This window comes from Macrobrachium nipponense, chromosome 9 (genome assembly GCF_015104395.2).
Source record: "Macrobrachium nipponense isolate FS-2020 chromosome 9, ASM1510439v2, whole genome shotgun sequence".
Taxonomy (NCBI): Eukaryota; Metazoa; Arthropoda; class Malacostraca; order Decapoda; family Palaemonidae; genus Macrobrachium; species Macrobrachium nipponense.
In genome coordinates, this window is record NC_061110.1 from 7,455,871 (window position 1) to 7,513,228 (window position 57,358).

The following is a 57,358-nucleotide window of genomic DNA, read 5'->3' on the forward strand; positions in this document are numbered from 1 at the left end:
CATCGGCGAAGAGAGGGGTTGAGTAGGGGAACTTCATGGTCTTTCCTATGATGTACAGAAACTCCAGGGGATGGGGATCCGTGACGCTCGATTTCGTCCCGAACTTCGTTGCGAAGACTCAGAAACCTTCAGTCCCTGATGACAGGTTCGAGTCATTCACGATTTCCCTCCCTATTGGACTTCACCGATAATGATGCGGATGAGATGCTGCTTTGTCCTGTGAGGGGCGCTACGGCGCTATCTGAAGAGAACTCGACACCTCAGGCCTGATGTCGACGCCTCTTCGTTAGCACCGGGGTCACCAAGAAAGAAGTATCCAAGAACACTCTTTCATTCTGGCTGCGTGAGGTCATCAGGAGGGCGTATGAGGCTGATGGTAGTGACGACATCCGTACGTCCCGTCCAAGAGCTCACGAAGTCAGAAGTATTGGCCCCTCGTTGGCGTTTCGCAAGAACTTCTCCGTGGCGCAGGTCCTGAAGGCAGGGGTCTGGTCTAACCAGACTACCTTTTACGTCCTTCTACCTTCGGGATATTGCCCACAGGTCCTTGGATACCTTTTCCTTGGGACCCGTGGTGGCTGCTCAACAAGTTGTGTAGCTAACCAGACCCTCGCAGGCTGAACAGCATCGAGTCCGGGTGTGCTGTGTGGATGGATGTGTGAGTGAGTGAGTGACTGGCTCTCTCTTCCCATCTTTTCCTTCCCCTCTACCTGTGGGCAGAGGGCCATGGTCCGTCACTACGCTGGATGAGGACGAGATGCAGGTGAGCTATATGACAGAGCCCCATCTTATCCCTTTCACTAGGATAGGAGCAGAATATCCACCACTTCCTTCTACAAGGGGGGGAAGTGGATGCCTACAAGAGTCAAACCCATGACTTTATATTTTGCTCCTGTACAGGAACAAGTTCTTGCATTGCTGGTACGAAGAGATACGCATGCCTCTCTCTTAGTACTCGGTCCAGAGGTCTGACCATTGATCCTGCGGTGCACACCCCGATCAATCGGACAGAGGCTTGGATCCCTCCCTCGCTCTTACGACCAGGGAGGCTTCCAAGGTTGGGCGAACACCAGTCTGTTCACAAAAAAGACTCAGATTCCTCCCACCAAGAAGTGAGTCTTCCTATTGTAAAAGGACCGAAGGTTTGTATGCCGTGTCGGCACAAATGACAATTTGTCCAAAATTGCATTTGTTCCGACACGGCATACAAACCTTCGATCCTTTTACAATAGGACGGTACTAGCGGCAGCTGGATAGGTCGTAAGCTTTCGAACAAGGGTTCGGTAGTTAACTGCTTGTCCGACAGGCGCGCGCGCGCGCGACTGGGAGGTAAACAAATCACTTTGCTTTCGGCCTGCTGGCGTGTGGACGTGTATCATCGCTCTCTGCCCGCTTCATCGTCGTTTGCTTTCGCATGATTGTGTTTTTCTTTTTCGATGTATCTAGTGAAACTGAATTGTAAGTACAATCATTTCATTGAATTCATTGTGAATTAAAGGATCTTGGTTCACAACGCCCTCCGATTACCCGAGTGCCGGGACTGAAGGGCGTAATTCCGGGAATTCATTTTCCCAGAATGATCCTCGTATTGTGTATGCTCGGTGCCGAGGGCGGGAGCGCTCGCTCCGAGCGTATATTGGGTTGGAAATGTGTAGATGAAAATCGTAAGTAAGTGCTCTTTTCATTTATATTTTTTTGACCTGTGTGCCCGTTGCCGAATGCCTCGGCACGGAAACTTATTCAGTATGAAAGTGGAATCGCAAGTACAGTATTCTTTTTCATTTTCATATATTATTTTTTATTGTAGCAATACTCATTTTGGATCAGTTTCCGAGCTTGCCCGGAGATTGATCCTTCCCCCTTTTTATTTTGAATGAGTGAATCGCAAGTGCAGTTCTTTTTCATTTTCATTTTTTTATTGAGATTGCATTGTTGACTGGGATCAATGTTCCGCTATTCACGGGAATTGATCCTTCCCCTTTTTATTTGTATGAAGTGAAATCGCAAGCGCAGTAGTCTTTTCATTTTCATATATTTGTTGATTGCATCAATTCATTATGGATCAAGGTTTCCAGAAACCTTGATCCATAAAGGTAAGGAATGAAACCTTTCACCCTTGCGCTCGGTACCGAGGGCGGCAAATGCGCTCGATCCGAGCCCTTATTCATTGTGAAGTGAATCGTGCAAGATGCTTTTTCATTTTGTTCCTTATTATTGATTGCATCAATATTATTGTTTGTTCAAGTTCCGCTCAGTCAGGGAATTGATCCTTATGCCTTGTATTCGTGCCGATGGCACGATTGCTCTAGGGCTCTTATTTTGTTGTTGGGTACATGGGTACTGTGCGGGGGTGGGGAACGAGACCCCCCCCGCTCAGTTCCCACAGATGGCTCTTCCCCTTGGGGGGGGGGGGAGGTTATCGGCGTTCTTCTCCTCGCCCGATCCGTCGAGCGCGGGGGAGGGCGCTCGGTGCCCGATGTACAATTGTATTAGGGGTCTTCCACTCGTTCGGGAGGGATCAACCCCCGCACGAGGGGATTTCCCCCCCCATTAATCGCTACTACTATTATTTCCGCAGGTGCTACTGCTACGAGGGTGGACCTTGGTGAGGTATGGGCGGCCTTCCAATTGCAGAGCGTGCTGGTGTCCAGGGGCTGCGGTTCTATGTCTGGGCCTACTGCGGTCACCCATGGAGTGGTGACCACGCAACCAGGTGACGACGTCCCTCCTCACCTGGTGTACTCGCCTCACGTGGTAACAGTCTTGCCTACAGCCGCTGTGAAGTGCCGTTCGCCGTACCGAGAGGGGGGCGTGCCGCCGCCGCTCGTGGTTCCGCGCTGCAGCGACCACACTTCCGCTGCCCTAGAACTCGCCCCTGGACCTGCCGCCGGTACCAGGATGTTGCTGGCTGCTGCTCCACTTCCTGTGTTTCCGGTGCTGCCTGCCGTACCTGCCGATTCTGGGCTGACTGTCCATGCAGTTGCTGCGCTGGCTGTCCCTGCCGTTGCTGCGCTGGCTGTTCCTGCCGTTGCTGCGCTGGCTGTCCCTACCGATGGATGTGCTGGCCGTGCCTGCTGTTCCTGAGATGCCCATACCTGCTGATGTCGTCCCTGTTCGTGGTGGTACTACCCCAGACTTTGGTCTGTCTGTACAGGTGCGTCCGGGCCCTGTGGCTTCGGCTACAGCAGCCCCGGCTCCGCCCTGGATAGCAGATCTTACGTCTGTCCTGAGGAAGCTGACGCAAGAAGAGGAGGAAGGTGTCGTGGTCGTCGTCTTCATCTTCTTCATCGTCGTCGGCCGCCGCCTCTTCCCCTTCGACTTCTAAGGCTTTACAGCCGAGGAAGAAGAAGGTCGCCTCCTCCCTCCTAAGAAGCTTCCTCGGGAGCTTCTCGGGACCCGTCTCACCTCGGTGGGACGGGAGGGTTCCTTCCGCTGGTCCTCCTGCCTCCTTCGGGAGCGGGGCCCGTCTCTTCTTCCGCAAGGAAGAAGACTACGGGGACCAGAGGGGTACCGGCTAACACCGGTACTCCTCGCCTGGTGTCAGTGGTTCTGCCACTGCATCAGGGGTCCGTCTCGGCTCTCGTTCGCGGGATGGTACCGAGTGTACGGTCGCCTACCAGCGACCGTGCAGCCAGGAACCAGACCTCTGAGTCCGCTCAGCGTCAGGTTCACGGCACGGGGCGGAAGACTGGTGACAGCCGCTCATGCGACTCTCACCAGACCAGCTCTCACTCTCGCGGTGAACAGCTGGCTACCCGGGGACGTGACGGTCCACGACCGACCACGGGCTGAGGCTGGGAAGAGGTCCTCCCGTTCGCCGGTGCCAGCCACGGCTGGAACCAGCGACGTGACGTGCCTGTGAGGACAAGCACCGGTCTCACTGCGACAGTGGAGCCTGCAGGTCGCCTGACCGTCGCTCTCGACAAGAGAGCGATCGGGTACGGCAACCAGCACAGCTCTTCTGACACTCGAGATCGGGGCCGGCCCTGCTGCTCAAGTCCAGCCGTTCTCCACCCAGCGAGACGGTTCGACCAGGCCTGCAGCTCGATCGTCACCGCGGGTTGACGATCGCCCTGCAGCCCTCCAAGCCTGCTGGTTTCTGCCAGCGAGCGACGAGGGAGCGTCATGGTCCTGCCTCTCCCGTACCTTCAACCTCCTCGGGTTACACCGGGAGGAGCGAGGTTATTGAGGAGTGATCGTGAGGGGTGCGCCCCTCATGATCCCACCACGACGCCCTACGTGCCAGGCACGGTTCTTGGACCGGTTCCAGGACGTATTCGCAAGTGGATGGGGAAGACCGAGAGGGCTGTCGCTGTTCCCCCTTCTTAGGAGGAAGGTTTCTCGGAATATGCTCTTGTTTCGAAGGGCTTAACGGTCCCACTCTGCAAGATGCTGTGACTTCCGAGATCCGAAGGAACTTTGCCGAGGTTACGGCGCTGATTCGTCAGCACAATGACTCGGAAGGATCGCCGCTCCCACCAGCAGAGCCACGTCTCGGCTCGAGTCGTTTTGGGGCCCGAGAGGGAATCCAAATCGACGGTGGGTCTGCCGCGATCGGAGCTTGCCGACTGTTTGAGCCAGTAGTCTCTCGTCTCCGGACAAGAAGGCTCTCTCGGTTCTGGACGGTCGAACAAGCTCCTTCACCTCCTCTACTGCGACAGAGGCGTTTCTACGTGTCTTCGGACATCGTATTTATATATCCCTTCGGTCCTCCTGAGGTTTCGACCTCGACGAGGACTGGAATGAGTCCGGAGCGGTATCGGCTCTCTCCTGTCAGGTCTCGATCAGCCCCAACCAGACGACGTTTCACAGTGGAAGGACGGCATTCCCCCACACCTGCTGCCGGAAGTGGGGTGGTGCCTGGCCAGCCGATTGGGACCCGGTCCATCAGCAGGCGTACGTTCCAGGGGCATCGAAGGACGTGCATTGAGACAGGAGATCAAGACCATGCTGAGCAAGAGAACTGTAGAAATCGGTACGGATCAGTCACCGGGCGTTACAGCCGACTCTTCCTGGTGGAAAAGTCTACGACAGGCTGGCGCCCAGTGATAGATCTCTCTCCCCCGAACCGGTTGGTTCGCCAGCCCCCCACCCGGTTCACGATGGAGACGGCACGCTCAGTGCTCGACGCTATCAGGGAGAACGATTTCATGCTTTCAGTGGACTTGAAGGATGCGTATCTACAAATACCCATTCATCAGTCCTTCGGAAAGTACCTTCCGCTTCATCCCTCGACGGGACGGTGTACCAGCTCAGGCCACGTTGCTTCGGTCTCTCAACCGCCCACAGGTGTTCACGCAAGTGTTCACTCTGGTGTCTGCTTGGGGCCATTCGCACGGGATATGTCTGATGGGGTATCTCGACGATTGGTTAGTCCTGGCGAGCTACCGCTCGCAGTTGCTACAGGACAGGGATCGACTGCTCGAGTTCTGTCGCGATCTGGGGATCGTTCTGAACTTCGAAAAGTCCGATCTCGAGCACAAGCAGAGGATGAAGTACCTGGGTATGCTGATCGACACGGTAGCAGATTCAGGGAGGCAGCCAACCAGTTCCTGTCTCGGCAGAACAGGTAGCTCAGCAATGGCAAGTCGTGATCGGACACCTGTCGTCACTCGGGAAGCCAGTCCCTAACGGGCGTTCTTCACCTGCGGTCTCTTCAGGGAGACCAAAGGAGAGTTGGTCACAGGCGACGGATCCCCCAAGCCTTCCATGGTCACTGACACAGGAGGTGAGGCAGGACCTAGCCAGGTGACTGGACGACAGGAACCCCTTAAGAGGAGTGCCTCCGCGCACTCTCCCCCCGGACATGCAGCTGCTCTCAGACGCATCGACCGAGGGGATGGGGAGCACACCTGGAAGAGTTGCGGACTTCAGGAGTGTGGTACGAGAACGACAAGCACCTTCACATCAATGTACTGGAACTAAAGGCAGCGTTCCTTGCTCTCCAAGAGTTCCAGGACCGCTTGATGGGACACTCAGTGGTGTTGATGTACGACAACACCACGGTGGTGCTTACGTCAACAAACAGGGGGGGCCTAGTGTCTCTCCCCGTTGTATCAGTTGACTCGGCAGGTGCACGAGTGGGCCGAGGCACACTCAATAGAGCTGTCGGCACGCTACATTCCAGGGAAGGAATGTAGTAGCAGACACGCTCAGCCGTCGGGATCAGGTGATAAGGACCGAATGGTCTCTACACCAGGACGTGGCGGAAAGGCTCTTCGACCTGTGGGGGCGACCAGTCGAGGATCTGTTCGCCATCCGGCACATCAGGAAGCTCCAGGTGTTCTTCTCGGCCGTGCCGGATCCATGGGCAGCTGCAGAGGACGCTCTTCAACACCCGTGGGACAACCTCTTCGCCTATGCCTTTCCCCCCCGTTCAGCCTGATTCGCAAGGTGATCAGGTCGAGCACTGGTCATCCCGAATCTCAGGATGATCCTGATGGCTTCCAAATGGCCACAGGCCATTTGGTATCCGGACCTGCTGGCTCTTCTCGCAAGAGAACCGAGAGAGATTCCCCATTGGCACAACCTTCTCGGCCAGCCACACGTCGAGCGGTACCACCGAGCAGTCCAGTCCCTACGTCTTCACGGCTGGCTGTTATCCACCTTCTCTTGCGAACGAGAAGCTTTTTTTCGTAGCGCAGCACAGAGATGGCTGGAAACGTCCGTCAGTCCTCTGCAGCTGTGTCACAGGTGAAGTCGGCCGTCTTCGGTGGTTGGTGTCGTAGACGGGTCCTATCTCTTCTCAGAGCCACTCTTCAGCAGGTAGCGGATTTCCTCGTTTTTTCTTCGCCGAGGAAGCTCCTCTAAGTTCCCACAGTCAAAGGATACAGAGCCGCCTTGTCGCTCCTCCTGAAACTGACGGGATTGGACATCTCGAACTCGTTCGAGATCTCCTTGCTTAGTAGACAGCTCCAAACGGTCTTGCCAACCACCCAGGGAACTCGAATGACCCTCGTCTTGCTGGACCTGGCATCGGCGGAGAGAGTACGGGAGCGTCATGCAGATAATGATGTGGATGAGATGCTGCTTTGTCCTGGGAGGACGCTACGGCGCTATCTGAAGAGAACTCGACACCTCGGGCCTGAGTGTCGACGCCTCTTCGTTAGCAACGGGGTCAACAAGAAAGAAGTATCAAGAACACTCTTTCGTCCTGGCTGCGTGAGTCTTCAGGAGGGCGTATGAGGCTGATGGTAGTGACGACATCCGTACGTCCCGTCCGAGAACTCACGAAGTTAGAAGTATTGGCCCCTCGTTGGCGTTTCGTCAAGAAACTTCTCCGTGGCGCAGGTATGGAAGGCAGGGGTCTGGTACAACCAGACCACCGGCAACTTCCTTATACCTACTTGGATATTGCCCATAGGTCCTTGGATCGGTTTTCCTTAGGACCCGTGGTGGCTGCTCAACACGTCGTCTAGCTAACCCAGACCCTAGCAGGCTGAACAGCATCGAGTCCTGGGTGGTGACTGTATGAATAGATAGTGATGAGAAAGTGACTGGCTTCTCTTTCTATCTTTTTCTTCCCCTCTACCTGTGGGTAGTAGGGATACGGTCCTCACCCTGCTGGATAAGGACGAGATGCCGGTGAGCTATATGACAGAGCCCCATCCTATCCCTTTCACGAGGGATGGGAGCAGAATATCCACCACTTCCTTCTACAAGGGGGGGAATTGGATGCCACCTACAAGAGTCAAAACAAAACCATGACTTTAACTTTGCTCCTGTACAGGAACAAGTTCTTACATTGCTGGTACGAAGAGATACGCTTGCCTCTCTCTTAGTACTCGGTCCAGAGGTCTGACCATTGATCCTGCGGTGCACACCCCGATCAATCGGACAGAGGCTTGGATCCCTCCCTCGCTCTTAACGACAGGGAGGCTTCCAAGGTTGGGCGAACACCAGTCTGTTTCACAAAAGACTCAGATTCCTCCCACCAAGAAGTGAGTCTTCCTATTGTAAAAGGACCGAAGGTTTGTATGCCGTGTCGGAACAAATGACAATTTTGTCCAAAATTGCATTTTTCCTAACTATACAAACCTGAGGTCCTTTTACACATAGCCCCACCTCATGCCACCCCTCACTCTGCAGTTTTTGCTTGGGCCAAAAGCAAAAGTGATTTGTTTACCTCCCAGTCGCGCGCGCGCGCCTGTCGGACAAGCAGTTAACTACCGAACCCCTTGTTCGAAAGCTTACGACCTATCCAGCTGCCGCTAGTACCTTCCTATTGTAAAAGGACCTCAGGTTTGTATAGTTAGGAAAAATGCAATTTTGGACAAATTGTCATTTTTCCTAACTATACAAACCTGAGGTCCTTTTACACATAGCCCCACCTCATGCCACACTCTGCAGTTTGCTTGGGCCAAAGCAAAAGTGATTTGTTTACCTCCCAGTCGCGCGCGCGCGCCTGTCGGACAAGCAGTTAACTACCGAACCCCTTGTTCGAAAGCTTACGACCTATCCAGCTGCCGCTAGTAACCTTCCTATTGTAAAAGGACCTCAGGTTTGTATAGTTAGGAAAAATGCAATTTTGGACAAATTGTCATATTATTTATAATTAAAGAACTACAAGAGCTTTCTGGTTCATGATGTTTTTTTTCTTTGCAGTAATTTTGGCATTGCTAAGCAGTGTTTAAAGTTGGTTCAGCGTCCAAATGAAGAAATACTTAATGGAACCTTAAGTATTCTCAGCATTGTATGTACTGACTCGTCTATTTAGAGTTGAGGTAAGATGTGAATTATTTCACAGATCTACTAAGCCAGGAGCAAATGGTTAATGTCATTATGAAAGTATTTGTCAAAAGTATCAAATTTAAGTAAGAGAGATCTTCAATACTGCTCATCATCTATCATGTCTATTTTTCTGAGAAGCAATATACAATACTTTCCCCTTGTGAAGGAAGATGTTACCTGGTGCAATCACCATTGTGTTTAAGAAGAGGAACCCTTTTAACTGCTAAACGTACCAGGTGTTATGATAACTATCATTAAAGTGTGCACATATAAAGTTTTGTTTCAGTTTCATATGTCATAAGTGTTTGTGGAAGCCAAATATTGCAATTTGTAAGTGACCAATCACCTTACCCTTTAAACTTGAAGTCGGATATTTAGGTTAGTTCACATTCTGTTGGGTTACTTTGAATTTATTGAAATCTACCATCGCTGGTTACATTTCTTAGAAATATAAGAAAGGATGTATGTAGATATTTCTTGTAGGCATATTCTTTTGTGTTTTATACTAAGTTATTAATCTGTTCTTTTTGTTTTCAGATAAACGATAACAATGGTGTGCTTCACCTTTACAATGTTCTGAAAGGCACAAAGTCCGAGTCCTTGCAGTACAGGATTGTTCGGACTATAGGTAACCAGTCACAGCATAAAGTCAGTTGTGATGGTTTTGTCAAGCTTGGATGCACTGAACTTATCATTACCCTATTGCAGACCTGTAAAGATGATGAAACCAAGTGTGCTTCCATAAGAGCACTAAGGTTTGTATTGTGTTTGTTGGTTAAAATAATGTTTTTGTACATGAACTTCCCTGCCAGATATACAGGCAGTCCCCGGGTTACGACGGGGGTTCCGTTCTTGAGGCGCGTCGTAAGCCGAAAATCGTCGTAAGCCGGAACGACACTTGGAAATATGCCTTAAACTAAGAAAAAGTTAGAGACCTTACCTGTGTGACATGCAAGTAGATTGCATGATGTGTAGTGTGGTTATTCCAATGGCAAAGGATGGTTCTTGAAGGTATAATTCTTTATTAAAACTCTTGTGACACTAAAAACAAACACAATGTACACTACACTTAATCCTTAGGGTATACACTAACACTGTCACTGTATACGTATACACATGCATTGCACACTTTGTTAGATCCTTGATACACTAAAATCCCAGTCTGGTAGCTCTGGAAGGTAAAAGTATAACACAATTAGTACAAAATACTACACAAAGTCCTGAATACAATATGTAAATTATAGATATCAAGAGTAAAAGAGTTAATGTATGTTAATTAATTCCTTACTTTGAGTTATATCAAGAGTAAAAAAGTTAATGTATGTGAATTAATTCCTTACCTTTAGTTTAAAGTTGTCTTTCAATGTAACCCTGGATGGACAAAGTCTTATGTGGCCCCATAGGGGGCCTACATCAATTCAGCCTTATGGCACATAGCCATACATCATCAGTCTGATGTACCATATTAAGTATCAGTAAGTACTCTATGCATAGTAAGTTACATACAGTAATATGCACCATACATGGTTTAATATCACATATACATGTATAAAACTTAGTTAATGTATGTTAATTAATTCCTTACCTTTAGTTTAAAGTTCTCGTTCAATGTAACCCTGGATGGACAAAGTCTTATGTGGCCCCATAGCCTACATCATTCAGGGGGTTCTGGAATGTACAAAAGATAATTTTGTCAGTAAGTACTCTATGCATAGTAAGTTACATACAGTAATATGCACCATACAGTGGTTTAATATCACATATATAACATGTATAAAACTTAGTTAATGTATGTTAATTAATTCCTTACCTTTAGTTTAAAGTTCTCGTTCAATGTAACCCTGGATGGACAAAGTCTTATGTGGCCCCATAGCCTACCTCATCATTCAGGGGGTTTCTGGAATGTACAAAAGATAATTTTGTCAGTAAGTACTCTATGCAATAGTAAGTTACATACAGTAATATGCACCATACAGTGGTTTAATATTGTAAATGATTGGTTCTAACACACCCCCTGTTCAGCAGGGAGTGTACAGTATGTATGTAATTCCATGAGGGACCTTGATCACTTATCCCATGTGAGAGATCTTGGTCACTTAATGTATGTTTACTATATGTACTATGTATAATTCCTTACCTTTAGTACAGTAGTACATAGTTTACAGTTGTCGTTCTATGTTATGTAGTAACCCTGGACAAAGTTTTATGTGGCCCCATAGCCTGCATCATGGAGGGGGTCCTGGTTTTCTGGAATGTACCAAAAAACAAAATATCAAAGTTAAGTCATGTTATGTATGTTTAGTAAGTTACATACAGTAACCATACGTACAGTGGTTTATAACATGTACATATGTACATAATCAAAACTTGGTTGAAAGGTTCCTGTAAAAAAAAGTATGTACGTATGTAATATGTACCTACTGTATGTAAAAACCTTACTGTTCCATTACTGTTACACTACATGTTACATGTGTATACGTATACTTTCCTGAAGGGTTTTTTCCATCCAAAAATGGTGCTTCTACTTGTAGTAGTTATCCCTTGATGACACTTGTAGTAACAACCTGGAGTTGTGTGAAAAATGTTGGTTCTGGAAGGAAAAGTAACAAAATTAGTGTACAAAATATACACTACAGAAAGTTGTGAATGCATATGTTAATTACTGTAGATATATCAAGAGTACTAAAAGAGTTAATGTATGTTAATTAATTCCTTACCTTTAGTTTAAAGTTGTCTTTCAATGTAACCCTGGATGGACAAAGTTCTTATGTGGCGGCCCCATAGCCTACATCATTCAGGGGTTCTGGAATGTACACAAAATAATTAGTATGTCAGTAAGTACTCTATGCCTAGTAAGTACATACAGTAATATGCACCATACAGTGGTTTAATATCACATATAACATGTAGTATAAAACTTAATTTAGAAATTCCTTACATAACTTACCAACTTTTAGTGAGTCTCAAAGCTGTTACCTAGGTTGTGGGAGATGGAGGTGGTGTAGAGCATTCATGATAAGGATGCATTCCAAACCTAACTTCAGTGTGCTTTATCACAGATAACAGGCTAGGATGATGGGCAGTCTGGAATGAAGAATTAATATTAAAGGACAGTATGTAACACTTAGGGTGTACAAAAATTTATTGTACGTTATGCAAACATTAAACACAACTGAGAATTCCTTACCTCCAGCAAAATGAAGACATGTAGGCTATGTAGAGGTCTGGTTTATGTAAGTCACAGGTTGCATGCCAGTCTGGAATGATAATGTAATAGTAGTACATATGATTATAGTATGTATGTTTACATACATACATGGTTATTACATATGTAATATTAAAACATTAATAAAAAAAACTGTCCTTACCAAATTCTAGTGGTTGGCTTGCTTACTGGGATGGTCATATGGTACATGAGAGTGGGTGGCTGGGCTATGGAGGGGATGGGCAGGTGCTTGGGAGTCTGGAATGATAAAAAATATATAAAATGATAGTTACTACTACTGTAAACTACTGCACATGTTATTACTGTTTGACATATGTAGTGTGTAATACGTTATGGGTTAATATAAAAAATGAAGAATTCTTTTACCTGAAGGAATGGGAGAGGTGATACTACTCGTATCAACTGATTTGGGCTGGGGAGGTGATACTTGTATCAACTGATGAGGGAACATCTACATCTGGAAAGAATGATAGGGTACATAATAAATATTATAAGGTGGATGTATGTAATTGTAGCATATGTACACTTTTTAATAAAATTTCTATTAGCAATTTATAAAACATTTTATACAATTTGTTAAGGATTCCTTACCTGATGTATAGGGCGAGGCATCAAAACCATGGAAGGCTCAGGGTCATCTGGGTCCACTGTCACTATCAAAGGGGTCTGAATGGAAAAAAAAAAATAATAATAAGGTTATGCAACATCAAACACATTGTACCACTATGTAAGTTAGTGTACGAATGTATGTAGGGTGTAAACAATTTCCAACATGAAAATGAGAAAAATGAAATTGCTTACCTGGTTGTACACGTCGAGGTGGGCGGGCGGGGGTCGAGGGTCGGTACGATCTGGACTGTCCGGTAGGTACGGGAGGGGGATCTGGAACTGTCACAGGTAGTACAGGGAGATCTGGAACTGTCACAGGTAGTACAGGGGGATCTGGAAACTGTCACTACTCTGCAATAAAATTACAAATGATGAAAATTAATGAAGTTTACAATTTATACTCTTACATTTAGTAGTTGTTACATTAAAAAATTAACACATTTTAATATGTACACTATGTAAACACATAAATTAGTAAAACAGTTCAGAATTCCTTACCAGGACTAGGAGTGGGAGGTGGTGGTACTGGAGACTTGTGAAAGAAAGTGTCAAGCCTGGACTGCACACTTCTCTTCGTCTGCTCTCCTTCAGGTCTCCTTGTAGAAAGTCACCAAATCCATGATTCCTCTCTTGATTTTGTCAAAACCTAGAAACGTTAGGGTCTTCTGCCTCAAAAGAAGCCAGGCTCTCTCCAGATGAGTAAAAACCCTCTGACAAGCCTTTCACAGTTAATGACCTGGGTTTTGGCTCTGGTGACGCCTTCCTCTTCCTCAATCATTTGTTGTTCAAGTTCTAGTAAGTCCTCTGCAGACAATTCCTCTCCATGGGAAGCCAGCAGCTCTGTTACATCATCAGGTTCAAGATCTAGTTGCAGCCTCTTGCTTAGCCCTACGATCTTCCTCGTCACAGTCTCGACGTCTTCTGCCTGGTCAAAGCCTTCAAAACTGTGCACAAACTGTGGACACAGTTTCCTCCAGGCCCATTCTAAAGTGGTCGTCTTCACCTCGTCCCAAGCACAAATTGCAATGTTCTTCACTGCATCTGCAATGTTGTAGCCCTTCCAGAATTGCTTCAGTGTCAACTCCTTGTTAGCTTCTATGGCCCTCAAAGCAACACGTATGGTCCTTCTAAGGTAGTAAGCCTTGAAATTTGCTATTACTCCCTGGTCCATTGGCTGTATCAGCGATGTGGTATTGGGTGGGAGGTACACCACCCTTCACATTAGGATGCCATGTCGCTCAAATTTGAAGGGTTGACCAGGGGCATTGTCCAGGACTAAGAGGGCCTTAAAAGGCAGACCCTTCGAAGTCAAATACCGCTCCACTGCTGGCACGAAATGGTCATTGAACCAATCTTCGAAGACCATTAAGGTAACCCACGCCTTCTTGTTAGATTTCCAAATCACAGGGAGTTGACTCTTGAAAATGCCCTTGAAAGCCCTGGGATTCTCGGCCAAATACACAGCAAGGGCTTCAGTTTTCAATCACCACTTGCATTGGCCCAAACAGCAAAGTCAGTCGCTCCTTTCCAGCTTTATGGCCAGGTGCTGACTTCTCCTCCTTGGAAAGGTACGTTCGATTTGGCATTTCTTTTCCAAAATAATCCAGTCTCATCCACATTAAAGACTTGGTCAGCCGTGTAACCACCATCCTTAATTATCTCAGCCAAACCACCTGGAAAACTTTCTGCTGCTTCGCTATCAGCACTAGCAGCTTCACCTTGCAGCTTCACATTATGCAAATTTGCACGAGCCTTAAAACGGTTAAACCAACCTCTACTCGCGGAAAATTCACCACCAGCACTGCCTTCGCCAAACATTTTTCACTACTGCCTCATGCAGCGCTCTAGCCTTCTCCTGGATCACACTTAAGCTCACCGGAACACGTCGCTGGTTCTGGTCCTCCGCCAGATCATGAGCAATTTCTCCATTTCAACAATGCTCTGGCTACGTTGCTTCTCGTTTATCACCGTTGACTTCATCGGTGCAGCATCCTTAACGTGCTTCAGAATACGTTCCTTATCCTTCACAATGGTTACCACCGTGGTCCTGCTCAAGCCTAAAGAACGGCCTATTTCGGTGTTAGTTTCTCCCTTCTCCGAACGCTTTATCACGTCATATTTGACCTCCATCGTGATGACCTTCCTCTTGGGCTTGGGATGAACTATCATCGGAGGAAGTACTTTGGCGTTTAGGAGCCATTGTAAATTAGCGAAAATGGCAAGGAATTTCAGCAACGTCTCAGCACACAACCTAGTGGAATGCAGGCAGGCACGCGATTGAAGTGGCGTCCTTTCGTATTGTTACGCTTGGCGTCCTCGACCGTCCGAGGTCGTTGTTCGGTCAATTTACCATACAGTTTAATAGCGTTAATTAATTTATGCCACCTCCGCTCAAAAACTAGTTCTGCATATGAGGTATCGTTAAAAAGCATAACAAAACGTCGTAACCTTGGCATTTGTGTTGTAATCTAACCAGAAACTTAGTTTTTTTAATTATGTACTGGAAACAAGCAATGATTTTTCATTATATTTGCGCTTTTGGACTGTTTTTAAACTGCGCATCCCAAGCTAGTGTAGTTCATTCGCCCGCAAACTAGTTCCGCCATATGCGGCGTCAGTAAAAAAATTCAAAAAATACGAAAAAAAAAAAAGTGTCAAAATCATCATAAACCTCAAAATTTTTGTTTGTAATGTAACCAAAAACATATTTTTATTAGTACTGTGCTAAACTATAAAGGATTTTTATCATAGCATGCGTTTTTAAAAAGCGTCGTTAACTCGGAGCGTCGGAAGCGTCAGCGTCGTAACCTCGGAACAAGCGTCGTAACCCAGGACGGAATTTCCATTGAATATTTAAGAAAAAGCGTCGTAACTCGGAACGTCGTAAGCCGGAACCGTCGTAAGCCGGGGACGCCTGTATACTTAGCTATAGTCTCCGACGTTCCGACAGAATTTCAAATTTCTCGCGGCACACGCGACAGGTAGGTCAGGTGGTCTACCTTACCCGCCGCTGGGTGGCGGGCGTATGAACCAATCTATCTCTCCAGCCAGATTTTTTTCTGTCGCTGAAGCGATAACAACTGTTTGTCGTTTCATTCCGATATATTCTTCATTTCTCGCTTGCCTGGAGATTGATTTGGACATTTTGGTGACGTATTCGCTCTATTTTGGCTTGGCATACGCTGTATTGTGGACAGTTATTGACTTTGCGCTGGATTTCCTGTAGAATGTCTGATTTTGATTCTGTTTCCAAAACTCCGGTTTTGTTTAGAGTATGTTTGACCGATGGATGTAAGGTGAGGTTACCGAAAGCTGCGGTTGACCCTCACCACTTTCTGTGTTAAATGTAGGGGGAATGAATGTTCGTTTAGTAACCCGTGTCAAGAGTGTGAGGTTTTTGAACGAAGATGTATAAGGCTCTTTCTTCTTATATTAGGAAACTTGAAAGGGATAGGGTACGTAAAGCTTCTTCAAGGAGTTCGAGCAGGTCGAGAATGAGTGAGAATGAAACTAACATTAATGTAGTTTTAGAACCTTCCTCCCAGGTCTCAGCTCCTGCTCCCCGCACCGAAGCCGTAGAGTTCGTCTTCGGAGGCGGCGGCCTCAAAAGCTTCCTTGTGTTCTAAGGAAGACAAGAATCTTCGTACTGATCAAGGTAAGAGTGTCAGTGATGATAAGTGCAGTGTACCCAGTGATGTGGAGGGTGCGTCTGACTGGCTCCTTAGTGCCCTCCAGGCCTAGACCTCTTCCAGACTCCCAGTTCCAGTGGAGGAGGAAAGTCGAAAGCCGCAGGAGGGCTAGGGAGAGCCCCCACCGGTCAGGCGTCCCCTCGGCAGATCCTGAAGTTCTCTCCCAGGCTGCCTTGGATCGTAAGAAGAAGAATATTCTTCGTCAGTGTTTTTCGTTATCCTCTTCTCCTTCGCCGAAGCGTGGTTGGAGCTCTAAGGAGGCGTCACGCCCGTTGAAGAGGGCTGCGGAGGCTCCCTTCAGTACGTTAGCGTCCAGCCCAGAAGACTTTTCTGATGTAGCTTCCTTGCAAGCAAAGAAGCCTAGGAGATCCAGTGATCGCCCTCCTTCTCCCGCTCCTCGCGCTGAGCTTGCTTCGGAAGAAGATCCTGGGGACTCTCCTTCTCGAGTGCTAGCAGGCCTACAAGCTCAGATCACAGCCTTGGCGGACTCCTTGGCATCGAGATCGCGTAGAAGGAAGGATTTGTCTCTCCCTATCAAGAGATCGAGACGCGTTTCGTCGGAAGAGCGCTCTCCTTGTAATCGGCGATCTCCTTCTTTTGAGGATACTTCTATACATCGTAACATTTCACGAGAGGAACACCACTCCCGCTCGGACGGTGTCGAGACGCCATTCGTCGGATAGGCACTCCTTGGACTATGAAGATATTTCCCCAGATCGGATTCCTGCCTCGGGTAGACGCTCAGCCCCTTCTGTTTCTCCTTCTTCTAGAGTTCGTGCAAGAAGAGAGAGTCGCTCAGGTCATAGAAGACTTATTTCGTCGTCTCCGTCTCTATCTTCTTCTCCTCGCCTTCTCAGAGAACCTAGGGAATTCCCTTCTGAAAGTAGGCGCACTTCTCCTTCCGACTACTGTCGTCGGGCGTCGGATAACGTGACTGGTAGGCGCTCATCGCATGGAGTTCGCTCCTCCCCCCTGTAAGACATCAAGAGTCTAGTAGGAGCCCTGCCCTGGTAAGCGTCCTTCTTTTAGTAGATGTTCTCCTGGAGAAAGACGCCTTGATCCTCGTTTGCTTCGTTCTCCTAGTAGGCGCTCTTCGTTCTCGAGACTCCCTACTCCTGATCGGTCTCTCTGCTAGAAGTCAAGAACGCTTCTGTTAGGCGCTCGGAGCCTTACAGACGTCTCCCCTTGGTAAGGACCCAAGATCTCATCGAACGCCCTGTTCCGCTTAAGCGCTCGGAGCATAGCAGCCGCTCTCCGCTTCGTAGCATCAAGAGCCTCTCAAGCGCCCTGCTCCTGATAGGCGCCCTATTTTAGCAACGTTTCGCCGCTTGGTAGGGCGCCAGGATTCCCTAAGAACGCCCTGTGACAGATGGCGGCGCGGCGCCTAGTAGCCGCTCTCCTCACGATTGGCGCCAGGATTTTAGTAGCCGCTCTCCCTCTCGTAGTTTCCCTCCCAGGGATAGACGTGGTCTTTCTAGGGAAAGGAGTCCTTCCTCTTTTGCTGTTAAGAGTTTGTCTGCGTTTAGGAAGGAATGCGAGATTAGACAAGAATTTTCGGATAAGCGTCCTTCTTTTACGACTCGTCGTTCTCCTGTACGCCTCTCTACTTGGAATCTTCTCCTCATTTCAAGACGTTTGTCTCCTTCATCGCACTGTACCCCAGCTAGGAAATCATCTAAGGATCTCATAAGGATCCTCATCCTCGTTCTCCTCTTCAAGAAGACCAGGAAGACTCTGAGGAAGAAACTAATACATCGGCAACAGTTTCTTCGTACAAGAAGCTCACAGAGCTTCTCCTTCAGGAGTTCGGAGAGTCTTTGAGCCCTACTGCTCCTCCTTCTCCACACTCGTTGTTCTCCACAGCGAAAGCAACGAAAGGATCTCGTGTGTGAGAATGAAACCGACCTCTTCTATGAAGAAAGCGCTCAAGAGTTTCGGTTCATGGATGCGTACTAAAGAAGAAGCAAGGGGAAAACTATGTTTGCCTTCCCTCCGTCGAAGCTTTCAGGACGGACAGGATTTTGGTATGAGACAGGAGAACCCTTGGGACTGGGCCTTCCGTCTTCAGCTGACGCAGATTTTTCGGCACTAGTAGACGCCACTAGAAAGATCAGCTTTGAATTCGGCCAAAAAACTACGTGGGCCAATGAATGAAATAGATCACATTCTAAAAGGCATTAGAGTCTTGGAAGTTTTCAACTTCTCGATTGGTCCCTCGGAGTCCTAGCCAAGAAAAACTCAAGGACCGGACACGTTTTCTCCGGAGGATTTGAATTGTGTCTTATCCTGTATGGATAAATCGGTGAGGGATGGGGCCAGCGAAATAGCTTCACTGTTTGGAGCAGGGGTCTTGAAGAAAAGATCAGTATTTTGCTCTTTTTTCAACAAAGTCTGTCTCACATGCTCAGAGATCGTCTTTGCTTTTTGCCCCTCTCTCTAACGCAGCTGTTTCTAAACACCTGGTTCAAGACATTTCGAAGGCTCTCTCTGCCAAAGCTACGCAGGACCTTCTAGCGCAGTCTGCAAGGAAGCCGCGCCCTACCTTCCAGACTAAGACGACAAGAAGCTCCAAGCCGACCTCTCAGGAACCCTTTCGAGGGGCTTCTACCTCTAGATCCTCTTCGTTCAGAGGTCGGAAACCAAATAGAAGAGGGAGGACTTTTACGAAGTCAATCAAACCTCCCAAGTAAGACTCAAGTCCTTCAGACAGACAACTGTAGGCGCCAGGCTTTTACAGTTTGCAGAAGTCTGGGCCCAGAAAGACGCAGATGCCTGGACCCTGTCAATTTTGAGGAAGGGCTATCTCATCCCGTTCTCTTCGAGGCCTCCCTTGACGAATACCCGAGGGAGTTGACGGCCAGATACAGGGACCCCATCATGAATCAAGCCCTCCGACTAGCGGTAGACCAGATGCTGGAAAAGGAGGCGATCGAACTAGTGGCAGATCATCTTTCGGCAGGCTTTTACAACCGCCTGTTCTTAGTTTCCGAAATCCTCAGGGGGATGGAGACCGGTGTTGGACGTAAGCGCCCTGAACTTCTTCGTCGAAAAGAAGAAGTTCACGATGGAGACCACTGCCTCGGTGTTAGCAGCACTCCGTCCAGGGGACTGGATGGTGTCCTTGGACTTACAGGACGCTTACTTCCACGTACCAATCCATCCTTCCTCGAGGAAGTTTCTAAGATTCATGATGGGGGAAGAATCTTCCAATTCAGGGCCCTGTGTTTTGGCCTCTCCACGGCCCCCAAGTCTTTACGGCCATCATGAGGAATGTGGCACAATGGCTTCACCTAGAAGGGGTGAGGATTTCGCTCTATCTCGACGATTGGCTTATAAGGGCCAATTCCAGAGATCGTTGTCTGAAGGACTTGAAGAAAAACCCTGGATTTGACTTATTTTTCCTTAGGACTTCTGGTCAATCTGCAGAAGTCAAGTCTGATTCCCGCTCAAGAGTGCGTTTTATCTGGGGATCCAGATGAACTCTCTGAGTTTTCGGGCTTTTCCGTCACAGGAGAGGATAGCCGGGGACTCGAAAAAGTAACAACCTTCTTAGGGAAAGAAGTATGCACAGTGAGGGAGTGGAGTGATGTCTGCTGGGGGACGCTCTCCTCACTGGAGCAATTTGTTCCCCCTAGGAAGGTTGCACCTGAGACCGCTCCAATTCTTTCTTCATCGGAATTGGAGTCGTCCTTCTCAGGATTTGAAGTTCTTCCCTGTCAATTTCCCATCAAATCAAGAAGGAGTTAGCATGGTGGGCGGATCCCAACAAGTTCTCGCAGGGACTGCCTCTTCAATCCCAGAACCCCAGCCTGGTGTTGTTCTCCGATGCGTCGGAAACAGGTTGGGGGCGACTCTGGGAACCAAGGAGGTGTCAGGAACCTGGGTGGGGGACCAGTCTTCCTGGCACATCAACAGGAAAGAACTAATAGCCGTGTGGCTTGCTCTGAAGGAGTTCGAGTCAGATGTGACAGGAGCAGTTGTGCAAATAAACTCGGACAACACCACGGCTCTGGCATACATCAGGAAACAGGGAGGGGACGCATTCCTTCTCTCTGTACGAAACAGCAAGAGATCTTCTTCCGTGGACAGAAGAAAGGGGGATAAACTTCTCACCAGATTAGTACAGGGAGAAAGGAATGTAAGGGCAGATCTCCTCAGCAGGAAAGATCAGGTCCTTCCCACAGAGTGGACTCTGCACCAGGATGTTTGCCAGAGCCTTTGGAAGTTGTTGGGGCAGGCCTCTCTTAGAACCTGTTTTGCAACTTCAAAGAACAAAAGACTGGATCTGTATTGCTCGCCCATCTCGGATCCAGGAGCAATAGGGATAGACGCTCTCCTACTCGATTGGAAAGGACTCGATGTATACGCGTTTCCCCCTTCAAGATTCTGGGGTTGACTTTAAAAAAGTTCGCAGAGTCAGATTTCCGCGAGGATGACTTTGATAGCTCCCTTTTGGCAGCACAAGATTGGTTCACAGAGGTGCTGGAATGGCTAGTGGATTTTCCAAGATCGCTTCCTCTAAGAGCGATCTACTCAGACAACCCCACTTCGACAGGTACCACAAAAACCTCCCCGCTCTCAGTCTGACTGGCCTCAGACTGTCCAGAAACTGGTCAGAGTGAAAGGCTTTTCGTCAGCAGCTGCTAAGGCAATCGCTAGAGCGAGGAGGTCTTCCACCTTACGAGTGTACCAGTCGAAGTGGGATGTCTTCAGAAGATGGTGCAAGAGGAAGAACGTTTCCTCTTCCAGTACCTCTGTGAATCAAATTGCAGACTTCTTTTTATTCTTAAGACAAAAGAATGTGGCTTAGTCGTTTCGACGATTAAAGGCTATCGTAGTATGTTGGCGAAGGTCTTCAGGCACAGGGGCCTCAACATTTCGAAGATAAGGACCTACAGGACTTATTAGGTCTTTTGATACAACGAAAATGCAGTCTCCTAAGACCAAAACCCTAGCTGGAATTTGGATGTAGTCCTTCAATTCCTTGGGGGTTCTCTAGGGTTTGAACCCCCTAAATTTCAGCCTCATTCAAGAGCCTTACCAGGACGGACTCTGTTTTTTGATGGCTCTAGCTTCCGCCAGAAGAGTGAGTGAGCTTCAGGCGATTGATGGTAATGTGGTTTTTAAGGAGGACTCTCATTTGCTCTTTCCTTCCTGGTTTTTCTTGCAAAGAATGAGAACCCATCAAGTCCATGGCCCCAAGAACTTCGAGATTCGTGGGTTATCTTCTTTGTAGGAGGAAGAACCCGAGAGAACAATCTTTGCCCAGTGAGAATGGTGAAATACTACCTTAGAAGAAAAGAGCAACTGAAAGCCAAACCGAGCCGAGAGATCCTGTGGTGTTCAGTAAAAGAGCCTACTCGTCCATTGTCGAAGAACGCATTGTCCTTCTTCTTGAGAAGCCTCATCAAAGAAGCAACACGGATCCTGCAGAGAAGAACATCTTAGGCTTCTTAAAGTGAAAGCACACGAACGAAGTAAGAGCCCAGTAGCAACCGCCATAGCAAAACTTCTGCTTTCAACAAGAATATGTCCGTGCGAAATCTGATGGAGACAACATTCTGGAGATGTCAGTCAGTGTTCGCGAACCACTACTTACGTGATGTGAGAATCACTTACAAAAAAGGCTTCGCCTTGGGCCCGTACGTATCTGCAGATTCAGTGCTGTGGCAGGGAGCTGGAACTCATCCTGTTTAGTAGTATAAATTTTTTCCCCTTGTATTTGTTGTTGTTGGTTGGTTGCCTTAAAGAGGATGCATGAAGGCATCTCTTTAGGTCGTAATACTAATCTTTAGTAGTTTGGTTAGTTGGTCTGATGAGTGTGGCTCCTTGCAGTAGTAGTGGTTAGGACCTGTTAAGATAGGGACGAACTCCCTTTAACAGGATCCGACTTGGATTCTACCACACAAAGGATCAATATATCCCAGTGGTAGATCCGAGAGTCTTTCAGCATCAGGTCACGTCCTAGCTGTAGCTCTCCAGGCAACGCAGACTCAGAGACAATATCAATGAAGTCTTCTGCCTGAACAGGTAAGAACCAAGGTTATTTATATCCTACAACATCAGTTGTTTCTTATCTCTCCTTATTACTTTAGCTGTCTCTTACCCTCCACCAAGGGTGCCAATCAGCTAAGTTATATATCTGGCAGGGAAGTTCATGTACAAAAATGATATTGTTAAACTACAATAAAGTTTTGTACATTACTTACCTGGCAGATATATACGTCTATACCCTGGCCCACCCAGCCTCCCCTCAGAGACAGGTGAAAGGAAAAAAATCTGGCTGGAGAGATAGATTGGTTCATACGCCCGCCACCCAGCGGCGGGTAAGGTAGACCACCTGACCTACCTGTCGCGTGTGCCGCGAGATTTTGAAATTCTGTCGGAAACGTCGGAGACTATAGCTAAGATATATCTGCTAGGTAAGTATGTACAAAACTTTATTGTAGTTTAACAATATCATATTTATTAGTAAACACAGCATGCTTTGTTTGCAAAAAAGGTCATGGAAAACTACCCTGCTTCTTGTGTGGTCAAAGTTAGGTCTTAAGCAATTGGTATTGAACAGTTTTGCCTCCCTAGCAAAACTGTTTTCCAGATTACTTAAGTGTTCTCGGAACTAGTTTACAGGTATCGGTACTAACTATTGTTAAAGATGGAAATACACGCCATTAGTCATTTCTTCATACAATATGTGGTAAAAACCATGGGTAACAAGTACCACCTCAGGCAAAAACACAAACTAGAGGTTACAGTTATCAGTAACTAATGTTGAAGATGGCAATGCATGCCATTTGTCTTTTCTTCATACAGTAATGTGATGATGAAAACCATGAATTAAATATTAATCCAAGCAAAAACACAAAGTAGAGGTTGCCTACGCGCGAAGTATAAAAGCATTGAAGGTAGGGTTGCTCAAGTTGTTGAACGTGAATTTTATGCATGACACTTACCTGGCAGGTATATATATAGCTTATCCTCTTGTCGCACTGGCAGAATTTCAAAACTCGCGGCAACCGCTAGTACACTGGTAGTTCAGGTGATCGCCACCCCGTTCCCGTGGCGCTGGTGCTCGGAACCATTTTCGTTTTCCTCAGATTTTCTCTTGCCAGCCGAACCGGCAACATCGTTGTTGGTTCTCTGATAGAATTTCCTGCTCGTTGACTGACGTTTTGGATATTGGTATCGTATTCGGAAAGTTAGCTTGGCAATCGCAATTGATCTTGCATTAGTATGTCTGATTCAGGGAGTATGTTTAGAGTTTGTGTGAAAGAAGGGTGTAAAGTGAGACTGCCGAAATCATCGGTGGATCCCCATACTGTATGTAAGAAGTGTCGAGAGTTTGTATGTACGTGGGAGAATAGGTGTAATGAATGTGAGAGTCTAAATGAGAAAGAGTGGAAGACTCTTGTGAAGTATGTTGAAAGACTGGAAAAAGATCGGGTGAGAAGATCAGTGTCTAGAAGTGAGAGATCTGGTTCTTCGGGTAAACCTTTGAATGATTCTATTTCTGTGTCTTCTCCAGCTCATTCAAATGTAGATTTAGTAGCACCTTCCCCCCAGGTTTTCTCCTGCGCCCGTTGCTGTATCTGGAGGACACTACTGACCCGCAAATTGTGAAGTGTTTCGCTGCCCTGGCTTCCATGGGTGATCAGATCAAGCGATTAACGGATAAAGTGAAGTGATTAATGTTTGTGACAGTGTAGTGGAGGGGGCGCCTGATCGTCCCTCTTGTGCTCCTAGACCTAGACCTCTGTCAAGCTCCCAGACCCAAGGAGAAGGCATGTCGAAAGTCGAAGGGACGAGAGGGGTTTACTCACGATCAGTCGTCCCTTCAGGCAGTCCTGTTGTTACGTCTCAGGCTGCAGCAGTACGCCAGAGAAAAGGCGTGACTGGGAAGTGCGTGTATTCTTCTGATAGTTTGGCTTCAGGAAGGAAGAGACGTTTGTTCCGATACGTAATACAAACCATCGGTCCTTTAACAATAGGAAGTAGCTAGCGGCAGCTGGAAACGGTCGTAAGCTTCGAACAAGGGGAGAACGGTAGTTAACTGCTTGTCCCGACAGTCGCGCGCCGCGCACTGGGAGGTAAACAATCACTTTTACTTTCGGCCGCGGGTGTGAAGGACGTGTTCGTCATCGCTCTCTGCCCGCTTCATCGTCGTATGCTTTGTTTATATTGTGTTTTCTACTAATGGTTTGTTTGACTTGAAAAATGAAACTGTAAGTACACTGTTTCATTTTCATTACTTAATTATGAACCAACATGGAGTTATCGCCGTAGATGCGGCGATTTCCTCTCTTTTCATGAATTGCACCCTTGAATTATGTCTCGGTGCCGAGGGCGGGCGCGCTCGCGCCGAGTCATGTATTTGGGCGAAAGTGTGTAATTGAAAAATGTAAGTACTCTTTTCATTATATTTTGCCCTGTGCGTTCGTTACCGAGAGTGATGACGCTCGGCACGAGCCTTTTAATTTTGTATAATAGAATGCAATGAAAGTGGATTCGCAATTGCAATATTCTTTTCATTTTCATTTATTTATTTGCATGGAATTTAATTTGGATCAATTTTCGTTCTTACCCGGGAATTGATCCTTACGATTTTTTTATGTGAAAATGAAATCGCAAGTGCAGTATTCTGTTTCATTTTCATATATATTTTATGATAGCATCATATTATTGGATCAAGTTTCCGTTCTTACCCGGGAATTGATCTTTTCCCCTTTAAGTTCTATGAAGTGAATCGCAAGGGCAGTATTCTGTTTCATTTTCATATTACTTTTCACTGCTGTGCGGGGGTGGGGGTGGGGGAAGCGAAGGTCTGCCAGGAAGTCGTCGGAAAGCTCTCCCGCGACATCCCTTGGTATCCGATTCTTCGTCTTCCTTCCTGCCCCCCGCTCAGCTTCTTCATTGTATTTTGTATTTGGGGTCTTCCTTGCGTTCGGGGTGGAGCATGTCTTCCCCCCGTGCGTGAGGGGAACCCCTCTTACTAATCTATCTATGTTACCGCAGGTTGCTACATCCGTGGGAGACGACCTTGGATGTAGATGTAGATCCTCAAGAGGTTTGTACTCGTTGTCGGGGGCGAGAGTGCTCCCGCAACGAGCCCTGTGTAACGTGTATGCATTGGTCCGAGGCGCAGTGGGTGCTATACGAGGGCAGGAAGAGACTTAGGCCGCCCAAGAAGTCATCGGAAAGTCCAGTGACTCCTTGGTAACGGACACTTCGTCCTCTTTCCTGCCCCCCGGCCAGCCCCCACGTTTCGCGCCTTCCCCTGCGGGGGGGGGTGGGGGGGTAGCGGAGTCCTTCTCCTCTCTCGATCTGTCGATGTGTGGAGGAGGGCGCCCGCTACACGGACGTCCAGTTGTACTCGGGGTCTTCCGTCCGCTCGGGTGGGTGGGGTTCTTCTCCCCCCAGGCGCGAGGAAGCCCCTCTAACTAACCCGACTGTTGCTTCCGCAGGTGTGCCATCAGCGAAGGACGACCTGGGACAGGTGTGGGAGTCGCTGGGACTGCAGGGAGTGCCGAGCATACAGGGGTTGATTCAGCGGTTGGCGGGGTCGGCAGTGGTCACTCATGGTACGGTAACCACTACAACAACCACAATCTCGACACCAGCATATGAGATGCCACCGCACCTGGTGTACACACCACATGTCATGTCGGTAACACCCACGGCTGCAATTCAGAAACCAATTCCTGCCGTGCCAAGAGGACGGTGCCACCGCCACCTGGGTTCTTTGTATTGCCGGACCCCGGACTTCGCTGCCCAAAGAGTACCCCCCTGGACCTGCCGCCAGTGCCGAGGATGACGGTAGCTGCCGACAGGACGCCTGGCTCTCCTGTGGTACCTGCCGTGCCTGCCGTACCTGTCGCTGTCCCAGCCGCTCATTCCCTTTCAGATCAGGTGCCGGCTGCTCATTCACTTTCAGGATGTTCCTGCCGTTCCTGCTGTTCCTGGACCTGTTCCTGTTGTTCCTGCTGTTGGTGGTGCTGTCACAGTCTCAGGTCTTTCCGGACAGGTGCAGTCGGGCCCTGTTGCTTCGGCAACTGCCCCGGCTTCCCTCCTGGATGGAAGACCTGACGTCTGTCCTGCGGAGCCTGGCGAAGAAGAAGAGGAGAGGTGTCGTCGTCGTCTTCTTCGTCGTCTGCTGCCTCTCCTTCCCCTTCGACTTCTAAGGCCGAACAGCCGAAGAAGAAGAAGGTTTGCCTCCTCCCCCCCTAAGAGACTCCTTCGGGATCTTCTAAGGGCCCGGCTCGCTCAGGCGAGCTGGGGAGCTCTTCTGCTGGTCCTCCTGTTCCTTCGGGAACGGGGCCCGTCGCTTCTTCTGCAAGAAGAAGTCGACACAGAGGTGCACCAGCCTCGGCTGGTGCGTCCTCACCTGGTGCTAGCGGTTCTGCCGCTAAACCAGGTTCCGTCTCGGCCGCTTCTCGTTCGCGAGAAGCACCGAGTGGACGCTCTTCCAAAGAAGACCGTCCAGCCAAAGTTTTGACGCCCGAGCTCGCTCGCCGTCAAGACAGCGGCGCGGAGCAGAAGACTGGCGAGAGTCGTGCACACGACTCTCGCCAGGCCAGTGGACGCTCTCGCAGCGATCAACTGGCTGCTCGGGCTTGACGTGACGGTCGCTGACCAGCCACGGGTTGAGGCGAGGAAGGAGTCCCGCGGCGCCGCCGGTACCAGCCACGGCTGGTACCAGCGGCTCGACGCGCCGAGAGGACGCTGGCCGGTCTCGACGCGACAGAGAGCCTAGCAGATCACCCGTCCGCCGCTCCCGATGGGACCGCGGGCGGAGACGGTGACCAGCGGCAGCTCGCCTGACGCTAGAGATCGGTCTCGACGTTCTCAGCCGAGCCAATCGCCCCAGGCGAGCGGCAAGGCTAGGCTGCTGCTCGACCGTCACCGCGGGTTGACGATCAGCAGCAGCCCTCCACGCACGCTGGTCCTGCCAGCGAGCGAGGGAGCGTCAGGTCTGCCTCTCCCGTACCTTCAACCTCCTCGGGCTATACCACCGGGAGGAGCGAGGTACCGAGGAGCGATCACGAGAGGTTGCGCCGCTCGTGACCCAGCTATGACGCCGTATGGACCAGGCACAAGTTCCAGGACCGACCAGGACATACGCGCAAGTAGCTGGAGGCGACCGTCAGGGGTCTGCCGCTGTTCCTCCTTCTGAAGGAGGAGTATCTCGGGATCTGTTCTTGTTGGAGGGACTGGACGGTCCTACTCCGCAAGACACGGTTACTCCCGAGATACAGAGGAATTTGCAGAAGTCATTAAGCTGATTCGTCAGCATAATGACCTTGCGGAAGGATTGCCGCTCCCACCAGCAGAGCCCACGTCTCTGCCCGAGTCGTTTTGGGGCCCGAGAGGGAACCCAAACCGACGGTGGGTCTGCCGCGATCGGAACTTGCCGATTCTGTCTCGAACCAGAGTCTCTCGTCTCCGGACAAGAAGGCTCTCTCAGTTCTGGCCGGTCGATCAAGCTACTTCCACCTCCTCTACTGCGACAGCGGCGTTTCTACGTGTCTTCGGACACCGTATTTGAATACTCCTTCGGTCCTCCTGAGAGGTTTCGACCTCGACGAGGACTGGAATGAGTCGGAGGACGGTATCGGCTCTCTCCTGTCAGGTGTCGATCAGCCCACCCAGACGACGTTCCAGTGGCGGCAGACCCTACCTACAGTGAGAGTTCGTAACCCTCCGCGGGAAAACGTTTTCTCCTGACGATACGTTTTCCCAGACTCTGAGAGGCCATCGCCGCAAGGCGATGGCTGTTCCTACTCTTCTCCAACTGCTAGTTCCACTGGGAAGGCGAGCGAGTATCCAATTCCTCCCCCATTCCCTCTCTCCTTACGGTTACGAGGGAAAGAGGGATCCTACAGAGATTTCTCTGTAGGATCCCACCGTTCGGTGACGGCGCTACCGGGGTGGGGGGACCTTCGGGTCCTAACCTGACGTAAGCCCCGGTCGTTGAGGAGGAATCCTGCCCCATTCTCGATTTCTAACGGGAATCGAGAGGACCACCAGCCGATATCGTTTGACGAATTCGGTGGGGGTTTCGCAGACTGCTTAGAATTCTACGGAATTTCTAACGCATTCAGTGTTCGAGTTTTACGATCTCCAAACACTTACGCGAGACCACGGTCCCAAAGTGAGCGAGACGAGATCCCCGATATACACGATAATCGGGAACCTCGCCTATGCTCGAATTCCTGGAATTTCTAGCATTGGAAGAAGACTGCTGCTGAAGAAACTATCTCACAGTAAGTGACCAACCTGGACTAGAGAAGATCGGACGGGAATATCCAGTTTGGCTTGAACTATCGTCTTAGTATTCTGTTCACCATTGAAGCTTTCCTTCGAGGAAGACTTCTCCTTCACTCTCTTTGATAGAGATCGAAGGTGGTCGATCTCCAATCCTTATTTTGTTTTCTTGAAGGAAAGAATTTAGGATGGAGATCGTTGTTCAGAATCCTAAAAATATACTACGTATATTAACCTCGCGACATGATTCTACTAAGCAGTTGAATTGTCCGAGGGGTAGGCGCATATCCTAGTTAACTACTGGATTGCGACTTATAAGAGAAGTATTCTAATTGAACTCGCAACTCGGGGTTGCCTGCAACCTCCCAGGAGTTTTTCAGTTTCAATTTTATATACTTATGGTTTTGTCACGACAACACCATTTAAACTGTTATATTTACCGAAATTCGTTCGCCTAAATATAATTGCTCGAGCATATCTTTTATGCTCGGTAGTTCTAGCCGAACGCATTCCTTCGTGGAATAATGGATTACCTGGCAACTCAGGATGACGAGTCAGCGAGAGCTCAGGCTCAACTACTGCGTATTGAACTGCCTGATAGCAGCTCAGTATCAGCTGGGCCTCCGAGATTCACGGTCATGTATGTCTCTCTCTGCCCTGCTTTGATTGACTACCGAACCGTATCTCTGCCCAACAATCATGGACTTAGGTCTCTGATTAACGAGGATTCTCGCAATAATGAAGGACCCATCTACTGCTGTGACGCTAGATTCCATCGCCTTCGACATTGCGAGAATTTTCAACAGAGATATCTCTTGGACTCTTTCATCTTTCTGTTTACCGCACTGGTAACAGAAGTCTGTACAAGTCTCCCGCTGCATCGCACTGCGATAATGCGAATGATTTTGCAGACATCTGAGTTTGTCTTCAAAATATCTCTTATTTGTAGGTGTACAATTGTTCATTGTTCAACCGAATTACGAGATTTGTTAGAAGACATCGCCTACTCTCCGACCTGACAGCTCTACTCAAATGTTCAGCCCATGAGAAGCAGTTCTTCAGGCGGCTTTCCCCTGTGTTTTCATTACTGAAGAACGCCCCGCTTTCATTGCAACTACGACTTCTCGGCACGGACAGCAATGAAATAGCGGTTAGCGTTTTTCAGTCAATTGTAAGCACAGGTTATGAATCTTGAGAATCCTTCTCTCGATTCATCTGTGAAGACGTAGGCTGCATTCGATATCTACCTTCGTCTTCAACGGTACATAGTGTTGTTTCTCCTTAGCTGAGATTCAACAACCATGAGATGTTTTACCTTCAGGGACCTCGGTCTCTAGAAGGCAATTGACTTTCGCCTGTTGGGCACATGCCTTAAGAGAATCATCACCTCGCTGTCCGGCATTGGTGACAAACAAATACATTATTTGTTTGGTCTCTCGGCATAACCCTTTAAAGGCGAAGGTCACGTGACTTACTCGGATGCTTTGAGTTTGTTTGACAACTTGCCTCCTACCGAACGCAGTCAGTCGGCAGCTGTCAGAGCGCCCGAGTCAGTTACGAACTACGCTGTTGACTTAGTTCGGTTGTTACAGAGCAATCGTTACTTCGTTTTAATAGCTTGTCACAGTACCCATACCATTGACACCCACCATGGAGTGTCGGTGTCCTATCCACTACCGAGAACTTCGCTGCATGGGGATAGGAGGATGCGAGAGACTTCGTGACACACGGACAGACCAGTATGGGTACTGGACATCACCGAAGTAGAGAAGAGGGATAGGTCATGCGACTATTTCCTTCTTTTCCTCTGAGGAACTGCATGACTTCTCCTGCGAAGTCAAGCATCCAGGGATGGGGATCCGTGACGCTCGATTTCGTACCGAACTTCGTAGCGAAGACTCAGAACCCTTCGGTCCCTGACGATTGGTTTCGAGTCGTTCACAATCCCCTCCCTAATGGACTTCACCGCCTCGATGCGAAGGAGATGCTGCCTTGTCCGCAAGAACTTCTCCGTGGCGCAGGTACTGAAGGCAGGGGTCTGGTCAACCAGACCACATGCCCTTCCTTCTACCTTCGGGATATTGCCCACAGGTCCTTGGATCTTTTTCCTTGGGACCCGTGGGTGGCTGCTCAACACGTTGTGTAGCGAACCCAGACCCTCGCAGGCTGAACAGCATCGAGTCCTGGTGTGACCATAGATGGATGAGTGAATGTAGAGTGTGACTGGCTCCTCTTCCCATCTTTTTCTTTCCCCTCTACCTGTGGTTAGAGGGGGGACACGGTCGTCCACCCTGCTGGATAAGACAAGATGCAGGTGAGCTACTCAACAGAGCCCCATCCTATCCCTTTCACTAGGGATAGGAGCGTATATCCACCACTTCCTCCAACAAGGGGGAGGAAGTGGATGCCAGCTTGAGACAACCCATACTTTATGTTGCCTCTTGCAAACAGGAACAAGTTCTTGCTTGCTGGTACGAAGAGATACGCTTGCCTCTCTCTTAGTACTCGGCCCAGAGGTCTGACCATTGATCCTGCGGTGCACACCCCCCGATCAATCGGACAGAGGCTTGGATCCCTCCCTCGCTCTTACGACCAGGGAGGCATTCCAGGGATGGACGAACACCCAGTCTGTTCATCAAAAGACTCAGATTCCTCCCACCAAGAAGTGAGTCTTCCTAGTTGTTAAAGGACCGATGGTTTTGTATTACGTATCGGAACAAATGACAATTTGTCGAAAATTGCATTTTTCCTAACTATACAAACCTGAGGTCCTTTACATATAGTCCCTCCTCATGCCACCCCTCACTCTGCGTATTTTGCATGGGCCAAAAGCAAAAGTGATTTGTTTACCTCCCAGTCGCGCGCCCAAGCAGTTAACTACCTTTTGTCTCCCCTTGTTCGAAGCTTACGACCGTTCCAGCCTGCCGCTAGCTACTTCCTATTGTTAAAGGACCTCAGGTTTGTATAGTTAGGAAAATGCAATTTTTCGACAAATTGTCCATTTTTTGGAAGAATCGCGTCCTCTCAAGAGATCGTACATGCCGACTTCTTCCCAGGATGAAAGAGTTTACGAACAGGAGGGTTGGAGTAGCCCTGAGGTCTTTTCGTCGGAAGATGAGGACGCAATCCCTATCAAAAGGAAGAAGATTTTTCGTCCTTTAGACGTGTCCTAACCGTGAGATGGGCGGTTTTTCTCCTAATAGAGATCTGCGCTTTGTAGACGTCAGGATCGCTCTCCTATTCGTAGCAGCCCAGTGCGTCCTCGTTCGCCGCCTCCTCAGGAGTTTCGTCAGGAAGCGGAAACTAAGGAAGTGTTACGAGATATGCAGGAGAAATTAGCAGTCCTTGTTAAATCCTGGGAAAGACCAGAACAACCTTCGGTTAGACGTAAGGACTCTTCTCTTTCAGTTAAGTCATCCAAGAGGACGCAAGATAAACCGTTGCCTCCTCTTTCTCAGGCGGCATTATCTCGTAATCCAGGACGCAGTGTGTCCTATATGAGGGACGTTTCTCCTACGCTGCAGGAAGCAGGACGCAAGAGGAAGAATGATGGACGCATGGTGGACGCAGTGGTTGCAGTGGACGCAGGACGCAGGCGGCAGCGCGCTGATCCGCCTTATTCCCGACAAGACGCGGAAGTGCTTGATAAGGAGGCAGTTTCGCATTCGCTTTCCAGGCAAGCTTTGGAAAAGGAACCCGATATGGATTGTTTTTAACATTTGGATTTCCAGGATATTTCTTCTCAGGATGAAGACTTAGTGGATTTTTCGGAGGAGGACAAGAATGTGGAAGCTCCTTCCTCGGATTACAAGAAGCTAACTGAGTGCCTTCTTTCGTTGTTTGAAGGAGATTTTCAACCTTCTGCTCCCTTATCTCCGCTGTCTCAATTCTCCAAGACGAAAGCACCCAAGAAATCTACTTTCTTGAAAATGACGCTGTCGATCACAGCTAAGAAAGCCCTTCAACGCATAAATGAATGGTTGAAGGAGAAGAGAGAAGGGGGGAAAACTTCATTCGCTTTTCCACCGGCCAAGTTAGCTTCGAAGTCTGGTGTGTGGTATGCTACGGGGGAAAGTCTTGGCCTGGGAGTTCCTGCCTCCTCCCAGGGGGACTTTTCTAATATCGTGGATAGTTCCCGTAGGCATGCCCTACACGCAGCCAAGGTGTGGTGGACTTCATCAGAGTTCGATCATTTGCTGAAGGGCATTTATCGGACTTTTGAAGTCTTTAATTTCCTCGATTGGTCGTTGGGGGCTTTGGCACGTACTCTAGAGATTGAAGAACCTTCTGATTTGGGTTTACCCAGAAGCATTATGTCCTGTATGGACAAAGCCTTGAGGGATGGGGCTAATGAGCTTTCTTCACTCTTTACGGCAGGTGTGCTGAAGAAAAGATCGCTTTTGTGCTCTTTCGCTGCTAAAGGAGTTTCGAATGCGCAAAAGTCGGAGTTGATGTTCTCCCCACTTTCAGGACAGCTTTTCCCACCGGACATCATTAAGGATATCGCGCTTTCCCTTACACAGAAGGCTACACAGGACCTGCTGACGTCTTCAGTAAGGAAGTATTTGCCCTCAAAGGTGGTAAAGAAGACACCGAAGGAAACAAGGACAGCACAGCAGCCCTTTCGGTGTAGGACTTTTTCCCGACCAGCCTTTAGAGGGAAAAGAGTTCCTGCCAAAAGAGGTTCGAAAACCTCAACCAAACAATGAGTTCGAAGTCCTCCAGACGTGTGTTGGGGCCAGACTTTTAGACTTCTGGGAAGTCTGGCAAGCAGAGGAGCGGATCCTTGGTCTGTAAGTGTAGCGAAGGAAGGCTACAAGATCCCTTCCTAAAGAAACCACCTCTCGCTACAGCTCCGAGAGCCCTAGGGGCTCATTACATCGATTTAGAGAAGAGAGAGGCTCTTTGGCATCAGGTTGTCAGTATGTTAGAGAAGGGAGCCATAGAACCTGTTCTGGATCACGAATCCCCAGGTTTTTACAACCGTCTTTTTCTGGTACTGAAGTCTTCAGGAGGTTGGAGGCCAGTACTGGACGTAAGTCAGCTAAACTTGTTCGTAGAAAAGACCAAGTTTACGATGGAGACGAACGATTCAGTGCTGGCAGCGTACGTCCAGGGGAACTGGATGGTGACGCTGGACCTTCAGGTGCGTATTTCCATATTCCGATTCATCCAAGGTCCAGAAAAATATTTGAGATTCGTGATCCAGGACAAGATATATCAATTCATAGCCCTTTGCTTTTGGGCTTTGAACGGCCCTTCAAGTCTTTACAAGGATGATGGCGAACGTGGCGAAGTGGCTTCATCTGTTAGGAGTCAGAGTCTCTCTCTACTTGGACGATTGGCTCATAAGAGCACAATGAAAGCAGCAATGTCTGGAGGACACGGACCTCACATTGGAATTAACAAAGCAGCTGGGTCTGATGGTGAACCTGAAAAAGTCACATCTGATCCCCACACAGGACTAGTTTATTTGGGGAGTTCTGATATCCTCAGTGACTTTTCGGGCTTTTCCGTCCCCCGAAAGGCAGACCATGGGCCTTCGGAAAGTGCAAGAATTCCTATCGAAAGACCAATGCTCGGCGAGAGAGTGGATGAGCCTGCTGGGGACACTCTCTTCGTTAGAGCGGTTCATTTCCCTAGGGAGACTTCACATGAGGCCCTTACAGTTCTTTCTGAACGAAGTCTGGCCAAGAAGATCGCAACCAGATTCCTTCCTGTTTCCAATTCCTTTAAAGATAAAGGAGGAATTAAAGTGGTGGCTAGCCCCGGGAAGGTTAGCAGAGGGTACGTCACTCCAGCAGAGGAACCCAGACCTGATATTATTTTCCGACGCGTCAGACGTAGGCTGGGGAGCGACGCTGGGCCCTCGAGAGGAGTCAGGCCTTTGGAACGAAGAAGAGAAAGCTTGGCACATAAACAGGAAGGAACTGATGGCGATTTTCTTGGCTCTGAAAGCGTTCAGACCGTGGATCAGCGGCAAAGTGGTGCAGATCAACGCGGACAATACCACAGCTCTGGCATACATACGCAAACAAGGAGGGACCCACTCGTTTACGCTTTGCAACTTGGCGAAGGAGATTCTTCTGTGGTCAGAGAGAGAGAACGTCACCCTGACTCACCAGGTTCATTCAAGGAGAAGAATGTCAGAGCGGACCTGTTGAGCAGGGAGGGACAAGTGCTTTCGACGGAGTGGGTCTTGCATCAACAAGTATGCCAGAGGCTGTGGAAGCTTTGGGGCAGCCCAGTGGTGGATCTTTTCGCTACCGCAGCGACGAAGAGGTTACCGAATTACTGTTCTCCAGTTCCGGACCCTCTTGCAGTCGCAGTAGATGCCTTCCTACTAGATTGGACGGGGCTAGACGCGTATGCATTTCCCCCGTTCAAGATTTTAGGAAGGGTAATGAAGAAATTCAGAGAAAGTCAAGGAACAAGGCTGACTCTAATAGCTCCATACTGGCCGGCCCAAACGTGGTTCACAGAGGTACTGGAATGGACAGTGGATTCTCCGAGAAGTCTACCACGACGAGTAGATTCTTCAAAACAACCCACTCGACAGGGTTCCACAAAAACACCCTCGACAGGTTCCCCACCCTCGGCCTGGGTCTGACTGCGTTCAGACTATCGAAAGACTTGTCAGAGCGAGGGGGTTTTCTAGAGAAGCAGTGAAGGCAGTTGCGAGAGCACGAAGAGCTTCAAAACTATCAAAGAGTACCAGTCAAAGTGGGAGAACTTCCGTAAATGGTGCAGAATCGGAATTTCTTCATCCAGTACCTCTGTGACCCAAATTGCAGATTTCCTTCTGTATCTGAAGAAGGAAGTGGGTTTGGCAAATCAAACCATTAAGGGTTACAAATGTATGTTATCTTCAGTGTTTAGGCACAGAGGATTAGATCTGTCCAATGACGTAGATCTTAGAGATCTTCTCAGATCTTTTAATACGAAGAAGGATCGACATTGCAGAGCTCCTTCTTGGAATCTTGATGTCGTACTCAAATTCTTAGAAACGGATAGGTTTGAACCTATGGACAGTGCTTCTTTACGAGAGCTATCGAAGAAGACTATTTTCTTGGTAGCCTTAGCTACAGCTAAAAGGTTTAGTGAGCTGCAAGCTATTGACAACAAGTAGGATGGAGCACAACAAGCAGTTTGTTTCGTTCTAGGAGGAATTCTTAGCCAAGAATGAGAATCCTTCACATCCGTGGCCAAGGTCATTTGAGATTTCAGGACTGGCTGATCTAGTAGGTCAAGAACAGGTAAGGGTTCTTTGCCCAGTAAGAGCCTTACGTTACTACGTAGAAAGGACAAAAAGCATTAGAGGGGCCTCAGGTTCTCTCTGGTGTTCTGTGAAAGATCCTACTAGACCCATGTCTAAAAATGCTATGGCTTTTTTTGTAAGAGAAGTCATTAAGGAAGCACATTTGCTTTGCCAGGAGAATGCTTCGGTTTGCTTAATTAAGGTTAAAGCTCACGAAGTGAGGAGCGGTAGCTACGTCCTTGGCATTCAGAAAAAAAATTTAGTCCTCAAGGACATTATAGACTCTACGTTTTGGAGGACAAATTCGGTCTTTGCTTCGCATTACCTCAGAGACGTGAAGACAACTTTTGATAATTGTCGAACGTTAGGCCCGTACGTATCCTCAGGTACAGTACTGGGCAAAGGAGTTTCCACCCCATAACCTACTAACATGCTAGGCTATTATTTTAATTAGGTTATAGTGTTTTATGGTTGTCTGAGAAGGTTATTGCCTGCTCAGTTTATGGTGTAGTATTTTGTTATAGTGATTGTGTGTGGTTCAGGTGACTAACTTTCCTAGCATGAATGCCCGTGGTAAATGAGGGCTAGGGTTCTCTGTCAGCAAATTGGTCATGTCCAGTTGTCAGACCCTTGTTATTAGCTTTCTCAACAAACAGGTCACATCCTAGTTGAGAGATACTAAGGCTTTAGCAGGCTAAGAAGCAGGACTACGAAAGAAGTCAGGTACCTTAGCAGGTAAGGAACCTAATAGTAATTTTAAAAATTAGCTAATTTTTAAATTATGACGATGTTGCTGTCTATGACCCACCTCCAAATGTGTCAATCAGCTATATATATACCTGCCAGGTAAGTGTCATGCATAAAAATGATATTGTTATGATACAATAAAGTTTTATGCATACTTACCTGCAGGTATATATAATTAAATTCCCACCCTCCTCCCCTCAGGAGACAGGGTTCAGAGAAAATCTGAGGAAAACGGGAATGATTCCGAGCACCAGCGCCACGGGAACGGGGTGGCGATCACCTGAACTACCAGTGTACTAGCGGTTGCCCCGAGTTTTGAAATTCTGCCAGTGCGATAAGAGGATAAGCTATATATATACCTGCCAGGTAAGTATGCATAAAACTTTATTGTATCATAACAATATCATTATCATATAGGCAAAATTAACAATTAGCAAACAATTTTGTGTGTGCAGGGTTGAACGTACTACATTAAATCTAGTTCTCCTTTTCAGATCAATAGCTTACAGTGGTGAGCACTGCAGAAAGATTGTAAATGAAAGAGGCATCTTTCACATTTGCAATGCAATAACTGGATCCTCTAACAGCCTTCTGATGCAGGAGGTTTTCAAAGCCTTGACTCACTTTCTCGCATTGCCCATCCAAAACATGTTTGAAACAGGTGAGTTTTTGTTCCATATACAGTATTGTTAATTACGAGCTATATTCTGCTCAGTAATTACTTTATCAGTACTTTTAGTGAAGAAATCCACAGTGGTGTAGATGCAAATTTATATTTTAGAAATATATATACAGAAGAGAGCTTTTGAGAACCTGCTTGATTCTCCTTCTCAGCAGATTGAGAAGGAGAATCGAGCTAGTTATTGAAAACAATCTTCTTTATATATATTTCTAAAATATAAATTTGCATATACACCACTGTGGATTTCTTCACCATTTCACTGACTCATGATATTTTACAAGTATATTGTTAACTACAATCTATATTCAGCTCACAAATAACATTTTAGTCCCAGGCAAACAATCACTACTTGGCCTTACTCAACAGAGGTAAAAAAAGCAAATGAGTCAGGGAAACATGAAACTAATTCATGATGCATATTATCCATTATGACTACTGCATATTTTACTGTTACTTTTGGCCTGAATTATCTCTTATAAATTGTGATGTTATTTGAATTTGTTTTACATTTTTAAAATGAACCTTGCATCACCATTATGTAGCTTTTATTTCCAGGCCAGCAGTAGTCAAAGCTTTATAATGGAGAGGTAAATATTTTAAGAAATCTTAGATATTTATATTTTTGTTGCAGATCATGGAAGGTACTGACAATATGACCATATTGAAAACAATAGACATTGGGGATATTTCTTTGCTAGAGCAAGTCCTTCGGATGATATTAAACATCGTGCGGGCATGCTCAGAGCTCAAGAAAAACAGTAATTTTACGTTGACATCAAAACTTATGGATGACCTTGCAATGGCTCAGGCGCCATCAATTATAGTCGCAGAGTTGATGAATCGAAAAGTGCACGATATAAGTAAGAAAAATATATTTTTTTAGTCAGTGTTTGATGTCGTAAGTCTTGTTTTTTAAGCTCCCTCATTGTATATATGTTTTTAAGCTCCTCTTATTATATATCATTTTTTCACCCATTATATACACTTGTAATGTGCAAGGGACTCATTTTCCAAAGCTTGAAATTAGAAAGGGCTCCTTAATTTTAAAACTCAAATGTCCTGTCATATAAGGAGTAGGGATTAATTCATCTCTTATTGTTTCACTAGAGTTGAAAGAATTTTACTGAAATAAAAATATACCTCTTGCATGTATGTGCCAGATACTTATTGGGAAAGTAGGCCAATTGAAAAAATTATCAGTTCAGTAGGAATAGAATGCTCACTACCATCAATGGTAGATGGCGGATAGCTAAAAATCCTTTGTTCCGACACGGCATACAAACCTTCGGTCCTTTTACAATAGGAAGGTACTAGCGGCAGCTGGATAGGTCGTAAGCTTTCGAACAAGGGGTTCGGTAGTTAACTGCTTGTCCGACAGGCGCGCGCGCGCGACTGGGAGGTAAACAAATCACTTTTGCTTTCGGCCTCACAGCGAGTGGACGTGTGTGTTCGACGCTCTCTGCCCGCTTCTCGTCGTCTGCTTTCTTGAGTATATGGTTGTGTTTGTGTATGAAAGAATTCATTGTAAGTACAATCATTTCTCTCTTTTCATATTTTGAAGTGTTATTGATTAATGATGGAATCTCCTCGCCTCGCTACCCCACGGAGACTATGCCCGGGTACCGAAGGGCGTAAATGCGGGAAGTTCCGCTCTGCACCCGGAGATAGGACTCCCTATAGAATTGTTGTGCTCGGTGTCGGGGGCGCGAATGCACCCGAGCCGAGCCTTGTGATGTTTGCAAAATTAATTGGTCGGAGGCGCAGTGGGACTTTGTATGAGGGCAGGAAGAAGCGAAGGCCTGCAAAGGAGTCGTCGGAAAGCTCTCCCGCGACTCCTTTGGTGACGGACACTTCGTCTTCTTTCCTGCCGCCCGCTCAACTCCCACGTATCGCGCCTTCCCCTTCGGGGGGGGTTTCTAGGTCCTTCTCCTCACCTGACTTGTCGAGTGTGGAGGAGGGCGCTAGATACCCTGACGTCGAGTTGTACTCTGGGTCCTCTATCCGTTCGTCTTCGCGCGAACGGGTAGAGGATCCTCCTAATCACCCGACTTTTGCCTCCTCAGGTGCGGTTGCCGCGAAGGACGACCTCGGACAGGTGTGGGCATCGTTGGGGCTGCAGGGCGTGACCGAGTGTCCAGTGGGGCTGTCTACCATCTCGCTGGCTCCGTGGCGGTCACCCATGCAACAGTTACGACCACCACCACGACCCTTACAACACCGGCTACGCTTCACCTCCTCACCTGGTGTACACCCCGCACGCTGGTCTCTGTAACACCTACCACATCGGGTGGCGGAGGGGCCAGTCGCCGTACCTCGGGGGAGTGTGATGCCGCCACCTGGGTTTGCCGTGCTGCCGCGACCGGACTTCGTGTGCCCGAAGAGCTCGCCCCTGGACCTCCCACCAGTACCAAGGATGTCTGTGCCGCTGGTCCGTCCATCTGGACCGCCTGCACAGCCTGCCGTACCTGCCGTACCTGCCCAGCCGCTGTTCACGGACGTGACGTTGATGACCACTGCTGCCGTTCCTGTTCCTGCTCCTGCCGTCTCCACTGCTGTTCCTGTGATGCCTGCACCTGCTGACGTTGTTCCTGTTCCTGGCTCCGCTGCTCCCGATGCTGATCTGTTCGGACAGGTGCGTCCTCCGGGCCCTGTTGCTTCGGCAACAGCAGCCCGGCTCCGCCCTGGATGGACAGATTTGACATCGGTCCTGAGGAGGTTGACGAAGAAGAAGAAGAAGAGGGGAGGGGAAGGTGTCGTCGTCGTCTTCATCGTCTTCTTCGTCGTCGTCGTCGTCTGCCGCCTTTCCCCTTCTTCGTTCTAACGGCTCCCCCGCCTAGAGAAGGAAGAAGGTCGCCTCCCCCCCCCCTAAGAAGTCTCCCGCCTCGGGAACTTCTAAGGGCCCGTCTCGCTCTGGTGAGACCGGGGGGTTCTTCCCGCTGGTCACCCTGCTCCTTCGGGAGCAGGACCCGTCTCTTCTTTTCCGCAAGGAAGAAGACTACGGGGACCAGAGGAGTGCCGGCTAACACCGGCACTTCCTCACCTGCTGTTAGTGGTTCGACCACGGCAGCAGGATCCGTCTCGGCCTCTCGTTCGCGAGAGGTACCGAGTGTACGGTCGCCTAACAGCGACCGTGCAGCTAGGAACCAGACCTCTGAGCCAGCTCAGCGTCAGGTTCACGGCACGGAGCGGAAGGACTGGTGACCAGCCGCCTCACGCGGACTCTCACCAGACCAGCTCTCGCTCTCGCGGCGAGCAGCTGGCTACCCGGGCGGACGTGACGGTCCATGACCGGCCACGGGCTGAGGCTGGGAAGAGGTCCCCCCGTTCGCCGGCAACCAGCCACGGCTGGTACCAGCGACGTGACGCGCCGTGAGGATACCACACCGGGTCTCCACCCGTGACAGTGGAGCTCGCCGGTCGCCTGACCGTCACTCTCACAGAGAGCGATCGGGTACGGCGACCAGCACCAGCTCCTCTGACACACGAGACCGGGGCCGGGGCCGCTGTTCTCGGTCCAGCCGTTCTCCACAGCGAGACGACTCGACTAGGCCTGCAGCTCGATCGCCACCGCGGGTTGGCGATCGCCTGCAGTCTTCCAAGCACACTGGTTCTGCCAGCGAGCGAGGAGGGAGCGTCAGGTCTGCCTCTCCCATAACTTCAACCTCCTCGGGTTACACCGGGAGGGGCGAGTATTGAGGAGTGATCGTGAGGGGTGCGCCCCTCAGGATTCCCACCCACGTCGTCATACGTACCAGGCACGGTTCTCGGGACCAGCCAGGTCGTACGCACAGGTGGTTGGGAAGAGGACCGAGGAGGGGTCTGTCGATGTTTCCTCCCACGAGGGAGGAGGGTCTCGGGAGATGCTCCTGTTTGAGGGACTGGATGGGTCCGACTCCGCAGGACGCAGTTACTCCTGAGATCCAGAGGAACTTTGCCGAGGTTATTGCGCTGATTCGTCAGCACAACGACCTCGGGGAAGGATCGCCGCTCCCACCATCCGAGCCCACGTCCCGGCTCGAGTCGTTCTGGGGCCGGGGCCCGAAGAGGGAACCCAGACCGACGGTGGGTTTGCCGCGTTCTGAGCTTGCAGACTCAGTGCTGGACCAGGTGGAATCGCTTGTCTCCGGACAAGACGGTTCGCTCAAGTCTGGCAGGTCGAGCAAGCTGCTTCCACCTCCTCTGCTGCGATAGCGGCGTTTTTACGTGCCACCATCCGAGGATCCGATGCCGCCCAAACAGTGAACCCAGGAGTTAGCCAGGCTGACTCCGGGTGTGTCTCTGCAGCAGCTCTCGTCCGAGAACCTATGGTTCTCGCAGCAAGAGGCACTCGGCCTGGAATCTACTGCCATGGCCAAGCTTTCCAGGCCGTCTCCTGGTTAGATCTTGTGGTCCCTCACAGTATCTAAGGTCGCAGCCAACTCCGGGGAATTTCTCCCGAAGATGACTCGGCCTTTAGGAGACTTTGCCAGTCTGGAGGAAGAGCCATCTCCTTCCTTGCCCACCAGACGGTGAACCTGTGGGCCAACCTGGTTCTCCGACGAAGGACGCTGTCCTGACTCGGGTTTCCAGGGCGGCCGGCGTGAAGCGGCGTTGGGTCTTCGCAACGGACCTCTACGGAGTTCCACATCTCTCTTCCCAGGAGAGATGGTGGACGCTGCGGTGGACAGACGCGCACTGACGACAGTGACCGTTCTGGTTCACCAGGCAGTCTCGAAGGCTTCTGGGCAGCCTCGGACTGCGGCACCAAGTCTAAGAACTCGGCTAGCGCTTCCTCGGTGGCTAAGACGGTAGCTGCGTCGAAGCCCCGGGGAAAGACTCTGTCTTCTTCGACTTCTACTAAGGGGAGCCGTAACCAGCCCTCCTCCCAGCCCGCCTCCTCCGTGGAGGCTCTGGGAAGAAGTCGAAGAAAGGGGGGAAACGCTAGGGACGGCGTTCCCCCTCACCTGCTGCCGGAAGTGGGGGGGTGCCTGGCCAGCCATTGGGCAACTTGGCAGCGCTACGGCGCCGAGACCTGGATTGTAGATGTCCTTCGGGAGGGATATCTATTACCCTTCGAATCTCGGCCACCCCTCACCTCCAACCCGGTCCAACAGCAGTCGTACGTTCCAGGGTCATCGAAGGACGTAGCATTGAGACAGGAGATCAAGACCATGCTGAGCAAAGAGAGCTGTAGAAATCGTCCACGGATCAGTCACCAGGCTTTTACAGTCGACTCTTCCTGGTGGAAAAGTCTACGGGAGGCTGGCGCCCGGTGATAGATCTTTTCCCTTTGAACCGGTTTGTTCGCCAGACCCGGTTCACGATGGAGACGGCACGGTCAGTGCTCGACTCCATCAGGGAGAAACGATTTCATGCTTTCAGTGGACTTGAAGGATGCGTATTTCCAAATACCCATTCATCAGTCCTCCAGAAAGTACCTCCCGCTTCATCCTCGACGGGACGGTGTGTACCAGTCAGGGCACTTTGTTTCGGTCTTTCAACCGCCCCACAGGTGTTCACGCGAGTGTTTCACTCTGGTGTCTGCTTGGGCCCATTCGCACGGGATACGTCTGATGAGGTATCTCGACGATTGGTTAGTCCTGGCGAGCTCCCGCTCGCAGTTGCTACAGGACAGGGATCGACTGCTCGAGTTCTGTCGCGATCTGGGGATCGTTGTGAACTTCGAAAGTCCGATCTCAAGCCCAAGCAGAGGATGAAGTACCTGGGTATGCTGATCGACACGGTAGCAGGGCGAGTCTCGGTTCCCCGCAGACTCGCGGATCAGCAGATTCAGGGAGGCAGCCAACCAGTTCCTGTATCGGCAGGAACAGGTAGCTCAGCGATGGCAAGTCGTGATCGGACACCTGTCGTCACTCGAGAAGTTAGTCCCATCACGGGCGTCTTCACCTGCGGCTCTTCAGTGGAGACTAAAGGAGAGTTGGCACAGGCGACGGATCCCCAAGCTTTCCAGTGTCACTGACACCGGAGGTGAGGCAGGACCTAGCCTGGTGGCTGGACGACAGGAACCTCTTAAGAGGAGTGCCTCTGCGCACTCCCCCCCCGAACATGCAGCTGTTCTCCAGACGCATCGACCGAGGGATGGGGCGCACACCCCTGGAGGAGTTGCTGACTTCAGGAGTGTGGGACGAGAACGACAAGCACCTTCACATCAATGTACTGGAACTCAAGGCAGCGTTCCTCGCTCTCCAAGAGTTCCAGGACCGCTTGATGGGACACTCAGTGGTGTTGATGTGCGACAACACCACGGTAGTGGCCTACGTCAACAAACAGGGGGGCCTAGTGTCTCTCCCGTTGTACCAGTTGACTCGGCAAGTGCACGAGTGGGCCGACCGGCACACTCAAATAGAGCTGTCGGCACGCTACATTCCAGGGAAGAGGAATGTAGTAGCAGACACGCTCAGCCGTCGGGATCAGGTGATAGGGGACCGAGTGGTCTCTACACCAGGACGTGGCGGAAAGGAAACTCTTCGACCTGTGGGGGCGACCAGTCGTGGATCTGTTCGCCACCCGGCACAACAGGAAGCTCCAGGTGTTCTTCTCGGCCGTGCCGGACCCATGGGCAGCTGCAGAGGACGCTCTCCAAACACCCGTGGGACAACCTCTTCGTCTATGCCTTTCCCCCGTTCAGCCTGATTCGCAAGGTGATCAGTCGACACTGGTCACCCCGAATCTCAGGATGATCCTGGTGGCTCCCAAATGGCCACAGGCCATTTGGTATCCGGACCTGCTGGCTCTTCTCGCAGAGAACCGAGAGAGATTCCCCCTTGGCACAACCTTCTCGCCCAGCCACCACGTCGAGCGGTACCACCGAGCAGTCCAGTCCCTACGTCTTCACGGCTGGCTGTTATCCACCATCTCTTGCGAACGAGAGGCTTTTCTCGTAGCGCAGCAACAGAGATGGCTGGAAACGTCCGTCAGTCCTCTGCAGCTGTGTACCAGGGGACAAGTGGGCCGTCTTCTGTGGTTGGTGTCGTAGACGGGGGTCTATCTCCTCTCAGAGCCACTCTTCAGCAGGTAGCGGATTTCCTCGTTTTTTCTTCGCCGAGAGAAGCTCCTCTCAGTCCCCACAGTCAAAGGATACAGAGCCGCCCGGCTCTCGTCCTGAAACTGAGGGGATTGGACATCTCGAACTCGTTCGAGATCTCCTTGCTTATGAGGAGCTTCGAAAGGTCTTGCCCACCCAGGGAACTCAGGCCCCCTGCGTGGGATGTGACTCTCGTCCTTAGGAGTTTGACTCGAACGCCGTTCGAGCCACTCCGAGAGTCCGTCAGACAGGGATCTGACCCTCAAGACCCTCTTCTTGCTGGCCCTGGCATCCGGCGAAGAGAGTAGGGGAACTTCAGGTCTTTCCTATGATGTACGACACTCCAGGGGATGGGGATCTGTGACGCTCGATTTCGTCCCGAACTTCTGTTGCGAAGACTCAGAAACCGTCGGTCCCTGACGACAGGTTCGGATCCTTCACGATTCCCTCCCTCCCAATGGACTTCACCGATAATGATGCGGATGAGATGCTGCTTTGTCCTGTGAGGGCGCTACGGCGCTATCTGAAGAAAACTCGACGCCTCTTCGTTAGCACCGGGGTAACCAAGAAAGAAGTATCCAAGAACACTCTTTCATTCTGGCTGCGTGAGGTCATCAGGAGGGCGTATGAGGCTGATGGTAGTGACGACATCCGTACGTCCCGTCCGAGAGCTCACGAAGTCAGAAGTATTGGCCCCTCGTTGGCGTTTCGTAAGAACTTCTCCGTGGCGCAGGTCCTGAAGGCAGGGGTCTGGTCTAACCAGACTACCTTTACGTCCTTCTTACCTTCGGGATATTGCCCACAGGTCCTTGGATACCTTTTCCTTGGGACCCTGGTGCTGCTCAACAAGTTGTGTAGCTAACCCAGACCCTCGCAGGCTGAAACAGCATCGAGTCCTGGTGTGACTGTGTGGATGGATGTGTGAGTGAGTGAGTGACTGGCTCCCTCTTCCCATCCTTTCCTCCTCCTCTACCTGTGGGCAGAGGGCCACGGTCGTCACTACGCTGGATGAGGACGAGATGCAGGTGAGCTATATGACAGAGCCCCATCCTATCCCTTTCACTAGGGATAGGAGCAGAGTATCCACCACTTCCTCCTACAAGGGGGGGGAAGTGGATGCCTACAAGAGTCAAACCCATGACTTTATATTTGCTCCTGTACAGGAACAAGTTCTTACATTGCTGGTACGAAAGAGATACGCTTGCCTCTCTCGTAGTACTCGGTCCAGAGGTCTGACCATTGATCCTGCGGTGCACACCCCGATCAATCGGACAGAGGCTTGGATCCCTCCCTCGCTCTTACGACCAGGGAGGCTTCCAAGGTTGGGCGAACACCAGTCTGTTCACAAAGACTCAGATTCCTCCCACCAAGAAGTGAGTCTTCCTATTGTAAAAGGACCGAAGGTTTGTATGCCGTGTCGGAACAAATGACAATTTGTCCAAAATTGCATTTTTCCTAACTATACAAACCTGAGGTCCTTTTACACATAGCCCCACCTCATGCCCCCCCCACCCTCACTCTGCAGTTTTTGCTTGGGCCAAAAGCAAAAGTGATTTGTTTACCTCCCAGTCGCGCGCCGCGCGCCTGTCGGACAAGCAGTAACTACCGCGAACCCTTGTTCGAAGCTTACGACCTATCAGCTGCTGCTAGTACCTTCCTATTGTAAAAGGACCTCAGGTTTGTATAGTTAGGAAAAATGCAATTTTGGACAAATTGTCATTTTTTGATGCATGTAAATATTTTGTAAGCTGTGTGATATGAAAAATTGCACTAAAAATGCAAGATTTTCATGTAGCTATTAAGAATTTATCATATTTGAGTGAAAATATTTAGAGAAAAGATGTCTAATGTAGTAGGTACTTGAGGTTGTATTTTTGTATGAGTGTTTAGTTTATGAGGCTTTCTTTCAGGTGAGGAAAAACTAATCCATGCCTGTGAACGAATTTTGCGAGGGATTTTGGTCCCTCAAGTAATTTCAATTATCCCCCGCTTTTTGTGGGACGAACTTGGATACAGGTGCTAGACTGTGGGGGTGTTTCGTTGTTCGTTTCTCTCCTTACTAAACAGTTCACTGATACATCTCTTAGATCTGCTTTACTCAGGGCACTTACTGGAATCGAGTATGTGTTTGGTAGCAAGGAGAAAGTAAGTACTTGACACTTTATTATTGTAAAGTTTGTTTATTTAACTTTATAATTATAGCATTCTCAGTTCATTTTTACAATTTATTTATTAATTAATTTTAATATTTACTTATTTATTATTCACTACAGTAAACTTAATATAATTCTGCATATCAGGAAGTTAACTTATCCCTCTGATTCATCCAAGTCAGTGACTGTGCATATTCTGTATTTCTTTTCTTACAATCCTTCTGCTTGAGTTTGTTTATTACACTTAATGTTATATAGTATGCATTTGATTTTGTTGCAACCTCATCAGTCGTATAAATTACTACATTCATGTCCTGAATGTTCCCCAGTGCCAATTGCCTTTGACTGTTAGTGAATCTGCAGTGGTGTTCTCAGTTTTGTTTAACTGTTCTTTCAGTGCTTAGTATAGTGTTCTTCCACCCTTTCAAATCTTGCTTTGTGGAGTTTAAGCAAAAAATTTAGGTTTTGAGGATCAAGGAGGCCCTTGCATTGTGAGATGACCTTCTCCTGCTTTGACAAGTTAAGTATATCTTAGTTTAACCAGATCACCTGAGCTGATTAACAGCTCTCCTAGGACGGCCGGAGGATTAAATTTTTTTACGGGGCTAGGAAACCAGTTGGTTACTTAGCAATGGTATCTATAGCTTATTGTGGATCCGAACCACATTGTATCGACAAATGAATTTCTAATCACCAGAAATAGATTGCTTTGGTTTGCCAGATTGATAGGCAAGGTACTCAACCACTCGTCAGAGGAACTCCTGCCTGACAAAAAAAAAAAGACTATTGAGCCTGGGAAATTTAGGGACATCAATGCAGGCATAAATAAAATCAATGGGTTTGTATAAAATAAAATAAAAACATGTCTGAAAATAATAGTATTCACCCAATGGGGAGAGAGCAATTTTTACTTCCATGAACATAAGCTCCTCTGAGTATTATGGAAAGCATACATCAAAATTTTTAAACTGATTTATTGCATGTCCTATTTTAGAAATAAACTGAATTTCTATCTTTTTTTAAACAATTCCTTTATTTATTCATGTTTTACAGTTGAATGCTTATCTTTTGTCACATTTTGAGAAAGCACATATGTTTCTTTTTGTTTATAATATTGTGTGTGGCAAGATTTACATTTTGCAGAAAGCAGTGATGCATTTCTTTTGATTCTGAGCAAGATATAAATCTTGATTATTTACACTATGAGTCATTCTAGTTTGGCAGACTAAGATTGAGTTTTAGTATGGAGATATGGTCTTGTGCTTTGTTTTCTGTACATTCTTATATTAAAATATTTGAGGGTATGTCATATCAAAAATGGTCAAATGAATTTTTATGTTTTAACTATTTGTAGGCCATGGAAAGTTTAGAGATATAAGCTAATGTATATCATATTTATTATCTTTTCAGATTCTGAAACACTTTCTTGTGGCTAATATAATGCCTCTGCTGGCAGAGCAGTTTGACGAAGTCATGAAGGAGTATAGAAATGTGAGACGACAATCACAGGAAGGGTTCTGTGTTCATACAGCTCCTGCAGATTCATCGCAGGGTGATGCTACAGGCTCATCCATAGGGGAAGATGATAAGGTATGTGATGAAGAAAAAAGTGTTATGGTATCTGACAATGAAGACAAAGCCATGGACATTGAAGATGAGAAACTGAAGGGCAATGGCAAAAAGACTTTGGAAGGTGAAGAAAAGTCAAGTTCAGATGGATGTTTGCTGGACAAAGACTTGTCACAGGCAAAGGCTACGGGTGTTACCTCTCTTGACGACTGCTCTTGCAGTGTGCTGACTCAAGGTGGAAAGTTGGCTTCAAATATAGAGGTGGGAATTTATGGTAAACCCTTGAGTCCAGGAGTGACATTACCATGCCCCCAGAATTCAGGTAGTGTCTCTTGCTCGCCTCATAGCCACCACTCTAGTACAGAGTCAGATCAAAACTCTCCCACCTGGTCTCCAGCACAGAGTAAATATGATTCCCCTCCTTCTTCACCGCCAGCAAATCATTTTGTTACGATCAGTGCTGGTCAGTGTCCATGGGAATCACCACCTTCTTCACGTCATTCTTCTCCTTGTTCTTCCCCCAGCTACTTTCCACCCTGGCTTTCACCTCCTCGGTCTGCATCTCCAATTAAAGCACCGTCAGACTGGGAATACGAGGAGGATGATGTTGATGAGTCATGTGAAAATGGTAGATTTTCTCCAGTGATACCAAAGGCAAAGGATCTGGAGGAAACCGAAGATGAAATAGATGACGTGGACGAAGGTGACGCAACAACTACAGAAGATGTTAATACTGAAGACGAAAATGTGTCTGCTGATGAGGACTCTGCTGGGCGAGAAGAGGGAGCAATAGAATCACATATAAAAAAAATGCTAGTCATAAGTCCTACCTCACAGAAACGATCTAGAGAGACATCTAGTCCTTGTTGTAGTAATGTTGAAGTTGATTCTCTAGAGAAGAAGATGAAGACTGGTGTTGAGATTTGTTCGTATTCCACTGATATTGACGATGAAGGTAAAGAAGCATCGCTTGTTGGAGACCCCACTGTGTGTAAAAGTCATTGCTCAGATGATACAGTCAAAGCAGACTCAAAAGCCGATATATCAAAACCAGACACAGATGAAGCATCAAGTGAAATTGAATCAGGACCTTTGAAGACTCCCTTTATCAGAATGAACGAAATAAAGTTCAGGGTTCGGAAACGTCCACGTCGCAAATTAAGCATGGATCCTGATAGTAATACAAGTCAAGATTTGCCAAGTCAGGTAGGGTCAAGGTTTTATTTCATTAAACCATGTCTGCATGTTTTGCCAATGCTTCTTTGTCACCTTGAATATTTTTTCTCTTGCAGCAAGTTCTTTTCCATCTTTCCCTTATAAATTCCCATATCTTTCCTTCAAGCATTTTTTCCTTATTTCAGTCCCTACTGTCTGTGTACAGCAGCAAATAATCATGTTGTTCCGACACGGCATACAAACCTTCGGTCCTTTTACAATAGGAAGGTACTAGCGGCAGCTGGATAGGTCGTAAGCTTTCGAACAAGGGGTTCGGTAGTTAACTGCTTGTCCAACATGCGCGCAGCGCGCGACTGGTAGGTAACAAATCACTTTTGCTTTCGGCCTGCTGGCGTGTGGACGTGTATCATCGCTCTCTGCCCGCTTCATCGTCGTTGCTTTCGCATGGTTGTGTTTTTCTTTTTCTATTTATAGTGAAACTGAATTGTAAGTATCATTTCATATTTATTTCCATTGAATTCAAGTGTGAATTAAAGGATCTTGGTTTCACCACGCCCTCCGATTACCCGAGTGCCGGGACTGAAGGGCGTCAATGGCGGGAATTCATTTTCCCAGAAATGATCCTCGTATTGTGTATGCTCGGTGCCGAGGGCGGGAGCGCTCGCTCCGAGCGTATATTTGGGTTGGAAATGTGTAGATGAAAATCGTAAGTAAGTGCTCTTTTTCATTTATATTTTTTTGACCTGTATGCCCGTTACCGAGCGATGCGTTCGGCACGGAAACTTATTCTGTATGGAAGTGGATCGCAAGTACAGTATTCTTTTTCTTTTTCATTTTCATATATTATTTTGATTGTAGCAATACTCATTTTGGATCAGTTTCCGAGCTTACCCGAAATTGATCCTTTCCCTTTTTATTTGAATGAAGTGAAATCGCAAGTACAGTTCTTTTTCATTTTCATATTTTATTGAGATTGCATTGTTTATTGGGATCAATGTTTCCGCTATTTCCCGGGAATTGATCCTTCCCCTTTTTATTTGTATGAAGTGAAATCGCAAGCGCAGTATTCTTTTTCATTTTTCAATTTTTTTTTTTTTTTTTTTTTGATTGCATCAATTCATTATGGATCAAGGTTTCCATAAACCTTGATCCATAAAGGTAAGGAATGGATCCTTTTACCCTTGCGCTCGGTACCGAGGGCGCAAATGCGCTCGATCGAGCCCTTATTCATTGTGAAGTGAATCGTAATGCAAGATGCTTTTTCATTTTATTCTTATTATTGATTGCATCAATATTTATTTGGTTCAAGTTCCGCTCAGTCAGGGAATTTGATCCTTATGCCCTTGCATTCGGGCCGATGGCACGATTGCTCTCGGGGCTCTTATATTGTTGTTGGGTACATGGGTGCTGTGCGGGGTGGGGAACGAGAACCCCCCCCACTCAGCTCCCACAGATGGCCCTTCCCCTTGGGGGGGGGAGGTTATCGGCGTTCTTCTCCTCGCCCGATCCGTCGAGCGCGGGGGGAGGGCGCTCGGTGCCCGATGTACAATTGTATTCGGGGTCTTCCACTCGTTCGGAGAGGGCTCACCCCCCGCGCGAGGGGACTTCCCACCCCACTAATCGCTACTACTGTTATTTCCGCAGGTGCTACTGCCACGAGGGTGGACCTTGGTGAGGTATGGGCGTCCTTCCATTTGCAGGGCGTGCTAGTGTCCAGGGGCGGGTGCGGTTCTATGTCTGGGCCTACTGCGGTCACCCATGGAGTGGTGACCACGCTAACCAGGTGACGACGTCCCTCCTCACCTGGTGTACTCGCCTCACGTGGTAACAGTCTTGCCTACAGCCGCTGTGAAGTGCCGTTCGCCGTACCGAGAGGGGGGCGTGCCGCCGCCGCTCGTGGTTGCCGCGCTGCAGCGACCACACTTCCGCTGCCCTAGAGCTCGCCCCTGGACCTGCCGCCAGGTACCAGGATGTTGCTGGCTGCTGCTCCACTTCCTGTGTTTCCGGTGCTGCCTGCCGTACCTGCCGATTCTGGGCTGACTGTCCAATGCAGTTGCTTGCGCTGGCTGTCCCTTGCCGTTGCTGCGCTGGCCTGTCCCTGCCGTTGCTGCGCTGGCTGTCCCTCCGTGCTGTTCCGGGCTGCCCTACCGAGCTGTGTGGCGTGCTGCGTTCCTGAGATGCCCATACCTGCTGATGTCGTCCCTGTTCGTGGTGGTACTACCCCAGACTTTGGTCTGTCTGTACAGGTGCGTCCGGGCCCGGTGGCTTCGGCTACAGCAGCCCCGGCTCCGCCCTGGATAGCAGATCTTACGTCTGTCCTGAGGAAGCTGACGAAGAAGAGGAGGAAGGTGTCGTCGTCGTCGTCTTCATCTTCTTCATCGTCGTCGGCTGCCGCCTCTTCCCCTTCGACTTCTAAGGCTTCACAGCCGAGGAAGAAGAAGGTTGCCTCCTCCCTCCTAAGAAGTCTCCCTCGGGAGCTTCTCGGGACCTGTCTCACCTCGGGTGGGACGGGAGGGTACCTTCCGCTGGTCCTCCTGCTCCTTCGGGAGCGGGGCCCGTCTCTTCTTCCGCAAGGAAGAAGACTACGGGGACCAGAGGGGTACCGGCTAACACCTGGTACTTCCTCGCCTGGTGTCAGTGGTTCTGCCACTGCATCAGGGTCCGTCTCGGCCTCTCGTTCGCGGGAGGTACCGACGTGTACGGTCGCCTACCAGCGACCGTGCAGCCAGGAACCAGACCTCTGAGTCCGCTCAGCGTCAGGTTCACGGCACGGGCGGAAGACTGGTGACAGCCACTCACGCGACTCTCACCAGACCAGCTCTCATCTCGCGGCGAACAGCTGGCTACCCGGGGACGTGACGGTCCACGACCGGCCACGGGCTGAGGCTGGAAGAGGTCCTCCCGTTCGCCGGTGCCAGCCACGGCTGGAACCAGCGAACTTGGACGTGCCGTGAGGACAAGCACCGGTCTCACTGTGACAGTGGAGCCTGCAGGTCGCCTGACCGTCGCTCTCACAGAGAGCGTCGGGTTACGGCAACCAGCACCAACTCTTCTGACACTCGAGATCGGGGCCGCTGTGCTCAGTCCAGCCGTTCTCCACAGCGAGACGGTTCGACCAGGCCTGCAGCTCGATCGTCACGAGGGTTGACGATCGCCTGCAGCCCTCCAAGCCTGCTGGTTCTGCCAGCGAGCGACGAGGGAGCGTCAGGTCTGCCTCTTGTACCTTCAACCTCTCGGGTTACACCGGAGGAGCGAGTATTGAGGAGTGAATCGTGAGGGGTGCGCCCCTCATGATCCCCCACGACGCCCTACGTGCCAGGCACGTTCTTGGACCGGCCAGGACGTATGCGCAAGTGGATGGGGAAGACCGAGAGGGCTGTCGCTGTTCCCGGGCCCCCTTCTTAGGAGGAAGGTTCTCGGAATATGCTCTTGTTCGAAGGGCTTAACGGTCCCACTCTGCAAGATGCTGTGACTTCCGAGATCTAGAGGAACTTTGCCAAGGTTATGTCGCTGATTCGTCAGCACAACGACCTCGGGGAAGGATCGCCGCTCCCACCAGCAGAGCCACGTCTCGGCTCGAGTCGTTTTGGGGCCCGAGAGGGAACCCAAATCGACGGTGGGTCTGCCGCGATCGGAGCTTGCCGACTGTGTTGAACCAGGTAGTCTCTCGTCTCCGGACAAGAAGGCTATCTCAGTTCTCGGCCGGTCGAACAAGCTACTTCACCTCCTCTACTGCGACAGAGGCGTTTCTACGTGTCTTCGGACACCGTATTTGAATACCCCTTCGGTCCTCCGGAGGTTTCGACCTCGACGAGGACTGGAATGAGTCGGAGGACGGTATCGGCTCTCTCCTGTCAGGTGTCGATCAGCCCCACCCAGACGACGTTCACAGTGGCGGCAGACCCTTACCTACAGTATGAGTTCGTAACCCTCCTCGGGGGAAAACGTTTTCTCCTGACGATACGTTTTCCCAGGCTCTGAGAGGCCATCGCCGTAAGGCGATGGCTGCTCCTTTTCTTCTCCAACTGCTAGTTCCGCTGGGAAGGCGAGCCAGTATCCAATTCCTCCCCCTATTCCCTCTCTCCTTACGGCTACGAGGGAAAGGGGAGGGATCCTACAGAGATTTCTCTGTAAGATCCCACGTTAGGGGCTGCGCTACCGGGGGGACCTTCGGGTCCTACCTGACGTAAGCCCCGGTTGTTGAGGAGGGATCCTGCCCCTTTCTCGATTCCTACGGGAATCGAGAGGACCACCAGCCGATATCGTTTGACGAATTCCGGTGGGGGGTTTCGCAGAGTGCTTAGAATTCTACGGAATTTCTAGCGCACTCAGAGTGTTCGAGTTTTTTACGATCTCCAAAACACTTAGGCGAGACCACGGTCCAAAGTGAGCGAGAATCCCCGATAATTGTTACACGATAATCGGGAACCTCGCTTATGCTCGAATTCCTGTAATTTCTAGCATTTGGAAGAAGACTGCTGCTGAAAGAAGAAGGCATCTCACAGTAGGCGTTTAACCTGGAATAGAGAAGAACGGACGGGAACTTCCAGTTTGGCTGATAACTATCGTCTTCGGTATCTGTTCACCATTGAGCTTTCCTTTGGAAAGAACTTCTCCTTCACTCTCTTGACTAGAGAACGAAGGTGGTCGATCGCCCAATCCTTATTCTCATTTCCTCGAGGGGAAAAGAATTTAGGATGGAGGTCGTGGTACAGAACCTACAAAATATACTACGTATATTACCCTCGCGACATGATTCTTTTAACAGTTGAATTGTCCGGGGGGTAGGCGCATACCGTAGTTAACTCTACGGTTTGTGACCGAGACGAATTGTATCTTAATTGAACTGTAACTCGGGGTTGCCTGCAACCTCCCAGCAGTTATCAGTTTCGATTTTAGATACTTGGTATTGTCATGACAACACCAAATCAGCTTTTGTATTTACCGAAATCCGTTTCGGTTAAATATAATTGCTCGAGCGTATTCTTTATGCTCGATGGTTCTAGCCGAACGCATTCCTTCGTGGAATATGGATTACCTGGCAACTCAGGATGACGAGTCACCGAGAGCTACTGCGTATTGAACTGCCTGATAGCGGCTCAGTATCAGCTAGGTCTCGGAGATGCACGGTCGGTTACGTCTCTCTCTCTCCCCTGGTTTGATTGACTACCGAACCGTATCTCTGCCCAACAATCATGGACTTAGGTCTCTGATTAACGGGGATTCTCGCAATAATGAAGGACCATCTACTGCTGTGACGCTCGATTTCATCGCCTTCGACATTGCGAGAATTTTCAACAGAGATATCTCTTGGACTCTTTCATCTTTCTGTTTACCGCACGGTAACAGAAGTCTGTACTAGTCAACCGCTGCATCGCACCGCGATAATGCGAATGATTTTTGCAGACATCTGAGTTTGTCTTCAAAATATCTCGTATTCGTAGGTGTGCAATTATTCATTGCTCGCCCCGAATTAACAGATATGTCAGAAGACATCGCCTACTCTCCGACCTGACAGCTCTACTTCCAAATGTTCAGCCCATGAGAAGCAGTTCTTCAGGCAGTATTTCCCTGTCTTCATTACTGGAAAGCGCTCGCTTTTATTGCAACTACGATCCTCACCGGACAGCAATGAATAGCGGTTAGCGTTCTCAGTCTTGTAGCACAGGTTCAGAATCTTGAGAATCCTTCTCTCGGTTCAGCTGTGAAGACATAGGTTGCATTTTCTGTACACCTTGTCTTCAACGCACACATGTGTTTCTCCTTAGCCGAGAATCAACTATACTATGAGTTATCTTGCCATCAAGGACCTCGGTCTCTAGAAGGCAAGTGACTTTCGCCTGTTGGGCACATGCCTTAAGAGAGTCATCACCTTGCCTTCTGGCATCGGTGATGAACAAATTATTTGTTTAGTCTCTTGGCATAACCCTTTTAAGGCGAAGGTCACGTGACTTGCTCGGTGCTTGGACAACTTGCCTCCTACCGAACGCAGTCAGTCGGCAGCTGTCAGAGCGCCCAAGTCTGTTACGAACTTCGCTGTGGACTTAGTTCGGTTGTTCCATAACAATCTTTTCTTCGTCCTAACGGCTTGTCACAGTACCCATACCATCGACACCCACATTGAGTGTCGGTGTCCTATCCACTACCGAGAACAACAACTTCGCTGCAGACGGATAGACCAGTATGGGTACAGGACATCACCGAAGTTGAGAAGAGGGATAGGTCATACGACCATTATTCCTCTTTTCCTCTGAGGTAATTGCATGACTTTTCCTGCGAAGTCAAGCATCCAGGGATGGGGATTCGTGACGCTCGATTTCGTACCGCAATTCGTAGCGAAGACTCTGAACCCTTCGGTTCCTGACGATCGGTTAGAGTCCTTCACAATCCCCTCCCTAATGGACTTCACCGCCTTCGATGCGAAGGAGATGCTGCTTTGTCCCTGTGAAAGCGCGACCGCGCTTTCTGAAGAAACTCGACATCCCAGGCTGAGTGTTGAAGACTCTTCGTCAGCACCAAGATGACCTAGAAGTACACTCCCTCGAGTTACACAAGAACTTCTCCGTGGCGCAGGTACTGAAGGGCAGGGGTCTGGTACAACCAGACCACCGGCACCTCCGTCTACCTTTTGGATATTGCCCACAGGTCCTTGGATCGTTTTTCCTTAGGACCCGTGTGGCTGCTCAACACGTTGTCTAGCTAACCCAGACCCTAGCAGGCTGAACAGCATCGAGTCCTGGTGTGACTGTAGAATAGATAAGTGAATGAGAGAGTGACTGGCTTCTCTTCCTATCTTTTTCTCCCCCTCTACCTGTGGGTAGAGGGATTACGGTCATCACCTTGCTGGATAAGGACGAGATGCCGGTGAGCTACTCGACAGAGCCCCATCCTATCCCTTTCACTAGGGATGGGAGCGAATATCCACCACTTCCTCCTACAAGGGGGGGGAAGTGGATGCCAGCAAGAGACAAACCATAACTTTATGTTGCCTCTTGCAAATAGGAACTTGTTCTTGTTTGCTGGTACGAAGAGATACGCTTGCTCTCTCTTAGTACTTGGTCCAGAGGTCTGACCATTGATCCTGCGGTGCACACCCCGATCAATCGGACAGAGGCTTGGATCCCTCCCTCGCTCTTACGACCAGGAGGCATTCCAAGGTTGGGCGAACACCAGTCGTTCACAAAAGACTCAGATTCCTCCACCAAGAAGTGAGTCTTCCTATTGTAAAAAGGACCGAAGGTTTGTATGCCGTGTCGGAACAAATGACAATTTGTCCAAAATTGCATTTTTCCTAACTATACAAACCTGAGGTCCTTTTACACATAGCCCCACCTCATGCCAACCACCCCTCACTCTGCAGTTTTTGCTTGGGCCAAAAGCAAAAGTGATTTGTTTACCTACCAGTCGCGCTGCGCGCGCCTGTCGGACAAGCAGTTAACTACCGCCGAACCCTTGTTCGAAAGCTTACGACCTATCCAGCTGCCGCTAGTAGTCCTTCCTATTGTAAAAGGACCTCAGGTTTGTATAGTTAGGAAAAATGCAATTTTGGACAAATTGTCATTTCTTCAAGATTACTGCACTAAGTTATTCCTTTACCTTTTACCAGTGCCGTTATGTCTGGTCAGAGTAAGTAAACAAGTGTCAAATTACTTGTTATTGAGATTGAGTCAGTATTATAGGTAAGTATACCCTGGTATGGAAAACCCTGTTTTATATGTCAATTATTCACTTTGTTCAGAGTTTGATCACAGGTATTTTAGTTATGCTGAGTACCTGACTTCCAAGTTTTTTTCATCCTTTTCATCATTTTGTCTTACTGAGTATTTTGTAGTTTCTTGTTATGTACTGTATTATTTCATCATCATGTAGTTTTTCGATGTTTTAGTAAAAAGCTTTTGTGTAAATGAAGCAACTTATTTTTTATTGTTTTAGTGTTTTTAAGCATAATTTTTTTTTTACCAGAATTTGATCAGAATTTGGTAAACATTGGTACCATCTCCCAATATCCTGAGAGGTTAACCATACAGCACATTCTCTTTTTATGAGATGAGATGTAAAATTAATTATATCTACTCACTTTTATCACTCAATCTCTTTGCCTGAACCCCTGTTAAATCTGAGTCTGCAAGTACCACTTTTTCCAAGCTGTCCTTGCCTTCCATCAGGTCTGCTCCTAATCTTATCATTTCTGGGATTCATTATCAAAATTGCTCTCTTGTCAGCCCAAGATTTTT

The 57,358-nt window shown here is 48.9% G+C and overlaps 2 protein-coding genes across 2 annotated transcripts; both read left to right on the forward strand.

Annotated features, from left to right (window-relative positions):
- Window positions 1-9,267: 9,267 nt before the first annotated feature.
- LOC135218604 (uncharacterized) lies at window positions 9,268-37,768 on the forward strand (the record flags this gene model as incomplete). Its single annotated transcript, XM_064255033.1, is given in 3 exon segments — window positions 9,268-9,485; window positions 37,015-37,181; window positions 37,758-37,768. Coding segments are annotated over 3 exon segments (396 nt in total), but the record flags the coding sequence as incomplete, so codon positions are not given.
- Window positions 37,769-46,173: 8,405 nt separating this feature from the next.
- LOC135217909 (uncharacterized) lies at window positions 46,174-49,268 on the forward strand. Its single transcript, XM_064253950.1, has 2 exons — window positions 46,174-46,371; window positions 47,790-49,268. The coding sequence occupies exon 2, from the start codon at window positions 47,820-47,822 to the stop codon at window positions 49,266-49,268; it is 1,449 nt and encodes a 482-aa protein (XP_064110020.1). The 5' UTR covers window positions 46,174-46,371; window positions 47,790-47,819.
- Window positions 49,269-57,358: the final 8,090 nt, after the last annotated feature.

Excerpts from the sequence above, each read along its gene's own strand:
- LOC135217909 (XM_064253950.1), top strand. The coding sequence starts at position 47,820 with ATGCCTCTGCTGGCAGAGCAGTTTGACGAAGTCATGAAGGAGTATAGA.